Raw genomic sequence first — 72,089 nt, 5'->3', positions numbered from 1 at the left:
AGTTGCTTTACTCTGTCCTTCCATCCAACCCTATAGCACAATGAGCAGGGGCACGCTGGTCCGGGCTATACAGGAGAGGGCGTGCATGGAGGGGGGGGGGGGTGGGGGGGGGGCAGGGGTTGTACTGCAGATGGCACAAGCCTCTGGTGTGGCAGAGCCCAATCTAAATCTGGGAAATGGCCTTGGCGACCCTTCTTCCTCTTTATTCTCTCTCTACTATCATAACTACATGGCATCCCGATATAAATCGGCCTCTGAGCCAGATTCTCAACACTAATAAATTAACCCACTTCTTTCCAACGTAAACCTGTAATGTGACAATAAAGCTGATTCTGAACCAAGTAGTTATATGTAACTTGTTGCTGATTTCCTCAAACTATTTCCTCCACCCGGGACTGACCCAGTGGTTCTCAACCTTTTCAGGTCACAGCCCCCCAAAATAATCATGTTTGAACTGGGGGACCCCCCAAAATAATCATATTTGAACTGGGGACCCCCCAAAATAATCATATTTCAACTGGGGACCCCCCCAAAATAATCATATTTCAACTGGGGACCCCCCCAAAATAATCAGATTTGAACTGGGGACCCCCCAAAATAATCATATTTCAACTGGGGACCCCCCCAAAATAATCAGATTTGAACTGGGGACCCCCAAAATAATCAGATTTGAACTGAGGGACCCCCAAAATAATCATGTTTGAACTGGGGACCCCCAAAATAATCATGTTTGAACTGGGGACCCCCCAAAATAATCATATTTGAACTGGGGACCCCCCAAAAATCCTGAGGGGACCCCCATGTGGGTTCCGACCCACAGGTTGAGAACCACTGGTCTAACCGATGGAACACAAACACACCTAGTAATAAAAAAAGAATACATGAGTTAACAGCTGATAAAAGCAGTAATTTAGATCATATACTGTATACAAGCCTGAAGGAAGTCAAAGGTCGTTTAAAGAGGGAGTGCTACAATTTTGGTCTGCGCTGTGTCTGTAGAGTTGACTCACAGGCAGACACACAGACGGACACACAGGCGGACACAGACGGACACACGGACAGACGGACAGGAAACCCTTGTAGCATAATGTTCAGTGATTGAAATTAACACACAAAGATGTTTAGTAAACTGTGTGTGTTTAACTCAACCTGTGTGAACTTTTTTAAATCAAATAAGTAAAAACGTTAGCCTGTGTCAGACGTCAGTAGCTTAGGGAGAACCCACCAGGACTGTCTTTCTCCTCGTCGCTCCCATCTTCAAGAGACTGCAGCTCTTCTAGTGGTCTGTGAGTATACTGTACTGTACTGTACTGTACTGTACTGTACTGTACTGTACTGTACTGTACTGTACTGTACTGTACTGTACAGTACTGTACTGTACTGTACTGTACTGTGTTACATTGTTTTACACCTACTATTACATGTTATGTGCACCAAACTAGGTCCAAACCAATTATAAAATACAAGCACTTGGTCTCTACACTCTTAAAAATGGTGGGTTGTTTTGTCAACCCAACCATAGGTTGAGCCTGTTGGTTAATTTAATTGGGTTATTTTTATGAAAATGGGTATTCTGAGAACCCAATTCGCTAGGTTATTTCTGTTGGGAATGGAGTTATTAGCTGTTGGGTTGCAATTTCTATGAAGTTGTGTTGGTTTGTTTTGGAATACCCAACGAACTGGGTTGACGACGTTCGGGCATGCGCAATGCGCATACCCGCGAAGCCAACCCCCACCCACTATTCTCCGGCTACATTAAGACAATGGTGGTCGGTCGGACGGTCCTACTGTGAGGAGACGCGATTCATTATAAAGCAAGGTTTGTTACATACATTACATATACATTGTTTTGCCATGTAGTTGACTTGATATTATTATATAAAGCGTCATATTGTTGTTAAGATGTAAGTTCGTGGAGCACTGTTGTGTACATTGCATCAAAGTAGCAAGCTAACACGTTAGCTGGCTAGTTGTTGTTGTTGTTGTTACTCGAAATGCGTCATGTATTGTAGCTAGGAGGACAACGTTAGTTATCTCGTCAATTTGGCTTTTAATGCAATATCACACAAGTGAGTGTTATGGAGGGGAAAGCGCGGTGGTGAATCAGCTAGCCTCTGCATGTTAGCAGGCCTCAGCTAGCTAGCTCACCAGGCTTTCCACAGCACACGTGGGAAGCCTGGTTTCTATCGCCAATCAACGAGTGTGCTCCGGTCTAGAGCCCGCCTACTGTATCCGGTCATTTGCACGCACACATACATGCCTGAAACGTTTCCGTATCCGGTATAGACCCAGACCGGATCAGCAACCTGCAAAGCAACTTGATCCCAGTCTACTGTTTACTGACTAGTTTGGGCTAGTTGCGGTGCGAATTCGACGTTGTTCCCGAAGCCAAGTCGGCTAAAACTTTGGTAACGTTTGGTAACGTTAACGTTAGACCTAGCCGTTATGTTAAAACAGTGAAAAGACGTTTGCACTACTGAATCTTATTTCGTGTTGTATTTTTTTTCCTAATGGACTCTGTTTGTGTTGATGTTTCAGGTTGATACGAAGAACGATTTGGGATGGACGATTTTGTGACTTCAAAGTTAAACGAGTGGCAGCTTCCAGGGCTAATCGAAAGGTTCAGAGGTAAGCTAATTTATAAGTCATCTGCATGCCTTCATTTTATGGGTACTGTGTTATAGTTCAGCCCCTGTCATCATTATGCGCCTGCTATATGCTCTGTGCATAGGAAATGAATGGGACTCTTTTAAAATAGGCCTGAAAACGTTTTTGTTTCAGAGGGCATTTTCGTGTTGAATTGTTTAGTCACATCTGTTTTTAAATCCTGCTTTTCAACTTTTATGATTGATGATGTTTTACCATGTGGCACTCTGAGATTCCTTGTGAATGAAAAGTGCATTACAAATAAAATTTATTATTATTATTAGTTAGCCACTGTAGCTTGCTGTCAATGCCTCAGTTTTTAACACTGGGTGATCCATCTTGTGATTCAAATATCTTTACTGTAGTAGTTTACTGTAGTTTACTGTCTACTACAGGGGTGGGCAACTTTGATGATGGAGAGGGCCACTATATTTCCAGTCTCTAGAGAGCCACATTGCATATACATACTGTAGCAAAAATAGCAGATCTACAAGCTCAAAAAGTGTCGCAGTGTGACACGTTTTGAGCTTGTAGATCTGCTATTTTTTAATTGGAATTCTACATCTTTTGCTCATTTTTAATTTTAATCCTGAAAAGTAAGATTTTTACTTAATTTCAAATGCATTTAATAATTTCAAATGCATTTAGTAATACTTATGCTAACTTTATGAACTTAAATACAAATACATTTGACATAAAAAAGACAATACAAATGTAATGCAAGTCATTAAGCTACTAGTACAGACTGTACTAAAGTAATTAAAGCAGCTGAAATCAAATCAACCTGCGGGCCACATTAAATTAAGGTGCTGGCCGCATGTGACCCCCGGGCCGGCAGTTGCCCATGTATGGTCTACTACTATTGGATTAATTGATTAACTGAACTGGATGTTCAGCTGCACTACTTCCTGAAAGGATGTGGGCTTGAATATTCCTTGTCTAATACTATAGGATGAATTTATTATCCATTGTTATGGCACCCAGACCCTAATATCTATTCATGAGTTGCAGTTTTAGTCCTAGACCTCTATAAAGCTTGCCGTTTATATGGATGGTCACTGTAGTAATATTTTGTGTTCTGTCTTTCAGATGAGGCTATTGATGAAGAGAGTTTCGGGTACCTGGATCTTCACACCATCACCACCTTGATCCCTAGAATAGGCGACAGACTAAAATTCATTAAGAGACATAATGAATTTGTAAGTAATACGGTTGCATACACGGTCACCATGTTCTAAATGAAAATTCAGACGGACGGACTGACAAACAGACGTTACCCTTCACTGCTTGCCCTTTTAGTTCAGAATTCAGATGAGTCATGGGATACGTTTGCTTTAGATGTAAAACTCGAATTCCTGGGGATGGGAGAAGTCTTTTTATCCATTTACGTGCGGTACATCATGTTAATTATGCTGCAAACTATTTCCAGTGTTGTGAAATTGGCTGCGGTAGAACATTTAATTACATGCGATCTTTCCGAAGACACTTACAGCAGCATGAAAATGTTGAGGAAGTGCTTAGTGTACCCGCTCAAAATCCAGTCCAGCCTGAGTTCCTTATTGCTGAAGGCCAGCCAGGAGAGGAAGTTGAGATGTGGGATGAGATTGAGCAAGAGGGAATTACTGATCGGGTAGCTCATTTTTTAGCTCATTTGAGGTCTGTGCCTTCGCAAACATTGTCCGGCATTCATTTGTTTGTTGAGCAGACCTCTAGTTTAATCTCTGACATTGTGGGTAGACTGCAAGCAAGGACCATGGCAGTTTTCAGTAGTTTGGGACATAATCAAAGCCCAGAGGTAGAACAGCTAATGGTGGAGTTCCAAGACTGTGCTGAGCCCTTCCGAGATCTAGACACTGAGTATAAACAGATGCAGTATTTTGTGAAATTAGGAGGCTTCATTGAACCAGTTGAGGAAACTTTCCGTCATGACGAGGTTTCCTACGTCCAGAGAAGGGACTCTGCCACCGGCACTGTGAAACAAGTGGCGGTTCTTGACACGTTTCAACGTGTTCCACTTACACACCTTCTAGGACAGGTCCTTGAAATGCCTGGCATCTTACAGGCAATGCTGGATTGGCAGCAAAGAGATGGTGGAGTCCTTCAGGATGTCTTTGATGGGGAGTTTTGCAAAACACACCCACTCTTCCTGAAAGAGACTTCCATTCCACTTATTATGTACAATGATGACTGTGAAACAGTCAACCCTCTAGGATCAAAGACTGGAACACATAAGCTAGGCTTCATTTACGTTCTGATCAAGAGCTTGCCACCAGATCTGCTCTCAAGTTTACGGTCGCACTTCCTGTGTGCAGTATACAAATCAGATGATGCAAAAACATATGATCTTGATGATGTCCTGCGCCCCATTGTTGCAGAGCTGCAGTTTCTAGAGAAAGAAGGCATCCCCGTTGACACCCCTACTTTTCAAGGCGTTGTTAAGTTCTCACTTGTCCAAGTAGTGGGGGACAACTTGGGCTTAAATGCCATCCTCGGTTATACCGAAAGTTTCTCTGCTAACCATATGTGCCGGTGGTGCAGAGTGCATAAACGTGTCTCGGAGCAGCAGACATTGGAAGATCCAGCACAACTGCGTAATATACACACCCATCAGGCAGATCTGGAACTCGCAAGCCCTTCAAACACGGGGTTGAAGAGAGACAGCAAGCTCAACAATCTCTCTTTTTATCATGTAACTGACAATGTGGCACCAGACATTATGCATGACATTTTAGAAGGAGTAGGGCCCCTTGAGGTCAAGCTCATCTTGAATACTCTGATTGAGCAAAAACTTGTCACACTTGACCAAATCAACTTCAGAATCACAAGCTTTGATTACGGCTTTTGTGACAAGGCTAACAAGCCCTCTGTGATTAGCAAAAATGATCTTAACAGACCGGAAGGGGCCATGCGGCAGTCAGCAGCTCAAACGTGGTGCCTTATTAGGCTACTGCCCACCATGATTGGTGACCTGATCCCCGAGGGAAACGAGGAGTGGGAACTCCTCCTACTCTTGCTACTGTGCATGGAGTTCATCTTCTCTCCCTCTATTACCATCGCTGCAACACTGTTTTTGACCAAGATCATTGAGGAGCATCACTCCCTCTTCCTTGAACTTTTTCCTCAATTACATTTGCGTCCAAAGCACCACTTCATGGTTCACTACCCACGAGCAATCAGAAAACTGGGACCCTTGATTCAATTTTGGGCAATGCGGTTTGAAGCAAAACACAACTTCTTCAAACGTGTCAGTCACATCACATGCAATTTCCGCAATATTTGCAAGACAATGGCGTATCGGCATCAGATGCACCTATGTTATAATTTTCTATCTGGCACCGTGTTGAGTCACACTACGGAGGTCGGCCCAGGGCCCACCATCTTTCTGTCCTCCATAGATGGATTTAAAGAAATCCAAAAGGATCTAAGAGATTTTCCTGTTTTCAGTGAGGTTTTGGAGCCAGCCTGGGTGACCTTCAAGGGCACTAAATACAGACCAGGCATGACGGTATTCCTCTCCTACGACCCAGATGGTGAACCCCAGTTTGGGCTTATAAAATCCATCATACTTCTGGGTCAAATGACAAACACACCAACAACTAAGTTTGTTATACAGAAGTGGGAAACAAAAGGTTTTGAAAGGCACTTTCATGCATATAGTGTGACCCAGACTCAGACTTTGGCAGCTGTTGATCCAAGTAAACTACTTGATCATCATTCATTACATGCTGTGAAATCACACAGAGAACATGATGACTGTTTATACATCTCCCTTCGCTATAGAGTATTTTAGAATAAATCAGCTGACAGGGTGGGGGGGGGGGGGCATTAGAGTTTTAGATTAGTACAAGCTGGAGTTGATGGAGGGTGAAAAAGATTAAGTAGAGCTAGGGTAGGGGGGTAAAGAGTTTCAGTGGAGACTAGGTGTGGGGGGCTGCTTTAAAGTTTACACAGCTCTCTATCCACAAGTTTGTTAGGGGTTGTGGGCATCACTTCCTGTCGATTTCATTGGATCTCATTGGAATGGATTTGATTGGAGAAAATTTACAGGAAGTGATGCCCACAACACCCTAGGAAACTTGTGGATTGAAGCTTGTTCAACTCTTAAACTCAGTTTAACAGTTGAACAGGCTTCAATAGAGCTGTGGGGTTTAAAGCTTCAGAGTGCTGTAAAGAATTGCCTTGCACAGGTTGGGCACACTGTGTGCCCACCAGCCACACTCCCAACACCAGATTTGCCAGCTGCCACAGTTGCAAACCCAAACCCAGAGATGGCTGCTCTTCCAAACCCAGAGATGCCTGCTGCAACAATGATGCCTGTTCTGCAGATAGTTCCAGTATTTGTAAGTCATTGTCTTCCAACATTTCTTAAAAGCTACACGTGGGAACATTCTTTAGCTAAATATTGTACTTGTTTTGTTATTGATGAATAGGTTGGTCTTAGCAAGTCTCCAAAAATCATCTTTATGACATGACACTGCATGAGACACATTGTTTTCATTCTGATTAGAGGGATCACCAAGGTGACACCCTATCTCATGTAGCTTTAAATTATTATTGCAATTTTGACAGCGAGGAAAACAGTAGCCGATCTGAGCCCAGCCAACGCCTTGCTAGTGGGGTGTAGTCACACCACATCCAGGGCTTAAAGTTATCAGGGTTCTGAATTCCGGTGCGGGAATATTCTGGGCCAGGCTATTCAGTTGATTCAGGGCACTTTTCCTATCATGTGCACAGTAAGGGAGGCACCCATAGAGGCCTAGATTTTAAGATTAGGGACCCCAAAGCCCTGGTCACTAGATTATTTAATTGATACTTGATGCTATACTCCTAGGCTGCACCAACGCTCCTGATTTTGTGTATAGAGGGGCGGGTGTATAGAGTGCAGAGAGACTGCGCCTGATCCCATTGGTTCACCGATCTGTCCGTCAACCCCTGCCCCGTTAACACAACATTACGAGCGATGCCCACTGCACTCTGAGTATAGTAGCCTCGATCTCCAGGCTTTTATTGTTTAGTTTTGCTAAAAAATAAAAGTCTGGACCAGCACGTCGGTGTACCCGGTATGAGGAATGAACACTTCCTCATACCGGGTACACCGACGCGCTGGTCCAGACTTTTATTTTTTAGCAAAACTAAACAATAAAAGCCTGGAGATCGAGGCTACTATACTCCTGTCCCTGCCGTCAGCCTCTAAAAGGTTTCTTGCATAGTATTTTTTCCCCACTAAGCCCTGCACCACCTCTCTCGGTTGTGATGTGCCCCAACACTAATTACAAACATGTTGTTATTGCCTCATCTCTCGGTTGTGATATGCCCCATAGATTCGCAAGGCTTGCCTGGCTCAGACCCGCTTCCATTCTGAAAAAATGCTTTTGCTCTCGCGTGAATCACAGGTTTGCTGCAGCACAGCTTATCAATCACATCATCCAATAGTGTTTGGCAGGAAACCTTTGTGTGAGCTTCCTCCAAGAAGTGCTGGAGCTGGACAACAGCAATGCATGTAGTTTATTTGCCTTTTTGTCTGTATTCTTTCAGGATATCCGCGCTGTTCTTTCTGCCGTGCCTGAGGGCAGGTCTATAGTGGAGAGCCTGGACACAGACCAACTCATCACAAGAAAGGAAAGAATGGCCATGGTGCGGATTTTGGTGTCTCACCTAATTGAAAAATGTGGAGAAACGTGAGTAAAAATGTACAGAAGGATTTATTTTTTAGATTACTGTCCGCCCTGACTTTAAAAGGTCATGAGTTCGATCCCCAACCAAGTCATACCAAATGCTGTTCAAATTGGTAACCGATGCCTCCCTGCTTGGCTTTCAGTATCACGGGTAAGTCCCTGTGACATACCGGCGTTATACCTATGTCCTAAGATTGTACTTGTACATCAAGCTGTCTGACGCAACGTACACAGGAGATGGGCTCCTGGCCTAAGACCACAATATTCTCAAATACTGTTACTTGTCTTGTTGACATTTAGAGTGTTTTTACAGTATGACGACTGTTTTATTGTCTAATGATCTGTACGTGTTGGCCATTTTCAGACCTACCGCGGGGATGAAAATTGCTCTGGCTTCCGCTTTGGTTAACGCATTCCCCTGCTTAAACGATGACAGTGGCAGTGGTTTTGTGAGTACTTTTGTGAAACTTAATACTATCTAAAAAAAAGATTTATCTTTTGTGAAAATGGAATGTAAATGCACAGGGTCAAGTAGACATTTTAGGCTCATGAGCTTATATGGGGATTATTTTAATATCTTGTCAGGATTCATGGTATGCCAAGGGGCGATCCCACCACCCAGCAATCGGGTTCCTAGAAGAAAGACTCCGTAATATCAGGAAGCTGTTGAGGAGGAGCTCGCGCGGGCCCAGGCCACAGAGGGAACAAGAGACTGTGCCCAGCAGGATAGTAGTCATACCAGGTAATGCAATGTCTGTCCCAGATTTGTCTCTGGTTTAGATTGCTATTTGTAATCTGACAGACAGCTCTGCAACAAAGTATTCCCTATGGCGTCACATTTGTTACGCAGCTTGTAATGCTGCATCTTAAATCTCAGTGCAGAATTCTGCTCTGGCTTTAGAGCTGTTGTTCCGTTAATTGTGTTTTTCTGTGAAACTGCCTCAATTGCTGCATCAATGTTGTCTCAGAGGATTTTGCTACTTTTATATACCAGGAAGTTGGCACACGTATGCATCACTTCAAACTTGTGGAACCCTGTCATATCAGTGACATAAGAAAATAGTGTATAGCACATTGAGAGATCACCGGGGTCGCATGGCCTGATGTAATATTTATATTTGACAACAGTGTGATCTTTTGTATTTTACAGCAGCCACCGTATCCGAGGAGCGAGCTGTGCAGTTTGCAGAATGGCTGAAGAATAACTCGCAGCCCCTCGCCCAGGTGGAGGCATATATGCGCGACAGCTGCCAGTACAGGGCAGGATGGATACGGGCCGACAACTCCAAGTCCATTCCCGAAGTTCTGGCCATGTTCCCTCGTCTTACTACTCCAGGCATGGTATGTCAAAACTCAAATATATGTATAGTATCCTGGTGCCTGTTTGGTAAATAGAAGCCAGGTTCTCCTCCAGGAGGAGACGCTTTTAGCCATTTTGTGAGAATGGAAACGGCCTCATTGCTTAAAGGGCAAGACCACTTTGGTAGAGGTTTGGGTTGTGTAGTTACCTTGCCATGATGTAACTCCACAGGTGGGCAAGAAATAAAAAATAATTGCTCCATTGATTAGAAATTGATAATTCAAAATATGCTCCTCATTGTACGGTAAAACAGCTCTCAAAGTCACTCTTTTAGCACATAAACGAACGCAAACAAAGTTAATTCAGACAATATAGAGCATCACCAAACCCAGTACTGTTTTTTTTTAAATAAAAATGTCAACTTCCTGTTGATTTTGCCATTTTTAATAAGTAGAAAATCTGGACTGGATCCGCGGATCCAGATCCAGATCTTTAAATGGTAAAATCAACAGGAAGTTTGACATTTTTATTAAAAAAACAAACAGTACTGGGTTTGGTGATGCTCTATATTGTCTGAATTAACTTTGTTTGCGTTCGTTTATGTGCTAAAAGAGTGACTTTGAGAGCTGTTTTACCGTACAATGAGGAGCATATTTTGAATTATCAATTTCTAATCAATGGAGCAATTTTGTATTTCTTGCCCACCTGTGGAGTTACATCATGGCAAGGTAACTACACAACCCAAACCTCTACCAAGTGGTCGTTTTGGGCAGAAATTCTCCTTTAATCCAATAGTATACACAGGACATGCTGTATAAAGCCCACTTCTTTTCAGAAGTAGTAGAGTTGGTGCATATAATTCTTGTGCACATACAGTAGCTTGTGCACATTATCTTATTCATTGTCACTACTTGTGAGTTTGGATTCCTACAGGCTAGCCTTCCTTTTATTAACCTTGCTTATTTTATTGGAGCTCAGCCATCATAGGTCTTGTCAACTTGCCCAAATTATGTCAATATCTTTATTTGTCCTGTATTTAAAACTTCATCACTTTATGGTCATTAACATGTACTTTTTAATTATGCACTAGTAATATTTTTATTATGCAGTAGGAATATGTGAGTGTATTGTCTAAATGACCTTGTTTCTCAATTCGTCCATCTTTTAGATTGCACAAGACTTTTCGATCCTCTTCGCAGAGGCTGCACCTAAACTCTTCGAAACGTGGGTTCCTCTTTACGCTGACAAGATCATTCGTCTGGCGAAACGCGAAGGGAAACTCTCAGTGCCAGAGGAACAGATCAATCTGGGTAAAATAGTTATTTTATAACAAACTTAGCAAATGTAAAGAATACCTTACTAATAATGAGTTTGGTTTTATATCATGCTTTTCTGGGTACTCAAATGCACTTTACATAAGAACTTAACTAACAAAACAAACACTCAAACAAGAAAGTCAAGTAAGCAAACTGCAAAAGGAAAACACATTAGAAGAGGAGAGAGGGTGATGGCAGAGGAGGATTGTCAGATGTAGGTTATCTTGATGCGATTTGAGTTGACTTTTGCAGGAGGGGAGTCAAGAGTTATGGACGGCAATGGCTGGGGATGGCTTTGTGCCCCAGGGTGTGGTACTTGCTTGGTGATAGGGGTGAGTGGGTTGGCGTCTGCAGAGGCGGCGAATGAGGGAGTGGCGGTGGAGATCAGTCATGTATAAGGGGGCAAGGTTGTTCAGGGCTTTGTAGGTGATGAGGGTGATTTTGAAGTTGATGCGTTGCTGTTTGGGTAACCAGTTAAGTTGACAGAGCATTGGAGTGATGTGTTCTCTGGAGTGGGAGTGAGTGAGCAACTGGGCGGCTGAGTTCTGACACGGGGCAACATCAACAGAGGGGGACATATTAGTATATTGTATTATACGGCTATTCGAGTCTATATTGACACCCATAATTGTCCTCCTACAGATGCCAGGGGAGAAGTGGCCCTGATGCTGCTGCCTGTCATGCTCCCTCCGCCTGTTTATAAACAGGGCAGAAAAGTGGTCCGTGCCAGTGTGGAAGAATCAAAGAGATTCTTCATTGATGTTAAGCCTGTAAGTAATTTACCTTTGAACAGAAATTAAAATATAAATTCATAGTGAAATGAACAGAAATTAAAATATAAATTCATAGTGAAATGACTGCAATTGTTCTTTTACACTGTAGGAAAGCCTGATTCTGCTTTACAACGAGGTGCAACTTGTAAAGATTGTATTCGTGGAATGAGTGACACAGCTTAACATTTGTCAGAATACTCATTTATAAACCACAGACCACACGCACCACATGACTGGCCACGCACCCAGAATAAATTGTTTTAAGACCACGCCATTGAATTTAGGGCTGTCAGCCTTATAGAGCTCTATTAAATCAGCTGATGGGGGTGGGAGGGGGTTGAAAGAGCTTCAGTAGAGAGCTGATGACAATTGCTCTGCACCGGTAGAAATACTTATCGTTTTTCTTTTCTTTCTCATCATAGGTCGGAACTAACATGGTGGAGTATTTGGAGCAAGCCAAATCGACCAGGTCGTGCCCGTTCGTGCTACTCCTTGCGGATGGGATGCTGTGCTCTCAAGCCTTTGTTGTGATCTCAGGCAAGGCGATTGAGACTGAGACGGCTCTCGCAGCTGTGGATACCTGCTTCAAGAGTTTTTATGTCTTTGACATACAATATACATGTCAGTGTTTGCCTACTTGGCAATTCTTCCAGGATGTGGTTTATGAACTCGAGGGAACTGTTCCCCCAGCAGTGAAGTTCCTGAAAACTCAAATACTTGCTTGCAAGTAGACTGACCTGGATCCCCCCCACCATCTCTTCCTTTCTCTCTCCTCCCTTTTGTTCTCTTGGTAACTTTAGAAAGGGTCCACTAATTGTTAACTTATCAGCCAGATGTTGTCCACTGCCAGTGAATTCCTGTGGTGATTTGGTGGCAGAAAAATGTGAAATCTGTCTGCGCAGTCTTAATTCAAGTCAGTGTTGATTATTAGTTGGTTGATACATTGCTACAACTATAGTTGCCATATTATTTCTAGGGCTGTCATGATTACAGTCACATATTGTGAAGAATGGCTCCGTTCACTTAGAGCACTGTGCATTCTGTCTTCTCCTTTCAGAGACGAGACTTTTTTCATTTATAAGTGTTTACAAACTCCAATGGCCATTCTTGAATACATGTCAGTGAAAGCTAATGTTTTGGAGCTGTTACAAAGAAGAAATGTGGAATTTTATGGAAGAAATGTGGAATTTTATGGGAATTTTATGTGTCATAACATTTTATTTCAGTGAAATGGAAAGTTCACCCTTTTTTTAAAAGGGTAAAAATGTTGTGGAATTCTATATTTTGATATGTTAAATTCTGTGACTTGAATTTTAATAAATCATTATTGTTACATTGCTGTGAGAATATATTTGATCAAGAAAACAACGAAGGATCAGAGGTGAGCAAATGCCAACAAGATGTATCACACAATTGTGATTCAGGGGTATTGTGATAATTTTTTGAAATGTCAATTATAAAAGGGAACAAACCATTATAATTAGTTATAATAATTGTAATAAATAATACATTAACAACCTGACTTGCTGGGTTTAAAGAACCTTTAATTGGGTTATGTGAACCAACCCAACAACCCAACTTGCTGGGTTTACAGAACCCTTAATTGGGTTATATAAACAACCTATTGTTGGGTTAAGTGAACCAACTTGATGGGTTTAAAGAACCCTTAATTGGGTTATATAAACAACCCAATTGGGTTATATAAACAACCTATTGTTGGGTTAAGTGAACCAACTTGATGGGTTTAAAGAACCCTTAATTGGGTTATATAAACAACCTATTGTTGGGTTAAGTGAACCAACTTGATGGGTTTAAAGAACCCTTAATTGGGTTATATAAACAACCCAATTGGGTTATATAAACAACCTATTGTTGGGTTAAGTGAACCAACTTGATGGGTTTAAAGAACCCTTAATTGGGTTATATTAACAACCTATTGTTGGGTTAAGTGAACCAACTTGATGGGTTTAAAGAACCCTTAATTGGGTTATATAAACAGCCCAATTGGGTTATATAAACAACCTATTGTTGGGTTAAGTGAACCAACTTGATGGGTTTAAAGAACCCTTAATTGGGTTATATTAACAACCTATTGTTGGGTTAAGTGAACCAACTTGATGGGTTTAAAGAACCCTTAATTGGGTTATATAAACAACCCAATTGGGTTATATAAACAACCTATTGTTGGGTTAAGTGAACCAACTTGATGGGTTTAAAGAACCCTTAATTGGGTTATATAAACAACCTATTGTTGGGTTAAGTGAACCAACTTGATGGGTTTAAAGAACCCTTAATTGGGTTATATAAACAACCCAATTGGGTTATATAAACAACCTATTGTTGGGTTAAGTGAACCAACCCAATTTGTTGGGTTAAGTTAACCCAGCGTTTGTTCTGTCCAATATTAAACCAGCGTTGGGTTGGGAAACAACCCAGATTGGGTTGTTTTTAACCCTGCAGTTTTAAGAGTGTATAGGTTGAAGTTATAGTTGTCTGGTTGACTGAATTAACCAGGTGGGATTTGTGGCGCCATCTTCAGGGTTGTTGTCAGTATTGTATTATCTGGGGTTTGTCTGTCCAGTAGACCTACATGTGTAACTCAGGTATTGTTATTTAGACGTTATATTGGTTTTTGGTTAAACTGTAAATGGTAAATGGTGCATTCATTATAACACCTTTATCCAAGGCACTTTAGAATGTACATTACATTCACACATTCACACAGAGACAGCAGAGGAAACCATGCAAGGCACCAACCTGCTCATCGGGAGCAATTAGGGGTTCAGTGTAGGGTTGCAGTCCCGTATTAGCCGGGATGCCCCTTATTTTGAATAAAGAGGCGCATCCCGTACGGGACTTCACTTAACTTCACGGTTAAGGGAAGATGCATATAAAGTATATATACTTTTTCTGTGCGTCTGCCTGCCTGTGTGTTTGTGTGCTGTATGCGAAGGCCGCTAGGACCCTGGGGGTGCTGCTCAGTTCACAGGGCAGGCTCAGTGTGTGCGCTCGCGTGTGTGTATGTGTGTGCATGTGTGAGATGTCCTCATTGTGTTTGTGGAAAACACACCAGTGCGCCGCTGGTGGCCGTGAGCGGAGAGGAGATGGAGAGGAAAATACCCCGGCCCTCCTAAACAGAAAATACTTTGTTCTTAAAACAAACAGTGGGAAGAAAAACTGTGTTAAGCCTGTGAGTGGAGATGTGTCAGAGCCTTCTGCACCTTGTGTAGCACGGACACAAGATCTGACTCTAGCATTGTAGAACTCCCTCTAACACTATGGACCACAGCTACTGTATGTCAGAGAGAGGTTTATAACATGTTAGAACTCCCTCTAACACTATGGACCACAGCTACTGTATGTCAGAGAGAGGTTTATAACATGTTAGAACTCCCTCTAACGCTCTGGACCAGAGCTACTGTATGTCAGAGAGAGGTTTATAACATGTTAGAACTCACTCTAACACTATGGACCAGAGCTACTGTATGTCAGAGAGAGGTTTATAACATGTTAGAACTCACTCTAACACTATGGACCAGAGCTACTGTATGTCAGAGAGAGGTTTATAACATGTTAGAACTCACTCTAACACTATGGACCACAGCTACTGTATGTCAGAGAGAGGTTTATAACATGTTAGAACTCTCTCTAACACTATGGACCAGAGCTACTGTATGTCAGAGAGAGGTTTATAACATGTTAGAACTCCCTCTAACACTATGGACCACAGCTACTGTATGTCAGAGAGAGGTTTATAACATGTTAGAACTCCCTCTAACACTATGGACCACAGCTACTGTATGTCAGAGAGAGGTTTATAACATGTTAGAACTCCCTCTAACGCTCTGGACCAGAGCTACTGTATGTCAGAGAGAGGTTTATAACATGTTAGAACTCACTCTAACACTATGGACCAGAGCTACTGTATGTCAGAGAGAGGTTTATAACATGTTAGAACTCACTCTAACACTATGGACCAGAGCTACTGTATGTCAGAGAGAGGTTTATAACATGTTAGAACTCACTCTAACACTATGGACCACAGCTACTGTATGTCAGAGAGAGGTTTATAACATGTTAGAACTCTCTCTAACACTATGGACCAGAGCTACTGTATGTCAGAGAGAGGTTTATAACATGTTAGAACTCCCTCTAACACTATGGACCAGAGCTACTGTATGTCAGAGAGAGGTTTATAACATGTTAGAACTCTCTCTAACGCTCTGGACCACAGCTACTGTATGTCAGAGAGAGGTTTATAACATGTTAGAACTCTCTCTAACGCTCTGGACCACAGCTACTGTATGTCAGAGAGAGGTTTATAACATGTTAGAACTCCCTCTAACACTATGGACCACAGCTACTGTATGTCAGAGAGAGGTTTATAACATGTTAGAACTCCCTCTAACACTATGGACCAGAGCTACTGTATGTCAGAGGGAGTTTTCATAACATGTTAGAAACAAAATAAAGGTGCATCTAACATTGCTCTATGGAAAATAAGTTGCTGCATGTCTGTCTCCTCTTCTCCTCCTCATGTGTGCGTGCGCGTGCGTGTGTGTGAGTGAGTGAGTGAGTGAGTGAGTGAGTGAGTGAGTGAGTGAGTGAGTGAGTGAGTGAGTGAGTGAGTGGGTGAGTGAGTGAGTGAGTGAGTGAGTGAGTGAGTGAGTGAGTGAGTGAGTGAGTGAGTGAGTGAGTGAGTGAGTGTGTGTGTGTGTGTGTGTGTGTGTGTGTGTGTGTGTGTGTGTGTGTGTGTGTGTGTGTGTGTGTGTGTGTGTGTGTGTGTGTGTGTGTGTGAGAGAGAGAGAGAGAGTCGAGAGACAGCTGATTGATGTACACTGTCATTGTGTTGGAAATAAAATACGCTATAGCTTTTGACTATTAATTGTCAGTTTGTCACACTAATAACTGCGATTATCAATGTAATTGTGTTTTTGGCATTGAACATTGGAACATATGAATAAGAACAAATACATGTGTGTGTAATCGTACTCCCGTATTGCCGGGAGGAAACCCTAGTTCAGTGTCTAGCACATACTTCCCATGCGGCCGCACTACCTCCAGAGCCACAGCCAGCCCTGTATGTGCCAATTGGTGTGGTTGAGGTTGTGTGGGTTTTACAGGTATTTTTATACCTGGTTATACTGTATGTATGGTTATACTGTATGTATGGTTATACTGTATGTATGGTTATACTGTATGTGTGGTTATACTGTATGTATGGTTATACTGTATGTATGGTTATACTGTATGTATGGTTATACTGTATGTATGGTTATACTGTATGTATGGTTATACTGTATGTATGGTTATACTGTATGTGTGGTTATACTGTATGTATGGTTATACTGTATGTGCCATCAGTGTGGGTTATACCGGTATTGTGGGGGTATTTTGTCACCTTCAGTGAAGGACCCGGCACACAACCAATATAAATCACCCTTAAGGAATTCTAAAACACACAGATGTCTGACTCTGTTCAGCCGACAGAAGATCATCTTATGGTCTGACAGACTGTTATAAATGAGTTATTTAGCAAAATTTTGCATTTTAACCCCAAGCTTAAAGCCTGAGTTATATTCAACTACACACCTGTGTCACACACCAACAATAGCCGATCTACAAGCTCACAAGACACATTGTGTTGGTTCTCACACTTTGTTATGTCAAGGACCCCAACAACGTGTGTGTGTGTGTGTGTGTGTGTGTGTGTGTGTGTGTGTGTGTGTGTGTGTGTGTGTGTGTGTGTGTGTGTGTGTGTGTGTGTGTGTAAAGGTGTCTGCTCTACCATGAGTGAGTCTGTGGAGAGAGAGGAGGGGGGCGTGGCCTATAAAACCGACCCGTCTGAACAACAAGAGAGGTAAGATAAACATCCATAGTGAACAGTAACTATTTACTTGAGTACTGTACTTAAGATACAGTACACATCTATAGAGGACAGTAATAAAGTACATTTACTTGAGGTCTGACCTTAAGATACACATCTATAGTGGACAGTAACAAAGTACATTTACTTGAGTACTGCACTTTTCCCCCTATAATGTACTTGAGTATTTGTATTTTTGCATATTCATGTCTTTCACTCCACTTCATTTCTAAGGCACATATTGTACGTATTACTCCACCAGGAAGGGGTAAATACATTATGGATTAACCACTTAAGCCCAATTTCAAATACCGGTATAGTGAAAATAATTATTTCTTATATCTTAAATAGATAGGGATCTGTTTGTTTCAGTTCATTCAACCTCCTCTTGTGTGTCGGCTAGTGAGACGCTCCTATAGCGAGACATTATACTTCATCGCGCAACGGTATCGCGCGCTGAGAATAGCTGACATACAAGCTCACAACCGCGTTGCGGATGCGACCGCTGTGAACTTGGAGGTCTGCTATTCTTGCCGTGTTCTCTGTGCGTGACACCTTCGTGGGACGGAGCATAAATTAGGCCTGACAGGCTGCAGCTGTGCGAGCCAAGCAGGTTCTGGTGCCGTGATCATAGAGCGCTCCCTCCGTTCTTATGAGAGCCACTAGAGGCAGGGTTTGGGGGACAACTGCTTTAAATTGCCATTATTGTTTACACACAACAGAAACCAAGGATTATATATTTCAAGAGCGAGAGATCACAGTAAAAATCCTAAGCATTCTTCCTCCACACTGGGAGAATAACAGCATCTGAAAGTTTAATGGGATGCATTTTTACACGTGAGGCTGTGACCACTTTTACATTGCATCCTATGAGCGGTGGGGTTCTTTTGGTGCCGGCCTGCATACTGGTTCTTATCAGTGTGACGTCGTCCGATAAGGGGTCTATGCCTGGTAAACATGACCGGGATGGTTTACCAGACTAAGTGGTTAATAGCCTGATGGGATGGTTAACCATAACCAAGTGGTTAACGAGTTGCATTGTGAATCTTTGTTGTGTACTGGGTTTACCACACCCATTATCATTTGTATTAGCTCTGCAACTGTGTTGCTTACTAGCCTACCATGTTTTAAACCTGAACAAACAAACTAAATCCTATGGTTTAATGCCCCTTGAATTACCTGACAATTGAATTCAGTATTGTGGTGTGGTTCGATGAACGTATTCAAATTAAATCAAATTTGATTGATTTGATTGTACTTCAGTACATTTACGTGCAGTACATTTTAAAGAGAATAGCAATAAATAATTCAACCCCCACCGGGAGGACGTAGAGCCTTCGTCCTACTCCTCCCGCCCAACACTCCCTGCTGACAGGCTCCGCCCCCAGCCCATAGGAGTGCGCGCAATGACCTCCCCCGAACACAAGCCTGTTGTGTTCGCATAGACGCTCGACAAAGCCGGATGCACCACGCTGGATTCGAACCCACGGCCTCTGTGGTGGTGGGCAGTGACTTTACCACTGCACCACCCGAGGGCCGAGGTCACATGTCATTTAAAAGCAGAGGTTACAGATCCCTGCAGAGCCCCGCCCCCAACCCTTATGATTATGAACAACAAACATTGTGTAAACTCTGGATATTTGTAACGCGCGTTGATCCACTTTGTATAAGAACAAAAAACTAAATTGAGCATAGTGATAGTTCAGGCATGGCAGGCAGGAGGTGTACAACCCCCCCCCCCCCCCCCCATTCTCATTCACAAACAAGTTAATACATTCATACACCCACACATCAGTCAGATGGTCTCTCCACGTTCAACCTCACTTATCTCCCTTCATTCTCATTGGCTAACAAGCTAACAAATCGGTATACAGTATCTCTATAGTCATGAAACAAAACGGATCTTTCAGATTTTTCATATTCCATCCTGATTGGCTAAAAATGGCTTCCAAAGTTTGCAGGAGTGCTTTGTTTTCAACAAAATGCCTCAAATCATGAACACAGCATGCAATTTCCGTGAAATTTTGCACGCATATTTCCACTATGCCGAGGAAGAAATGCCAATTGAAAATGTTCAATTCATCCTCATGGTGGCGCTATAACAGGCCGATTCATGTTTTCACCTATAACTGCTCCGATCTGTGTAAAACTTTGTATGCGCACTCCCTAGAGGTCAAGGAAAAACCTTTGCCCTGCATTTTTAACATTTACCTTTTATAGCGCCACCGACTTATGTAAAACCCATTTTTTTTTATATTTCCTTCGGATTTGATCCAAATTTCACACAAATCGTTACACATGTTCTCTATAGTCATGTGATCAAGACGGATGTGTTTGATTTTTTATATTCCATCCTCATTGGCTAAGATTGACATCTAAAGTTTGCAGTAGTGTCTTGTTTTGAACAAAATTCCGCAAATCATGAACGCACCGTCCGATTGCGGTCAAACTTTGCACGCACATTCACACTATGTTGAGGAACATATGCCACCCTTTTAACATTGGCCTGTTATAGCGCCACCAGCAGGTCTAATTTAGCAAAACATTTTTTTTTGCACAAAATGCCTCAAACCATGAATGCAGTGTCCGATTGCCGTGCAAGGCCTAATAACAAATGACACCCTTTAAACATTGGCCTATTATAGCGCCACCAGGAGGCCACAATAACCTACCTGACCTGGTGGAGACCTGTGCTCCAAGGAGCACTTTTTCTAGTTTTTAATCAGATCACCGTTCACTCTTCATGTTCAGCATTGGTCTCAGCTCTGTTCCTGCAGCTGTAAGGCAACCGGTGGGCAAGGGGACCAGGTGGAGAGGTAGTCAAAAGAGGCATCGTGGGTCAGAGTTCTGAGGGGGAAGTCTGCGTGGCATCTGGTCCAATAGGGGTAAAGCTTAGTCGTAGCCCGTGGGTCCGGTCCTGGTGCAAACAGGTTGAGAATAGTGGCATGAGTGAGGCAATAAATACTGTGGCTGCTCAGTGCAAACAGGCACAGGTGTGTGTGAGCTCCCATGGGCGTGGGCGTGACATCATTGTCTCTTTCTGCCAGGGTTCATGAGTCTCCTGTACCCAGCTGTAACTCCATGAGGAGTGACCGGTCCATGGATCATCCTCATAACTTAAAAGATGGACCTCACTCTACAGCTCTAAGGTCAGAGTGTAAAACAACGCATTATTTAGTTGTTATCAAACTCTATTGTGCAGATGTCATGATTTATAATATATAAATGGTTAACGTAACCCTGATAAACTAAATATCCTTCATCATTGTCTCTTTCTACCAGGGTTCATGAGTCTCCTGTACCAGCTGTAACTCCATGAAGAGTGACTGGTCCATGGATCACCCTCTTAGCTTAAAAGATGGACAACACTCTACTGACCAGAGGTCAGTGTAAAAAGAGTGTAAAACAGACATAGGCTAAAACAAATGTAAAAAATGTGCAGGTACAATATGCAGGTACAATATCTTATCCTATAGCAGCAGTGTCGAATCAAATCTGCAAAAGAAAGCACCCATACATACATACATACATACATACAGTGTGTGTGTGTGTGTGTGTGTGTGTGTGTGTGTGTGTGAGTGTGTGTGTGTGTGTGTGTGTGTGTGTGTGTGTGTGTGTGTGTGTGTGTGTGTGTGTGTGTGTGTGTGTGTGTGTGTGTGTGTGTGTGCACACACGTGTGTGCACGTGCGTGCACGTGCGTGCGTGTGTGATTCTTACACAGAGAGCACCAGAAGAAGAATCTCAATGATCAGTCTGATCAGGATCAACAAACAGATATGGTGAGTCAGTTTACAACATATTTTATCAATACAAAACATATTGGTTGAGATGTGAACCTGTTGAGTGTGGCCTCCAGTAAATACACTCAGTATGGATGTGATGTGAGAGTTCACACTATCTGACACCAGTAAATACATTCAGTATGGGGGCATTCGGGCATGTGGTTAAATATGTATTTTTTTACACAATAACCCTGCAATTTCTTTATTATTATTTACAGTAGCTCTTCTAGCCCCCAATAACTCACATCTGGCCATTAAAGACCACGGACCTTTTTTATTGTGTAAAAATGCCCCCGCCCACTGTAAAAAAAGATTGCAAAAATGTCTAAAACTATAGAAAGCAGTAAAAAAAAATGTTTTAACGCCCATCTTTCATTTACTTTAATTACAAGCTAAAATAGTGTGCCACTGCTGCCAGCAAAAACAGCGATTTTACTGTACCTTGGAATATCATATTCTCTGTGACCGCTGTCCTCAAAAAGATGGGCTCGTTACACGCACAGGGCTGTCGTAGTGGAGGAAAAAATATATAATCCGTTCCTCCATTCAGGAGCTATGGCCGTTTCAATGAGGCTTGTTTTGCCGTAAAGCAGGAGGAACGGAGATCTAGCAGAGATATGGTCATTTCACTGCAGGAAATAAACAGGAAGTAAACAAGCTTTTATTTTTTTAAATGACGTCATCAGGCAGTAAAAGCATCATCCATAGGATAGGTAACAGCGCCATCTAGTGGAAAACCACTGAAAACAAAAACTTGTCCAAACTCGTCAACCTTGGCAGAATTTGACGCGTTAACGCGTCCATGGCAGTTAAAGCGTTAAGAATGCTTAGTTTTCACTGTTGCAATAAAATGATCAAATATGACATTTGACCAGTCTTATCGTATCAATATCGAGATATGAAATATGATATGAAAATATCTGAAATTTGGTCCATATCGTTCAGCCTTAATGAACACAAATTCTTATTTAATTTTAATTCTATTCAACGGTAACGACAATAAAGCTCAGTATTAAACTTAAATAGTTGTGTATGCAATTGCAATGCTCCTGCCGGTCCACCATTACATTCCATTGTGAAGGCACAAATTATTTGAAATATTTATTTATGTCCACATAAACAGAAGTACAAGATGTACAAAGGACATAAACACTGCCAGTGCAGTCAGATAAAGGGAAAACAGCCAGTTACAAAGTGCATGTAATGCAGAGCATTGTTACATACAAAGCAAAAGATGGCATACTTGTCGAACACAGTGGACAACAATCATGGGTAAAGGAAACAACACCTCCTCCAAATTGAGCGGCTTCCTATAATAGCTGTTGAGCAGTACCTTGCTAATTGTTTAGCCCTCCTTTTAGAGAGGCCGGCCATTTGAAGGCCCCTCACAACCAACTTGTGCACGTGTCCTAGACTACCAAAGATAAAAACCAAAAGTTTACATCTGTAGCCTAGCTGAGAGATGGTCTGCTCTAGCTGATGATATTTTAGCACTTTGGTTAGGAAGGCTTACTCTAAGCTGTAATCAAAAGTACAGCCGACCTCGAGAATGAACTCCTCCCTTTTTTCTTTTTTCATTAACAACAATGACATCAGGGGTGTTAGCTGAAATGTTAGAGAACACAGAATCATCGTTACACAGGTTAAACATGCTCGGCTTCACACACACACACACACACACACACACACACACACACACACACACACACACACACACACACACACACATGCACACACATGCACACACACACACACACACACACACCCTCGTTTATTGTAAGGCGCGCTGGATGAGTGTCTGCTAAATGCCTAAATTATAATTGTAAATATGAAGTAAATATGATGTTTTGAACTCTCATATGTACTGAATAATGATGTAGAAATGTATTATTGTGCATTAGGAGGGTTCTCTGGAGGAAGAGAAGAAGCTCCACATGGACCTGGAGAGAGTCAACAGAAAGCTGGAGGAGGATCTGAAACGATCCCAGGAATCCATCATGGATCTGGAGAATGAGATCAAGAAGTAATGTGGAACACAGTATGAAATGACATGCAGAAAAACATACCTGTAGAATGACACTAACATATGATGTACTGTATTCTACAGTAGAATGACACTAACATATGATGTACTGTATTCTACTGTAGAATGACACGAACATATGATGTATTGTATTCTACTGTAGAATGACACTAACATATGATGTGCTGTATTCTACTGTAGAATGACACTAACATATGATGTACTGTATTCTACTGTAGAATGACACTAACATATGATGTATTGTATTCTACTGTAGAATGACACTAACATATGATGTATTGTATTCTACTGTAGAATGACACTAACATATGATGTACTGTATTCTACTGTAGAATGACACTAACATATGATGTATTGTATTCTACTGTAGAATGACACTAACATATGATGTATTGTATTCTACTGTAGAATGACACTAACATATGATGTGCTGTATTCTACTGTAGAATGACACTAACATATGATGTACTGTATTCTACTGTAGAATGACACTAACACACTAACCTCTTTATTCCACAGGAATAAAGAGGAAATAATCCTACTTCTGAATAAGATTGAAGATGAGCAGTCTTCTGTTCATCTACAGAAGACAATCAAAGAGCAGCAGGTATTTTTATTTTCCTTAAAGTCATTAATACAAATAAGAGTAAATTATGATTTTAACCTGTGTATCTACTTCACTGGTCTGGGAACCACCAGGGTTACAAATGAACCCTTGTAGCTCAGAGTGTACAAATGGAACAAAATGGCAAAATAAGGCAGAACTGGTATTGTATTTTTACCAGTGAATACCAAGTTCGACCCAATTCAAGCATGTCTGCAACTTAATGTCGATCTTGTTCATGAATAGTGTTAGGACTCGGGTGTGTGTGTGTGTGTGTTTGTGACCCAAGCGCACAGCAAGGAAGAGGCTAATTGAAGTTTTAAGCCCACAAGAGCACGTTTATTAACCACACTAACCTATAATATGATTGATTTGAAAGGCTCGTATTAAAGAACTGGAGGAAGAGATGGAGGCTGAGCGTGCTGCTTGTGCCAAGATAGAGAAGCAGAGAGATGACCTCTACAGGGATCTGGAGAGAGCTGTGGGAGTCAACAGAAAGCTGGAGGAGGATCTGAAAGGATCCCAGGAATCCATCAAGGATCTGGAGAAAGACAAGCAGCAGTCTGACCAGAAGATCAAAGAGCAGCAGGTACTTTCCTAAAGTCATTAATGAAATGTAAGAGTAAATTAGGATTTTAATATGTTTATCTACTTCATTGGTTCCCAACATTTGGTCTGGACAGGACACACACACACACAAACGCACACGCACACACACACGCACGCACGCACGCACGCACGCACGCACGCACGCACGCACGCACACACACACACACACACACACACACACACACACACACACACACACGTGTTGCTCTGGATGAGTGTCTGCTAAATACCTAAATCGTAATTGTAAATATGAAGTAAATCTGATGTTTTGGACTCTCATGTTTACTGAATAATAATGTAGAAATGTATTATTGTGCATTTGGAGGGTTCTCTGGAGGAAGAGAAGAAGCTCCACATGGACCTGGAGAGAGTCAACAGAAAGCTGGTGGAGGATCTGAAAGGATCCCAGGAATCCATCATGGATCTGGAGAAAGACAAGCAGCAGTCTGACCAGAAGATCAAAGAGCAGCAGGTATTTTTATTTTCTATGAAGTCATTAATAAAAAGTAAGAGTAAATTATTATTTTAATGTTTATCTACTTCACTGGTTCCTAACGTTGGGTCTGGGGACCACCAGAGTTACAAATGAACCCTTGCTGCTCTGTAACTCTCAGAGTGTACAAATGGAACCAAATGGACCTTACTGGTTCATTTGGTTCCATTTGTACACTCTGAGAGTTACATTAACACTGATACTTTTATATTGTAGATTGAGGTCCCAGAGATTTAAAGACATTGTATCAAATGGGGGTCCATGGCCTAAAATACATCTCTTGTATCCCTCTCATTGTGTATTTGAGCTCCTGATTACATTTGTTTCCCCATTTTCGACTTGTAAACAAGTTGAATTAAATCACTAATTGCGTTTCCCATCAACCCGATTTTTGGCAAATTTTCGAATGTGTGCAATACATCTGTGAATGGAAACACTTGAAAATTCCACGAAATCATATTTCGCAAAAACAGTTTTGCGCTTGAGGGGTGGATTTTGGGGCTTTATCGAAAAATGATGCACAAATGGGGGATGGAAACACTAGCCGAATAGGTTTTGAAGTAGAAAGCATTGAACTTTTTGAAAGTTTAAAGCTTACTGTAATATGTTGTATTATAATAAGCCTAGTATTATAAGTAGGCTTCTATAGTTATTATTCATAAGTAGAAGTGTCAGGTTTAATAACACAATTTCGAACGCATGTAGGCCTATAGGCCCACATTTCAACTGTAGGCCTACCAAAGAATACATTCTGATGATAACATTAGGCTAAAGAATGCTGCAATTTCATGGCCACATTTTCTAAAGTACACTTTAATATAATATCTTAATAATAAGATCATCTCTCATAATAATACTCACCTTCATGAATGAGTTTAAATGTGTGCACTTGCTGCTCCATTTATTAAAGTCTCGCACTTATTCTGTGATGCTTGTTGTCCTCACTCCTCATATCTAAAAGCTAATACCTGTATCCATCTTTGGAACTCGGGTGAAACTTTGATCCAAATAAAGTCCATCATTTTGGGTTTATTATCAGTAAAGGAGACAAGGACCAAGGTAAACTAACTGAGGGCAAGCCAAAAGCTCTGTATAGCCTCATATATAGCAGTTAATAACTGAAGTCAAACTTTGATCGGGTGGCCCAATTAAATATGAACATCAGGGTTCATTTTCAGTCAAGGACCAATGTTAACAAGCACTGTGCCGTTACGCCCAGCGCTGTCCACGTTATCCCCGAATTATAAGTGGCATTATAATTATTAAACTTGGGCAAAATATGGCAGAACTGGTATTGTGGCCCCCATTCAGGGGCGAGTTTGCTATACACACTAATATCTGATTTAGGACTAGGCAAGAGGCGTTTCCCCGCAAACTTTGCTATTCTGGGGCACCCCCCTTACCCGCCAAACACCTGAGCTACTCCTTACATTATGCATAGGTGTGGTTTGGGCGTTACAATGATAAAACCAATCACCGTGCCAGAAGCCATTGCCTTTAAGAGAAGACTGCGCTAGCCGTCATCCCCGATCCAATATATGCTCTCCTATCTCCCTATCTGCACTGTTGCCTGGTCTGATTATTATAAGCCACATTGGGCTTGTTTTCCTGCCGGGTCCAATTGGTCACGTATTTGTCGGCCTTTGGGTTGGGCTAGGCTAGGCAACAAAATACAACTTATTTTATTTTATTTTATCCAAATACATTTTTATATTAATGTGTAGCCTATTGTGTTCACAATAAGCAACTTGTCATATTAGTCAGATCCGGAATAGTATATGAAAGCCATTCAAAATATTTATACTATTGGAATCTTAAACACCGGCTGCTCCCAAATAATGAATTACATCATGTTGCGACAACGCTCCTACAGGCAGCCATGGACCTCCAGCTGGTCGACCACAGGGCCGGGCGGTGGTACACAGACATACAGTAGCACATGGGTATAATAAATTGGACAGTTTTAGGAAAGGTCTACATGTACTCACGTTGGCTGTTATTGTTCTATTTCCACCATTCTAATGGATTCCAGGGGTGTGTAAACATCTCTGTAGTAGCTCCATGTAGTTTCCTCTGAAGTGACGCAGTTAACTTACATCCATATTGTCCCCGTTCTCTTTCATCATCCACCTTTGTTCAATAATCTCGAACAGAGCTACACTTTAAGTTTACATCAATCATAGCCTCTCAAACCCAGATACACTGCTGCGACGCGTAATGTGCGTCGCCTACCTACCCAAAATAACAGACATACAAGCTATCAACGCGCTGCGTCATGGCGTGTCGACAGCTTACAGATCTGTTATTTTGGGCAGCATAAACAATGAGGCGCGATCGAGCAACACATGAGGCGTGCGCGCGCCATGGAGTAGCCTAACACTAAACCAAAAACATTACATTACGTGGTCAACAACATACTAGACATGTAACTTGCTTGGAGCTTTCAATGCAGTGGTTCTCAACCTGTGGGTCGAGACCCCCACAACAGAGCTCACAACGCCAGGCATTGTGAGCTTGTAGATCTGCTATTTTCACAATATTTAAGTGTGGAACCGAGTCAAACAAAATGGGTGGGTCCCCAGTTCAAATATGGTTATTTTGGGGGGTCGATGGCCTGAAAAGATTGAGAACCCCTGCTTTAATGCAGTAAACATGAACGTAGCGTTTACGTGGGGTATATAATAATAATATAATATAATATTCACCCGCAGCTGGGTTTAATGAGAACGGCAGCCAAAATGAAAATGCGACGTTTCCTAAACGTGCTATCACAGATGATCCGATCATCTTATAAAAAAGTGCTTAAGATTTTAGCCCAAACCCGACGGGACCCGACCCGGCCCGTCGGCACGGGCTGGGCCGGGTCCAATTGGTCACGGTCGGGCTTGGGTTAGGCAACAAAATACAACTTTTTATTTTTAAATCCAAATAAATTCATATATTAATTAATTTGTATATGAAAGCCATTTAGAAATACTTATACTATTGGAATCTTACACAGCTGCTCCCAAATAATTAATCACCAGCTCAGCAAAAAGTAGGTCAAATCAATCAGCTGTCTTGTCACTGCATCAGCAGCAGAGCCTTTAAAGTTTAAACCATAACATGACATATAGAATGGATCTTCGGACAAACTATTGATATTGAAAAGCTTTCTTCATGTCTTCCTCACCTCAAAGTAAACGTTGGATTATTTCTTCAAATGACCAGAGCACAGGCTGCAGGCAGTACGAGGTAACATGGGCCATTCACGATCCAGGTCTTTATATTGGATGTGATTTCTCCATCGCAACTCTTTCCCATCAAACAAAGTAATCCAAACTATTTGTACTGCTTGTTTTGCTTGTTAAAAGCATGATTTTATTAAGACATGACAGCAATATGGAAAAAACGAAAACATCTCAATTAAAAATATATTTCATAGAATAACCGAATATTATTTTGAAAATGATTATAGGGGCAGTGTATATATTTATATAGCCCTATTTGCTCCAAGCTGTTTTTTAAATAAAATATAGACTGTTGGAATAGGGTAAAATGACTCCTGTTCTTAACAAATTACCAAGATGTAATGAGAAAAAATGCTTCTTTAGAAAAATTACTGACGGGCTGGGCTGGGCCTAATTTGTCAACTATGGGTCGAGCCAGGCTGAAATATTTAGGGGATATGAAAGCTCTAGTTTGAAGTGCTCATGTGGCCTTATAGTCGCTTCTTTTTGTTTTCATAGACCTGTGGTTGCTTATTTCTTGCCAAGGCTGGCAACACGGCTCATGGTCCAACATGCGCTCTGTGGCTGCACTGAGGCATTTAAAGGGATATTTCACTTTCAAAAAAACTTTTGGTCATTTTATCGTCTACTCAGGCCTTTGTGAACCCTCCAGACAGTTTTTAAGTTGCTCGATTCAGTATTTAGATATTTGATATTCATTTTATCAGACACGCCCCCTTCCTACACAAACCCATTGTAACTTCAAACTCCATTTTAACCATGTTAGATTCATCAAAAACACCCGTCCTTGGTTCTGGTGACTCATACCGCCCCCCTAATACGTGAGGGGGCCGTGTTCTTTCAATTACTTTTTTCATTTATTTTTAATATTTTTTGGGGAAAATGAAAAAAATTAAATACAATAAAAAAAAAAATGGAAAAACACGGCCCCCTCGCATATTAGGAGGGCAGGGTGAGTCACCAGAACCAAGGATGGGTGTTAACCATTTAACATGGTTAAAATGGAGTTTGAAGTTACAATGGGTTTGCATAGGAAGGGGGCGTGTCTGATAAAATGAATATCAAATATCTAAATACTGAATCGAGCAACTTAAAAACTGTCTGGGGGGTTCACAAAGGCCTGAGTAGACGATAAAATGACCAAACGTTTTTTTTAAAGTGAAATATCCCTTTAACATGGGGCCGATGTTTCGTTTCTAAGTCTAAGCTTGCCTTTCAGTAAAACCACATTTGATAGACATAAATATCACCTACATATTACTGATTAGAGAGAATTTTATATTTTTGTAATCTGTTAATTATTTCCTGCATAATCAATGAATAAAACTGACTTGTAAAGTGGAGTATTGCATTGTACATGCACAAATTGTCTTATTTAAATAGACTATCATCTTATCCTATAATACATTGGAAAGATGAAAAGCCATAATTTCCCCGTGTCATTGTTTCGCACTAAACACAACAACAACATATCACATGTCACTAACAACACAAGCCACAACGCGCGCAATAAATTTACGGGTGGCGTAGGCTACTTTCCATTGCTCACCACACATCTGCCCCCACGGAGCATAATCAACTGCGGCCAGCACAAACTCACAACATTACGGTCGACCATGTTGTTCCCTAGCGTCACCGCCGACCACCGCCGAGCGACACCGAAACACCGCGAGCCGGACAACATCACGGGTACACCATTTTGTTCCCTTTAGCGTGAGCACCGCCACCGGCCGGCAGTCTCTTCAGACCGGCAGTATGGGTTGCCACGTTGCGAAAAGACACATCTGGCAACACAAAAGTGTTGCCAGATGTGCGCCAGAAACAAGCACCTTCATGAAAAAAATAAACCCAGCCGAAGGGGTCCGCGATGTTTCACGGGGGTCTGCGGGGGTCCCAACACTCCCAGGGGGTCCGCGGACCCCCAGGGGGTCCCCCATGTATATATATATATTTTAATACATTTTCTTTTTTTTTATTCTTTTGGGAAATCTTTATCCCACGATTTTGGTACCCCAAAATAAGCCCGGACCTCTAGTATAAATACAATTGACACAAGGAATTGACACCCTTCCTTCTGCTGATTATATTAAAATTAGAATCACAGAGATTTGTTGACAATAATAGCCTAGTAGAGAGAGGCGCGCGCTTTGCGTCTTGTCTCCACAAAGCCATTGCAGTGTCTGTGTGCACTTGGTAGGTGGTTTTAGAATCCGCTGTCCCCCCTCCCAAAGCCGTACCCATGTGTGTGTGCAGCATTACAATGTGGGGGATATAGCAACAACACGCCCACAGGCACGCCTCCACGCGCAAATGACGGTGTCGGCATAATGGGTGACGGGTAGAGAAGGTGCTAGAATAACGTTTTGGGACAGGGTAGGGTAGAGTTTAGGGTTTAGCGGTGAGCTGTGAATAGGGGCCTGCATTTCTACCAGTGAATACCAAGTTCGACCCAATTCAAGCATGTCTGCAACTTAATGTTGATCTTGTTCATGAATAGTGTTAGGACTTGTGTGTGTGTGTGACCCAAGCGCACAGCAAGGAAGAGGCTAATTGAAGTTTTAAGCCTACAAGAGCATGTTTATTAACCACACTAACCTATAATATGATTGATTTAAAGGCTCATATTAAAGAACTGGAGGAAGAGATGGAGGCTGAGCGTGCTGCTTGTGCCAAGATAGAGAAGCAGAGAGATGACCTCTGCAGGGATCTGGAGAGAGCTGTGGGAGTCAACAGAAAGCTGGAGGAGGATCTGAAAGGATCCCAGGAATCCATCAAGGATCTGGAGAAAGACAAGCAGCAGTCTGACCAGAAGATCAAAGAGCAGCAGGTACTTTCCTAAAGTCATTAATAAAAAGTAAGAGTAAATTAGGATTTTAATATGTTTATCTACTTCATTGGTTCCCGACATTGGGTCTGGACACACACACACACACACACACACACACACACACACACACACACACACACACACACACACACACACACACACACACACACACACACACACACACACACACACACACACACGTGTTGCTCTGGATGAGTGTCTGCTAAATACCTAAATCGTAACTCTCATGTTTACTGAATAATAATGTAGAAATGTATTATTGTGCATTTGGAGGGTTCTCTGGAGGAAGAGAAGAAGCTCCACATGGACCTGGAGAGAGTCAACAGAAAGCTGGAGGAGGATCTGAAAGGATCCCAGGAATCCATCATGGATCTGGAGAAAGACAAGCAGCAGTCTGACCAGAAGATCAAAGAGCAGCAGGTATTTTTTATTTTCCATAAAGTCATTAATAAAAAGTAAGAGTAAATTATAATTCTAATGTTTATCTACTTCACTGGTTCCTAACGTTGGGTCTGGGAACCACCAGGGTTACAAATGAACCCTTACAGCCCTGTAACTCTGAGAGTGTACAAATGGAACCAAATGGACCCTTATGGGTCCATTTTGTTCCATTTGTACACTCTCAGAGTTAAATTAACACTGAGCATTTTACAGTGTAGATTGGGGTCCCAGAGGTTTAAATAAATCATATCAAATGGGGGTCCATGGTCTAATGTATATCCAACTGGGGGTCCTTGAAATGCACAACGTTGAGAATCACTGAGTAAGAGTAATAAATGAGAGTAAATGATGATTATCACACATTAACCTATAATATCATTCTTTTAAAGGCTCGTATTAAAGACCTGGAGGAAGAGATGGAGAAGAAGCTGAGTGATTCTGACAAGAAGATCAAAGAGCAGCAGGTATTTTTATTTTCCATAAAGTCATTAATAAAAAGTAAGAGTAAATTATCATTGAAATGTTTATCTACTTCACTGGTAGCATTTTACAGTGTAGATTGGGGCAACAATACACACACGCACGCATGCGCGCGCGCGCACACACACACACACACACACACACACACACACACACACACACACACACACACACACACACACACACACACACACACACACACACACACACACACACGTTGCTCTGGATGAGTGTCTGCTAAATGCCTACATTTTAATTTTAAATATGAAGTGAATGTGATGTTTTACTGTTTCATGTTTACTGAATAATGATGTACAAATGTATTATTGTCGATCCCAGGAATCCTTCATGGATCTGCAGAATGACAAGCAGCAGTCTAACCAGAAGATCAAAGAGCAGCAGGTATTTTTATTTTCCATAAAGTCATTAATAAAAAGTAAGAGTAAATTATAATTGTAATGTTTATCTACTTCACTGGTTCCTAACGTTGGGTCTGGGGACCACCAGAGTTACAAATGAACCCTTACAGCTCTGTAACTCTGAGAGTGTACAAATGGAACCAAATGGACCCTTATGGGTCCATTTGGTTCCATTTGTACACTCTAAGAGTTACATTAACACTGAACATTTTACAGTGTAGATTGGGGTCCCAGAGATTTAAATAAATCACATCAAATGGGGGTCCATGGTCTAATGTATATCCAACTGGGGGTCCTTGAAATGCACAACGTTGAGAATCACTGAGTAAGAGTAATAAATGAGAGTGAATGATGATTATCACACCTTAACCTATAATATCATTGATTTAAAGGTTCGTATTAAAGAACTGGAGGAAGAGATGGAGAAGAAGCTGAGTGATTCTGACAAGAAGATCAAAGAGCAGCAGGTATTTGTATTTTCCATAAAGTCATTAAAAAAGGTAATAATAAATTATGATTTTAATGTTTATCTACTTCACTGGTTCGTAACGTTGGGTCTGGGGACCACCAGGGTTACAAATGAACCCTTACAGCTCTGTAACTCTGAGAGTATCAAATGGAACCAAATGGACCCTTATGGTTCCATTTGGTTCCATTTGTACACTCTCAGAGTTAATTAACACTGAGCATTTTACAGTGTAGATTGGGGCAACAATACACACACGCACGCACGCACACACGCACACGCGCACGCGCACACACACACACACACACACACACACACACACACACACACACACACACACACGTTGCTCTGGATGAGTGTCTGCTAAATGCCTACATTTTAATTTTAAATATGAAGTGAATGTGATGTTTTGAACTCTCATGTTTACTGAATAATGATACAAATGTATTATTGTCGATCCCAGGAATCCTTCATGGATCTGCAGAAAGACAAGCAGCAGTCTAACCAGAAGATCAAAGAGCAGCAGGTATTTTTATTTTCCATAAAGTCATTAATAAAAAGTAAGAGTAAATTATAATTGTAATGTTTATCTACTTCACTGGTTCCTAACGTTGGGTCTGGGGACCACCAGGGTTACAAATGAACCCTTACAGCTTTGTAACTCTCAGAGTGTACAAATGCAACCAAATGGACCTTATGGTTCCATTTGTACATTTGTTCAGTTAAATGAGCACTCAGCATTTTACAGTGTAGATTGGGGTCCCAGAGATTTAAATAAATCATATCAAATGGGGGTCCATGGTCTAATGTATATCCAACTGGGGGTCCTTGAAATGCACAACGTTGAGAATCACTGAGTAAGAGTAATAAATGAGAGTAAATGATGATTATCACACGTTATAATATCATTGATTTAAAGGCTCGTATTAAAGAACTGGAGGAAGAGATGGAGGCTGCTGTGGCTCAGCTGCTGAAGACACTCGGTCAAGAGATGAAGAATATGAGTGATGTTGAGATGAAGATGATCCAGAAATATGCAGTGGATGTGACTCTGGACCCTGATACAGCACATCCCAAACTCATCCTGTCTGAGGATGGAAAACAAGTGAATACTGGAGACATAATGAAGAATCTCCCAGACAACAAAGAGAGATTCTATCCATGTGCCAGTGTCTTAGGAAAACAAAGCTTCTCCTCAGGAAGGTTTTACTATGAGGTTCAGGTTAAAGGGAAGACTGGGTGGGATCTAGGAATGGCCAGAGAGTCCATCAACAGGAAGGGAGACATCACACTGAACCCCAACAATGGTTACTGGGCTATAGTGTTAAGGAATAAGTTGACTATATGGTTGAGGAATAGAAATGAGTACTGGGCTCGTGCTGACCCTTCTGTCCTCCTCCCTGTAAGAGAGGAGGTCCAGAAAGTGGGAGTGTTTGTGGATTATGAGGAGGGTCTGGTCTCCTTTTATGATGTGGAGGTCAGAGTTCATCTCTACTCTTTCACTGGCTGCACCTTCACTGAGAAACTATATCCATACTTTAGTCCTGATCTTAATGATGGAGGTACAAACTCTGCTCCTCTGATCATCTCTCCTGTCAGTATGACCTAAATTTGATATCACAATCATTTGTATTTTATTTCCTTTTTGTCTAATGTTGATATTGTATAATTACCACTCATCACAGATCATATCATGAACATCATACACATATTGTATATTCATACACTGTAAGCATGAAGTAAGTCGTTGTTGTCAGGTAGAAACCTTGTATGTACAAAACTGTTCCTTTTTTACTATTATTTAAAAAAAACGTTTTTTTCCCGCGCGCACGCACGCACGCACACGCACACGCACACGCACACACACACACCCCGCCCCCACCCCTCCTTTCTCTGTAAATATACCTTATGATTCTACTGAGCTTTATTACAATATGTTTTTTTATTGTATTGTATGTATTATATGTACTGATGAATTGAGTACAATGGACCACAATGGAAACAAGGCCCTTGTGGGCTTTTTGTATTATCCTTTTATCCTAATGAACCTTTGACTGTACTACTTTAATCTAATAATGTTGTTAATAAAGGATTCAACCAATCAATGTTATGTGTTTTTATTGTATTTACTATAGACTATATTCAACATTAATATAAAGCTACTATAAAATGATCAAAGCTCAGGTTATGTTTTTATTGTATTTACTATAAACTATATTCAACATTAATATAAAGCTACTATAAAATGATCAAAGCTCAGGTTGTGTTTTTATTGTATTTACTATAAACTATATTCAACATTAATATAAAGCTACTATAAAATGATCAAAGCTCAGGTTATGTTTTTATTGTATTTACTATAGACTATATTCAACATTAATATAAAGCTACTATAAAATGATCAAAGATCAGGTTGTGTTTTTATTGTATTTACTATAAACTATATTCAACATTAATATAAAGCTACTATAAAATGATCAAAGCTCAGGTTATGTTTTTATTGTATTTAATATAGACTATATTCAACATTAATATAAAGCTACTATAAAATGATCAAAGCTCAGGTTGTGTTTTTATTGTATTTACTATAGACTATATTCAACATTAATATAAAGCTACTATAAAATGATCAAAGCTCAGGTTGTGTTTTTATTGTATTTACTATAGACTATATTCAACATTAATATAAAGCTACTATAAAATGATCAAAGCTCAGGTTGTGTTTTTATTGTATTTACTATAGACTATATTCAACATTAATATAAAGCTACTATAAAATGATCAAAGCTCAGGTTATATTTTTATTGTATTTACTATAGACTATATTCAACATTAATATAAAGCTACTATAAAATGATCAAAGCTCAGGTTGTGTTTTTATTGTATTTACTATAGACTATATTCAACATTAATATAAAGCTACTATAAAATGATCAAAGCTCAGGTTATATTTTTATTGTATTTACTATAGACTATATTCAACATTAATATAAAGCTACTATAAAATGATCAAATCTCAGGTTGTCTGTCCTTCTGAATGTGTTTCATTCAGTGGTTTAATCATCCATTTTGTCCATATGAACTAAAACTATTCTCTCTCTTTTTTATTGTTAAAGGGATAGTTCACCCCCAAAATGACTTTGATTTGATGACCAGCAGCGGTTCCGGTTGGAGACACAAAGAGTCTCCTTTGTGTCTCCTACCGGAACCGCTGCTTACCGGTCCGCTGGTCATTAAATTATTGTCTTAGGAATGAGACAAAAACAAAAAAATATCCATGAATTCAAGTCTCCATGGGGTGACTAATACATAGAAAAAAATATTCTTTTGGGGTGAACTATCCCTTTAAGAGAGACAAACCATAGACATAGAGTGTTGACTTGGTCCATGAGGCCAGTGCTCAGAGCCTTTGATTACCAGGAGACACATTTTATCCTCAATGTACATGAATATATAAAAATGTATTTTCATATAAATATGTCATATCTATTCCCCTTCTATAGCCATCTGACCAACAGTATGTTTACATTCAAATGTATATAAATGTAAAGCCCTGCTCATTATCCACTCCAGGCCAAGGACCCCCTAGTGTAGAGAATCAGAATCAGAATCAGAATCAAACTTTATTGTCACATCACATTACAAGTAAGTATAAAACTACAAATACTAAAGCTTACACAGAGAGAGATGAAGTAGGGACCCCCCTCCCCCCCACACACTACGTATTGTATAACATTGTGTTGCAGATTAAACACTTGTTCATATTTCATACACAGCTTTATAGACTTGTTTGACAGCACTGTCATAGTGCATTTTAACACATTTAAAACTCTCACTACTTAGTAAACTTGACCTTACGCTCTGTACTTGGTCTGCTCTTTTCACCTCTACACCAAACCTATTTGATGAACATGGCCGATCTGTGTTGTGAGCTTGTAGATCGGCTATGTTCAGCTAATCTTCCACTCAGAATATAGATGCGTGGTTAATGTAAATAAAAGGAAAAGTTCCCATATCACACAGATATTTGGTGCCCCCCCCCCCCTCCAAAGTAACTCTGACCCCTTGAAGACCCATGGAATAAGTCACTAATAAAACCGAGCACAGAAAGAAAGAATAATTCCATATGAATATTAAAGGTAAGATTTATTCTGACTATTTGGGGAGAAAGGTGTTATTCATGTAAAAAAATTATGAAACAATAATTGATATTTTTAAATACTGATGATGGCACATGATCCTGTTTCATATTACATATTATATTGGTTACTTGATTTTAAAATGCAAGATGATGAAAGACAGAAGGCAGTTTCTCAGTTATATCAAGAGGTTTGACTTGATAATATGACACTACAGAATACATATATTAAACTGCTTTTCTGTAAACCACTTACAGTAATTTTATACTGTGGATATTTGAAACAGACAGTCTACAAAATGTGTCACATTTGCAACTATTGTTGAAGAATTGAGAGAAAACATTGTGATGTTTTTGTAGATGTTTGAACATGTTGAAGTACAAAGTTGTTAAATGATGTTTAGTTGATGTTTGAACATGTTGAAGTACAAAGTGGTTGAATGATGTTTAGTTGATGTTTGAACATGTTGAAGTACAAAGTGGTTAAATGATGTTTAGTTGATGTTTGAACATGTTGAAATACAAAGTGGTTAAATGATGTTTAGTTGATGTTTGAACATGATGAAATACAAAGTGGTTAAATTATGTTTAGTTGATGTTTGAACATGTTGAAGTATACAAAGTGGTTAAATGATGTTTAGTTGATGTTTGAACATGTTGAAATACAAAGTGGTTAAATGATGTTTAGTTGATGTTTGAACATGTTGAAGTACAAAGTGGTTAAATGATGTTTAGTTGATGTTTGAACATGTTGAAGTACAAAGTGCTTAAATGATGTTTAGTTGATGTTTGAACATGTTGAAGTACAAAGTGGTTAAATGATGTTTAGTTGATGTTTGAACATGTTGAAGTACAAAGTGGTTAAATGATGTTTAGTTGATGTTTGAACATGTTGAAGTACAAAGTGGTTAAATGATGTTTAGTTGATGTTTGAACGTGTTGAAGTACAAAGTGGTTAAATGATGTTTAGTTGATGTTTGAACATGTTGAAGTACAAAGTGGTTAAATGATGTTTAGTTGATGTTTGAACATGTTGAAGTACAAAGTGGTTAGATTTCTAAAACTAAGCAAAGAAAACAACAACCTGGATCACTTGGTTGTGTGTAATACCCCCATATCACCTGTAGAGGTCAGTAAAGGCAAACACTGTAATGACTGGTAACTTTAATGACCTGAGAGACAGTGTTAGAACGGCTTTCTATGCATCTAAAGAAACATCAAGCTAAACATCCTGATTAAAATCTGTCTAAAACTATTAGACTCTGTTATAGAACTCTATGGTTGTGAGGTGTGGGGTCCACACTACCAACCAAGAACCTGAAACATGGCATAAACACTAAATTGAGACTCTGCATGCAGACCTCTGTAAATCCATTCTCTGCATCCAACAGAAAACTCCTAAAGAATTCATGCAGGTCAGAATCAGGACGATACCAACTTATCACAATTAAAAATAAATGATTTAAATGTTATAAAATGACAGTGACAAAGACATGCTGCCTAATAAAGCACATTTGGGTTTACACAATGGTTCAATTTGTTTACTGTAGAGTTAAAGTAACACTGAGGATTTTATACAGTGTGGATTGGGGGTGCCAAATATTTAAAATAAATAAATTAGCATAATGCACTAATGCATATCAAACAGTAACCGGTACAGCGCCCCCCCCCCCCCCCCCCCTGAGACCTCTGGGCACCTTATAAAAATTTATTTATGTTATATTTTATTTACATTTATATTTATTTTTATGAAAAAACTACAACATAAGAATTATTATTATTCCGTTATTCTATTCTATTATTGTTATTATTATTATCCTTATCCTTACATTGCCAAAGCAATGTTTTTTCTCTCACAACATCCGCCCAAACTGGTGGTTGAGAACCCCTCCAGTCAATAGGGGGCGCTATGCAGCATTAAAGAGCTTTTAAAGAGCAACCCCCCCCCCCCCCCCCCCCACAAAAATCGATTATACCAATTTAAACCAATTTTAAAACCCGCAGGGGAATCATTTTGGAGGTGCACGGCACCAGTGGTTCCGGTCAATGGGTTCCGGCCCTCTAATGACGTAGAGGTATTTCCGCTCCCAACCGGAAAATATCACGCCCCACCCACCTCGCGCACACACACCAGTGCGCATGCGTAACACCACGTACACCCCTAGCATTCAACAGAGTGTACAGTATAACAGTCCTAGTATACAGTAGTGTTGTTAGTTAGCTGGATGCTAGGAGCTGCTGCTGGGTGCTAGGAGGTGGACGTCCCCCCCCCACCACAACCACAACAACAACAACAACAACAACTACACCTACCACCAGAACCACACCATGGCAGGCCAACAGTTCCAGTATGATGACAGCGGCAACACGTTCTTCTACTTCCTCACGTCGTTCGTGGGCCTCATCGTCATCCCCGCTACTTATTACCTGTGGCCGCGGGACCAGAACGCTGGTGAGCCGGCCTGGAGGCCGTTAGCCTCCCCGCTGTCTCTGTCTCTCCTCTGGAGCTCCCCCATGCTAGGCTAACGCGTTAGCCTAGCATGCTAGCTGATAGCTAGCTAGCTTTATTTACCGTTTTTTTTTTAAAGAGAGTGGGTTGTCACACAACTTGAAATGGAACCACATGGAACCTTTTTAAGGGTCTTTAGAACCAGTGGTGGAAAAAGTACTCAAATGTTTTACTTAAGTAAAAGTACCAATACTGCAATATAAAAATACTCAGTTACAAGTAAAAGTCCAGAATTCAAAATGTACTTGAGTAAAAGTACAAAAGTATTGGCATCAAAATATACTTAAGTACAAAAAGTAAAAGTACAAAAATATTGAAAATAGCAGATCTACAAGCTCACAACGCGTCGCATCGCGACGCGTTGTGAGCTTGTAGATCTGCTATTTTCAAATAGCCTAGGAATAAAATAGGGTTAAAGTGGTTAATGTATGTTTTATAATATCATAGTTTATGTCTGAAAAGTAACTAGTAACTAAAGTTTTCAGATAATTGTAGAAAAAAAGTAAGATTTTTGCCTCTGAGATGTAGTGGAGTAGAAGTAAAAGTATTGGAAATTGGAAATACTCAAGTAAAGTACAAATACCTCAAAATTGTACTTAAGTACAGTACTTAAGTAAATGTACTTAGTTACTTTCCACCACTGTTTAGAACCACCCTGTGTTGTGTTCTGAATGAGTGAGGGTTCATTTGGAACCCTCCCCCCTCCTCCTGAAGGAAGCTAGCTGAGGCTAGCTAGATAGCATGCTAGTGCTAACTGATGCTACAGCTTTATAGACAGTAAAATGCGAGCTGGTTTGTTGTCACAACTTGTAAGTGTAGAGAGCGGTGTGAATGGAACCTTATGGGACCTTTTTAAGGGTCTTTATAACAGCCCTGTGTTGTGTTAATAATAAGTGAGGGTTCATTTGGAACCCTCACTCCCTCCTCCTGAAGGAAGCTAGCTGATGTTAGCATGCTAACTGATGCTACAGCTTTATAAACCCACACAGTGGTTCTCAAACTGTCTTCATGTCAAGGACCCCCAACATGATATGTATTTGACCTGCGGACCCCCATCTCAACATATGTTGTTCCAGGAGCAGGGACCCCCAGAAGCAAAGATTTGAGTTAAAAAGGTTGTCTTATATATATATATATATATATATATATATATATATATATATATATATATATATATATATATATGTGTGTATATAAATATAAAAAGATTTGCACATTTTCATGATTTTAAGAAAAAAATAGCAGATCTACAAGCTCATAGCGTGGCACTCTATGAGCTTGTAGATCTGCTATTTCTTTGAATAACCCAACGTATAAAATATGGACAAAGTGTTGACCCATAAGCTTGTAGATCTGCTATTTTTGAATAGCTTAAAGTATCAAATGTGGACAAAGTGGTGACCCCTGAGCTTGTAGATCTGCAATTTTTTTAAGTATAAAATATGGATTAAGTGGGTGACCCCTGAGCTTGTAGATCTGCTATTTTTTAAAGTATAACATATGGACAAAGTGGTGACTTGTGAGCTTGTAGATCTGCAATCTTTTAAAGTATAAAATATGGATTAAGTGGGTGACCCCTGAGCTTGTAGATCTGCTATTTTTTAAAGTATAAAATATGGATTAAGTGGGTGACCCCTGAGCTTGTAGATCTGCTATTTTTTAAGTATAACATATGGACAAAGTGGTGACTCGTGAGCTTGTAGATCTGCTATTTTTGAATAGCCCAAAGTATAAACTATGGATCAAGTGGTGACCCCCCCCCCCCCCCCCCCTCCCCTCTGGGGGATCCCTGGCTGGACCCCCACTTTGAGAAGCAATGTTAATAAGAGGCGACCATAGCTGAGTGGTTAGTGAGCCCACCTAGGGAGCCAGAGGCCCTGGTTGCCCCAGGTTCGATTCCAGGCCAGCCCAGCATATGTGTCGACGAAATTAAATTTGTCCCTGAGCAAGACTCTTAACCCCTAATTGCTCACAGGTTCTCATTGGAAACAAGACCGCAAGGACTTTCATGAACGACCTGTTAAAAGGAATTATCCTTATCCTTATAGCCAGTAAAATGCGAGTGGTTGTTACTGTGAAAGCGCGTGAATGGAACCAAATGGACCCCTAAGGGTCTTTAAAACAACCCTGTGTTGTTGTGTAATAAGTGGGGGTTCATTTGGGAACCCCCCCCCCCCCCAACCCTCCTCAAAGAAGATACTAACTAGCCTAGCATGCTAACTGATACAGCTGTGTGTGTAGTTACAGTTATAGCTACAGTTTTTGCTGTGTTACTAGTAATAATTATTTTTAAAATGGTTCTTTAGACCCCAGGGGTCTTCAACAGGGGGTCTGGGACCCCTGCGGAGGGGGGGGGGGGGTCCTCAGAGTTACCACAAATATTTGTGTGATATAATTTTATTATGTTATTTAATTTTTTTACATTAATCACTTGAACCCTAGCATCTCTTTTCTGAGGAGAACTTTGGCCAAAAATAGCAGATCTACAAGCTCACAAGCTCGCATATATACTGTGAGCTTGTAGATCTGCTATTTTTGGCAAAGAGGTGTATAGGTGTAGAGGGGAAAAAGAGCAGACCAAGTAAAAAAAAGAGTTTAATCTGAAACACAATTGTATCTACTATAGACTAGAAGGGGTCCCTCCTTCATCTCTCTCTCAGCTAGGGGGTCCTTGGCCTGAACAAACGTTGAAGACCCCTGCTTTAGATTATTAGCTCCCGAGAGGGTGACACATGGAGCCACACAGACCCGGTAGGGGTCCATTTGGTTCCCTGTAACTAGGGTTAACTGAACTGTAATAATTAAGGGTCCATTTGGAGCCCCCACTCCCCTCCAGGAACCATGAGGGTCCCTGCATGGACCCCCACTTTGAGAACCCACTCTTGCTTGTTAACGTTCATATTTAAGCACACTACTGCGTATGATTATGTTCACTTTACTGTATGTAGACCCTTTAATGTTTTCCTTGCTTACTGTAAATCCCTCTGGATTAAGATCGTCTGCTAAATGCCTAAATTGTAATACAGCTGTTAATACAGTGTTACTGTACTTTTACTACAGTTATAGTAATCAATAATGTTACATATACTGTTGATATACAGATAAGGTATGTGACCACAACACGCTGATCCCAGACCCGAACAGCGTTTTCCCAGCGACTTGCAGGCGAGGGGGCGGGGGGGGGGGGGGGGCGGTGGTCAGCGCACAGAAGTCAAGGCACAGACGGCTGTGTTGTTGACGGTGAAACAGTTGCGTGCATTAGCGCAAGATGAGGATAAAGGGAACATTCAGTCTAAATGTCCAGTTTGCTAATTCACAACTACTACTACTACTTTTGTATTTGAAACTTTAAATGTCTCTAAATATTATACAAACTTTCACCTTTGTACTTAAACTACAAATATCATTTATGAAAAGACTACAGTGGCTACAGTGAAGTCGGACTGAATGACTGAAACCTTTTTTTTTACTCTCTTGGTTTTGTTGTAGGGGATTATCTGGCACATGTATCTGTTATGAAAGAGAAATTATATCATGAGTGAAACGGGAAACCATAAACCTACTGTACGTAGGCCTACATCTAAATGAGTTGCCATATTTACATTTCCATACAAATTACACATTCCTTACATTACAAACCCTTAAGCTATATATTTCGCCTCCCCACCCGGCCCCTCGCCTGCAAGTCGCTGGGAAAACGCCGTTCGCATCCCAGACAGTAATGAGTACAGAGGGACAAGCAAGAGTGTTTTCTCTTGTATTTTTATTACTATAATCCCTGTGTTTTAGCATACCTGATTACTCGTTATTATTAGTAGTACTTTGACTACATTTATAGGCCTATCTATTCCTGCTCACCCCAAAACACACTCGCCCCCATTTATTTCACAGGCCGCTCGCCCCAGCGGTTCTTGTATTCCTGTATTCATTTTACTGAGGTTTGGAATAAGGTTAGGCCGGGTTAGGCATGGTTTTACTGAGGTTAAGTTTAGGACCGAATAATGTTAGTTTTTGGCATAGTTTTACTGAGGTTACGTTTAGGAATAAGGTTAGGTTTAGACATAGTTTTACTGAGGTTACGTTTAGGAATAAGGTTAGGTTTAGACATAGTTTTACTGAGGTTACGTTTAGGAATAAGGTTAGGTTTAGACATAGTTTTACTGAGGTTACGTTTAGGAATAAGGTTAGGTTTAGACATAGTTTAACTGAGGTTACGTTTAGGAATAAGGTTAGGTTTAGACATAGTTTTACTGAGGCTACGTTTAGGAATAAGGTTAGGTTTAGACATAGTTTTACTGAGGTTACGTTTAGGAATAAGGTCAGGTTTAGACATAGTTTTACTGAGGTTACATGTAGGAATAAGGTTAGGTTTAGACATAGTTTTACTGAGGTTACGTTTAGGAATAAGGTTAGGTTTAGACATAGTTTTACTGAGGTTAAGGTTAGGCATAAGGTTAGGTTTAGACATAGTTTTACTGAGGTTACATGTAGGAATAAGGTTAGGTTTAGACATAGTTTTACTGAGGTTACGTTTAGGAATAAGGTTAGGTTTAGACATAGTTTTACTGAGGTTACGTTTAGGAATAAGGTTAGGTTTAGACATAGTTTTACTGAGGTTACGTTTAGGAATAAGGTTAGGTTTAGACATAGTTTTACTGAGGCTTCCGCTACGTTTAGGAATAAGGTTAGGTTTAGACATAGTTTTACTGAGGCTTCCGCTACGTTTAGGAATAAGGTTAGGTTTAGACATAGTTTTACTGAGGCTTCCGCTACGTTTAGGAATAAGGTTAGGTTTAGACATAGTTTTACTGAGGTTACGTTTAGGAATAAGGTTAGGTTTAGACATAGTTTTACTGAGGTTACGTTTAGGAATAAGGTTAGGTTTAGACATAGTTTTACTGAGGCTTCCGCTACGTTTAGGAATAAGGTTAGGTTTAGACATAGTTTTACTGAGGCTTCCGCTACGTTTAGGAATAAGGTTAGGTTTAGACATAGTTTTACTGAGGCTTCCGCTACGTTTAGGAATAAGGTTAGGTTTAGACATAGTTTTACTGAGGTTAAGTTTAGGAATAAGGTTAGGTTTAGGCATAGTTTTACTATGGTTACGTTTAGGAATAAGGTTAGGTTTAGGCATAGTTTTACTGAGGTTACGTTTAGGACTAAAGGTTAGGTTTAGACATAGTTTTACTGAGGTTACGTTTAGGAATAAGGTTAGGTTTAGACATAGTTTTACTGAGGTTAAGGTTAGGAATAAGGTTTAAGTTGTATTACTGTGTAAACTGTGTATTACTACATGATTACTCTTTATTAACAGTAGTAGTGTTTAGTCCTATCTGTGTCTGTCCTGTGTGTGCCTTGTGTTTTCATAACTGCGGTACTATCATCATGACGGCTGGATTTACCTCGTAGGATCAATACATGTCTGTCTATGAGTAGCTTATCTCAAGCTGAAATTCTGCATTAGGATCATCCATAATGTCATTGGTTTCTCAAAGTGGGGTCCATGGTTCCCCAGGAATCCTTGAGGGGTACTCCAGGGGGTCCCCAGCTATATGACTTAATATATAGCACCACAAATCTGTTCAACCACTTAAACCCTATATACATCGGCTAGTTGAAAATAGCAGATCTACAAGCTCACAAGGCTATAGTTTCAAAAACATTGTGATTGTATTATTTCATGTTTTACTTCAACAAAAGAACATCTTGTATGGGGGTCCTCCCCTGGTTATATATATATATATATTTTTAATTAAACTCTTCTTACTGCACTGTTAAAGAGACAGTTTTGATTATGTTGCCTTTTTATTCAAATCATGTAAACAAACATTTTCAAGCGGCTGTCATTATGACAGCTGTGTTGTCTAGCTAACCGGGGCAGACAGACACTGAATGACTACGGGAGTACGGGTCCATTTGGTTCCATTTGTACCTCCCTCTCAGAGTTACAACAAGGGTCTAGGGTCCATTTGGTTCCATTTGTACCTCCCTCTCAGAGTTACAACAAGGGTCTAGGGTCCATTTGGTTCCATTTGTACCTCCCTCTCAGAGTTACAACAAAGGTCTAGGGTCCATTTGGTTCCATTTGTACCCCCCCCCCTCTCAGAGTTTCAACAAGGGTCTAGGGTCCATTTGGTTCCATTTGTACCCCCTCTCAGAGTTACAACAAGGGTCTAGGGTCCATTTGGTTCCATTTGTACCCCCTCTCAGAGTTACAACAAGGGTCTAGGGTCCATTTGGTTCCATTTGTACCCCCCCCCCTCTCAGAGTTACAACAAGGGTCTAGGGTCCATTTGGTTCCATTTGTACCCCCTCTCAGAGTTACAACAAGGGTCTAGGGTCCATTTGGTTCCATTTGTACCCCCCCCCCCCCTCTCAGAGTTACAACAAGGGTCTAGGGTCCATTTGGTTCCATTTGTACCCCCTCCTCTCAGAGTTACAACAAGGGTCTATGGTCCATTGTGGTTCTATGTGTACATTAAGAGTTAACAACAAGGGTCTAGGGTCCATTTGGTTCCATTTGTACCCCCTCCTCTCAGAGTTACAACAAGGGTCTAGGGTCCATTTGGTTCTATGTGTACATTAGGAGTTAACAACAAGGGTCAAGGTTCTGCTTAGGTCCCTGAGAGGGTCCGCTTGGTTCCATGACATTTGTACGATCTGAGTTGACAAGGGTCCGAGCGTCCATATGGTTCCATTTTGTACACTCTTAGAGTTATAAGGGTCTTTCTAGGGTCCATAATATAGGCCTCCTAATATAAGGGTCCATTTGGTTCCATAGATAGACTCCATCATCGCTCATGGGTTTATGATGACACACTTCTAGCTGTGTGTTGATTGACATGATGGTGATGATGACGTTAACCCATTCAATCCGGGAAAGCATCTCTGTCATTATTACATATCTTTAGGCTTTTCAAAAATAGCAGATCTACAGGCTATGAGCTTGTAGATCTGCTATTTTAGATGAGCTATTTGATCTGCGAGCAAATAGCTCATAGAGCTTGTATATCTGCTATTTTTGAATAGCCCAAAGAAAGACAAAAGAATGACACAGATGTGTTCCCGGTACTAAAGGATTTAATTGAGCTCTGGTGGTGTCTATACATAATGGATACAATATGAACACTGAGGATGTTACTGTGTACCAGGTGATGTCTTCAGTGGGGGGGGGGGGGGAGCAAGCCGTCCAAATCAGTGGCTCTCCAGCCTTTTCATGTCCCCCCCCCTGCGGACCCTCATGTGTAAATATTTTGTGCCAGGGACCCCTATACAAGATGTGTTTGTTTTTTGTATCAAGCATATCCCAAGTTTGTCAATATTATTATTATTATATGAAAATGAAGATCTAAAAGCTCACAAAAGCCTCGCGATGCGGCTATATCCAAAGAGCAAACTGTGCCGTACTGTATATAGGGAACCCACACCTTGGGGTCCCCAGAACCCCACTTTTGAGAACCACTGGTCTAGAAGAGGGTCTGCCTGTCTGTCTGTGACTGTGTGTGTGTGTGTGTGTGTGTGTGTGTGTGTGTGTCCGTGGCTATTCTGTCAAACCACTGGACTGATCAGCACCAACGTTTGTCAGCTTGTAGATCTGCTACTTCCATTATTATTATAAAACATTACGGTGACTTTTACTTGAAACAGAGTATTTCTACATTGCAGTATTGATACTTTTACTTAACGTGGAAAGAACTAGTTGGAGGTACAGTACTTCCGTGTGGCCCACCGGCAGAGTGCCTAAAGTCAGGGAATATTATCAGAATAAAGGCCCAATCTCAATGGGCTTTTTACACAAAAAAATACCTGGAAAAGGTTGGCTATGGCCGTTTTTAGCCCAAGGAGTGGTTTTGGTGCCAAACAAATGCTTGCAATGGATTCAGAATCATAAAAACACCCTAGTTTGACCCCTCACATGCTACTTAAAACACAATTAAAAATAGATTTTTAGGTTATGGTGGGTACCCCAACTTTCAGCAGCTGTCAAAAATTCCCCCCCTAGAGAAACTGCATTTCAGTCTTTATGAGATGTGTTACTAGACACCTTTACAAACACGTTGGTGAAGACATTTCTTGGTAAGGAATTTATTCCCAGATCTTTGAAATGTCCCCTGACTATTACATGGTTTGGTGCCGATTGGTACGGCCGGCGTTTTGCGAGATTAGCTGTGGGCACACACACACACACACACACACACACACACACGCTCACAGGGCCACGTAGTAAAACAGATAGCTAAGCAAATGGAGGAACCAACGCGACGGGTTTAGTAGACCTGTTGTTTGACATTGACCCAGCGTCAATGGCCTCTGGCTGGCCTGCTCTGTAAACATCTATTAACCCTGTAAGACCAGGAACGCATCTGTGTCATTTTTACATTTCTTTGGCTATTAAAAAATAGCAGATATACAAGCTCATAGCGCGGCACCGAGTGCCGTGCTATGAGCTTGTAGATCTGCTATTTTTTGGGAAAATCGTGAAAATGTGTGCAAATCTTTGAATATATAGTTTTCTTTTTAAAGCAAACGTTTGTAACTCAAATCTTTGCTTCTGGGGGGTCCCTGGAACAACATATTATGAGATGGGGGTCTGCGGCCAAATACATATCAATTTGGGGGTCCTTGACATGAAAAACGTTTGAGAACCACTGATATTATTATAGCAACATATGTTTTTTTTTCAAGAAACTGTTAGGATTTAGAAAACATTTGTAGAATCCCCCAGAAGCAAAAAGAATTGAGTTGCGGATGTTCGCTTTAAAAAACATATGTATATTGAAAGCTTTCAACACATGTTCAAGTGCCGCGCTATGAGCTTGTAGATCTGCAATTTTGTGTAGTGTGTGTTGATGTGTGTGCATGTACGATATGTGTTTATGTGTGGTTATCTCTCCTCTTCCAGAACAAGTGCAACTCTGAATAAGGAGGGTCCATGGAAGGTGTTTGTGTAGACGGTGTGTATGTGCAGACAATGTGTGTTTATGTGTGGTTATCTCTCTTCTTCCAGAACAAGTGCGTCTGAAGAGTTTAAGGAGGGTCCATGGAAGGTGTTTGTGGTATCGGCTCCGGCTGATGAAGTCACAACAGAGCATCGTTCCTACACTAAAGTGAGTTCAACTGTGTCCATCTGTGGTCTAATAATAGGAACTACTGTGTCCATCTGTGGTCTAAAGGCAGCTCCGCCGCATCGGCGTCAGGGGGCGGAAGGCGTTGAAAATGGTCTTTTGCCGACAACCTGTTGTGGATAGTGCCGTGCCGTCGGGTCGGGAGTTCTAGTGGAACGTCGATGGCCGACTGAACTTGCTCGGTCGCGTCCCTACTGGCTAGAGCCCGTCGATAGCCGCGGGGTGGTGAAGAGGGGGGAGAGTTTTGTTCCAAACTAAAGGCTTCCAGTGTTGGTCTAATAGGAACTACAGAGTCCATAGACCTTGATTAATAAGTGTTTTCAGTAGTGTGAGTTTCACATAGGGTTATTATTATTATATTATTATTATTCTAATAGGTCATCATCAGTATTCCAGAGGGTCCAGTGTTTCCCCTAGCCAGAAGCTGAAGGTGTGGGGGAGGATGCGTGGATGCACATTTTTTGGGGTTCTCAAAAAGCATATTTGTGCTCAAACACGAAGACTTATATAGTTCATGTGCACTGTGATGAGCAGGACAATATCTGTATAGTTTACATATGAATTGTCTCCAGATTTAGGAAAATATACTTTTATTAGACCAAGTAGTATAGACAAACTGTCATATATAACAAAAAAGACAGTGGTGGAGGAAGTACTCACACTTCTTACTTAACACATTACCTGCCAATCACAGATATATCCATGATTTAAAAAAAAATCATACTTTGGCGGCCAGATTTAAGGGGTGGCGGCCCGAAACTGCTTAATGCATATAGGGAAACACTGCGGTCGTTTGCTCTCTCTGGCTGGACTGCCAACATTGACATTATCACCTCCATCATAATGGTCCCATCCCTACCTGCATCACTTCACCGCTTCAGTCGCTTGCAGGCAGAACTCTTCCACTTATCATGTGAAAGCTTGTATTCTCTGTCGGTGAGAGATATGTTGGAATCACACTGGACTGGACTCTAGACGTGAGCGTGTGTCACTGTGTCTGTTACAACTCATTTATACTTGGTAGCGCGCTGGTGTCTCACACCAAAACAAGTTGCCGATCTACAAGCTCACAATTTGCTGAGGTGATTTATAATAGGATCGGGTGGCAAATGCAAATTGTGAGCTCTGGCATGCCACCAAGATGGTCTGCACAAACATCATACACTGATGATGACTCCAACACGTGAAAACATAGGCACGCCACAAGCTTGGAGTGTGTCGACCTGAAGCCTGAGTTAAAACTGTCATCACATCATGTCTCGCACTGAAATGAGCAGATCTACAAAAGGTTGAAGGATGTTCTTTACTTTAGTTACATCTTGTCCAGGTACACATCAGAGTCAAACTTATGTTTGTTTGTGAAATTTAAGCTTTCATTTGTTCATATATTCCTTCCTAATAGGGGTGTGCCGATACCATACACGATATTGGGCTCAAGATATCGATACGATACGATATGTGGCACTTTTTTATTATGAAAGTATATGGGGAAATGCAAAAAAATACTTAGGTTTTTGCATTATTATTATTGCCACAAAAAATTTTATATATATATATATATATATATATATAATTATGACTTTTTTTGTCAAAAACGGCAAAACAATACGTATCGTCACAAAAACGTATCGCGATATATCACAGGACGCTATATCGGCACACCCCTACTTCCTACCATAAGTAGTTTATACATGAACCAGACCAGTTGTTCAATCCCTGTGTGTGTGTGTGTGTGTGTGTGTGTGTGTGTGTGCGCTTTGCGTGCACACACGAGCGAGTGCGGACACAGTGCTGCACGATTAATCGAAAAAAGATCGTGATCTCGATTCAGACACCTATGCGATCTCGATTTTGAATTATGACGATTTTTTTTTCAATTAAAAATAAATAAATATATATATATATATATATTATTATTTTTTTTGCTTAATATTTTTATATTTACAAGAGAATCGTGTGAGAATCGTGATCTCAATTCTTATGGAGGAAAATCGTGATTCACATTTGAGCAAGAATCGTGCAGCCCTAGCGCCGGACAGTTGCAGAGCAGCTGTTGGAATGATGTTTGGCATTTCTCTCTCTCTCTTTCTCTGTCTCTCTGTCTCTCTGAAGGCTCTGCCGTCGTCCCCTCTGACACATGTATCGTTAGGGCCCTCTGACACATGTATCGTCAGGGCCCTCTGACACATGTATCGTTAGGGCCCTCTGACACATGTATCGTTAGGGCCCTCTGACACATGTATCGTTAGGGCCCTCTGACACATGTATCGTTAGGACCCTCTGACACATGTATCGTCAGGGCCCTCTGACACATGTATCGTTAGGACCCTCTGACACATGTATCGTCAGGGCCCTCTGACACATGTATCGTTAGGGCCCTCTGACACATGTATCGTTAGGGCCCTCTGACACATGTATCGTTAGGACCCTCTGACACATGTATCGTTAGGGCCCTCTGACACATGTATCGTTAGGGCCCTCTGACACATGTATCGTTAGGACCCTCTGACACATGTATCGTTAGGGCCCTCTGACACATGTATCGTTAGGGCCCTCTGACACATGTATCGTTAGGGCCCTCTGACACATGTATCGTTAGGGCCCTCTGACACATGTATCGTTAGGACCCTCTGACACATGTATCGTTAGGGCCCTCTGACACATGTATCGTTAGGACCCTCTGACACATGTATCGTTAGGGCCCTCTGACACATGTATCGTTAGGGCCCTCTGACACATGTATCGTTAGGGCCCTCTGACACATGTATCGTCAGGGCCCTCTGACACATGTATCGTTAGGGCCCTCTGACACATGTATCGTCAGGGCGATCACAAATCTAAGTTGACGATTTAATTGTCACTCAAATAAATGCGATTAAAGATTTTAATGGTGTGTTTGGCCGTTGAACATTGGAACATATGAAGCCTTTTAGGCTTCCTAATCAAACATGTGCACAGGGCAGATATGACAAATAACTGAAATATACAAAGAAATTATTGACATATTTTATCATTTTATACATGTAAAAAAAAGCTTTTATTTTATGAGAACCTGAAGTAGAGCCCGCCCCTCTCCACTCACAGGCTAGTGAGCGGTTGCCGTGGCAACAGATGCTGCAGAGCAGACAGAATGTGGGCTTTCTGCCATCGTCATGGAAACATAAGAGCCTGAACTGCATGTACCTGACATCCATCCCATAATAATGATAATAATGATAATAATGATGATGTCACAAATCAGTAGTACACTGGTAGTTATTATGAACTCCTCCACCTACCAGTCTGTGGTCATATTTCACCCACAAAGGGGTGAAATATAACCCTTTGTTATCTGCATACTACGCAAGGAATAATGGATCTATTAAGACCTGGAACGCATCTGTGTCACTTTTTCATCTGAGCGACACATTTTACACTTTGGCTATTCGAAAATAGCAGATCTACAAGCTCATAGCGCGGCACCGAGTGCCACACTATGAGCTTGTAGATCTGCTATTTTAGAAAAATCGTGAAAATGTGTGCAAATCTTTGAATGTATATAAATTCTTTTAAAGCAAACATTAACTCAAATCTTGATTCTGGGGGGTCCCTGGAACAACATATTTTGAGATGGAGGTCCGCGGCCAAATCCATATCCTTTGTGGCGGTCCTTGACATGTAAAGGTTGGAGCACCACTGATACAGCAACATACTGTTAGGATTTAGAAAGCATTGTTAGATGTGGATTTGGCCGTGGACCCCCATCTCAAAATGTTTTGTTCCAGGGACCCCCTGAAGCACAGATCGGAGTAAAAAATGTTATTGAACTTTAAAACATACACATTCAAAGATTTGCACAATTTTCCATGATTTAGCAGATTCACAAGCTCACACTTGTATATCTGCTATTTTTTTATTTGAATTCTCTTTCCCAGAAGCAAAGTTTGAGTTACAAATGTTCGCTTTAGAAATATATATATTCAAAGATTTGCACCAATGTTCACGATTTTTCAAAAATAGCAGATATGCAAGCTCATAGCGCGGCACTCGATGCCACGCTAGCTTGTAGATCTGAAATTTTTTAAATGTTAAAATGACACAGATGCCTTCCCGATCTTAATGGGTTAAGGTTAAAGTTTTTCGTTGTCACTGTTGCCAAATCTTTTGCTCCGACTGGAACGATGTGGCGTCTCTCTGCTCTGTAGTGTCTTGAGACGACATGTTTTGATTGATTTGGCACTATGGTAACATTTAACGGGTGCCAGCGTTTTATTAAAACAGATTACTCTGAGTGCCAGAGATCTCACCGTTTGTAACGCTGTGCTGTTTATAGCTGTGGACTCCACGGCGACCACCCACACGCAAACAATGGATGCGTGAATGACGATGGATGGTCCTGGCTAACGCCTGGAACAATAACATGTCTCACGCGAGTCGCCATTACGGAGTGATCGCCCATCGAAAATGACTCGTTTTCCCCACTGTAAAAAGTTAAGGAGATACGGAGGTTTTTATCAAGGAGATAGAACGGGAGTGGACGGGGAGCCATGTTTTTTTAGCACGGTGATCCATCTGTCCCTTCCTTCTCAGAGTCACCGTGGGTGATTCCAGAGCTTCGCTAGCCCCCCCCCACCCCCTTGTGAAAAAAAAAAAAAAAGAAAAAAAGACTGATAACACAGTTTTTACTGTGTTCGGCACCCGATGTGTTAACACTTCGGGTGCCAGAGGTTTATTAAAATATTATACGTTGAGTGCCGGGATTTTTTTACCATTTTTGAACCTTTTTCAAGTAGTCACAAAATATTTTCAGTGATCACCGTCCTCACGGTGATCCCCTCATTACACACATAGAGGTCTCGTACAATCGGGGGGAAAAAATTAAAAACATTCGGTAATCCGTTCCATGCAGCCAGTTGAAAATAGTCAAAAATACATTGTAAAAAAAAAAGTACACAGGAGGCGAGATACAGGCTTTTGAAGTCATAAGTTAACCAGGAAGTGGATTGGAGTCTAAATCTTCGAAAAATGATATCTCCTGGTGCTGTGAAGGAATTTTTTTTTACATTTTTTTTCATTTTTTTTTTCCAAAAACGTAAATATACGTTTTTGGCACCCGATGTGTTAAGCAACAAAATATTCATTTTCTTTAAAATTGTCAAAAATTGCGTAAAAAAAAAAACTGATCTCCAAGTTCACAACGTGTCGCATGCTAAGACTTAAGCCATGTCACAATGTTACCATATGCTAAATCACAGACAATATCTGGTCACACGTCACAATATCGATTCAATATTGATATATTGATTGACCAGACCTATTGAGAAGCATTTAACCCATTAAAACCGGGATTTTAGATCTTTGCGTTGGCTATGAAAAAATAGCAGATGTACAAGCTCACAGTGCGACACTTCGTGCCGCACTGCGAGCTTGTACATCTGCTATTTTTTTTAAAAGTGTGAGAACTACTGAACAGGGATTTGTAGAATCTGCCTCAAGTCTTAATGTTTGTTTTATTGTCTCCTCTGTGTGTGTGTGTGTGTGTGTGTGTGTGTGTGTGTGTGTGTGTGTGTGTGTGTGTGTGTGTAGGAAAGCAGCGTTGCTGTTTGGCTGGGTAGTGTTCTTGCTGCTAGCCTACAAGGTGTCTAAACTAGACAGAGAATACCAGGAATATAATCCTTATGAAGTACTAAACCTGGACCAGGTGAGAGCACACACACACACACACACACACACACACACACACACACACTCACACTCTCTATATAATCATTGCTATATAGAGTTTGTTCAGTAACGGGGGTTTTCATATTTCAATAGAGCATACATGGGCAACTGGCGGCCCAGGGGCCACATGCGGCCCCCACCTTCACTTAACTTGTAGCTGCACGTTAATAATTATTAATTCAATGTTTTCTATTTAATTCCCTAGATCAGTGGTTCTCAAACCTTTTCATTTCAAGTACCCCATAACTCTGAGTTACAGACCTGTAAGGGTCCATTTGGTTCCATTTGTACACTCTCAGAGTTACAGAGCTGTAAGGGTCCATTTGGTTACATTGGTACACTCTCAGAGTTACAGAGCTGTAAGGGTCCATTTGGTTACATTGGTACACTCTCAGAGTTACAGAGCTGTAAGGGTCCATTTGGTTACATTGGTACACTCTCAGAGTTACAGACCTGTAAGGGTCCATTTGGTTCCATTTGTACACTCTCAGAGTTACAGAGCTGTAAGGGTCCATTTGGTTACATTGGTACACTCTCAGAGTTACAGACCTGTAAGGGTCCATTTGGTTACATTTGTACACTCTCAGAGTTACAGAGCTGTAAGGGTCCATTTGGTTACATTGGTACACTCTCAGAGTTACAGACCTGTAAGGGTCCATTTGGTTACATTTGTACACTCTCAGAGTTACAGAGCTGTAAGGGTCCATTTGGTTACATTGGTACACTGTCAGAGTTACAGACCTGTAAGGGTCCATTTGGTTCCATTTGTTACACTCTCAGAGTTACAGACCTGTATGGGTCCATTTGGTTCCATTTGTACACTGTCAGAGTTAGACCCTTAAGGGTCCATTTGGTTCCATGTGTACACTCTCAGAGTTAGACCCTTAAGGGTCCATTTGGTTCCATGTGTACACTCTCAGAGTTACAGACCTGTAAGGGTCCATTTGGTTCCATTTGTACACTTTTTGAGTTGCCCAGATGGTCTTTGTAGAACCACTGTCCTAGATTGGTTTAAATTATATACCGGTATCAGGGAAAGAAAGAATGATATTGGTACATCTCTACTTTTTTTCTCTTTACACCAAATCTCTATTTTCTGTGAATGTTGGTCTATTATGTCATGCTCTATTTTTCCCCACCACACTCTCATATGATGATGAATAAAATATTGCTTTAGTGCAGAGGTCTTCAACAGGGGGTCCGCGACCCCTAGGGGGTCCGCGGAGGTACTGCAGGGGGTCCGCAAAATTGTTGTTTGATTAAACAATATTTTTGTAAAAATTAAAATTAAAAAAATCCCCCAAAATGTCAAATTGTCTTTAAACATAACATGAATCCATAGAAAACAGATAAATGGAGGCACAATGCACAATAACATGGTATGTTTATACATATTTTGTAGAGAATTTGTATTTAGCACACCTACTGGGGCAGGTGCGTATAGGAGCAGGCAATATAAAACACAATTGTATACATAAATATACAATATATGTGGTAGCCCCCCCTACCCTACGAGGTAGGGGGTCCCTGCTCCATCTACCCATCAGTTTGGGGGTCCCTGGCCTGAAAAGGTTGAAGACCCCTGCTTTAGTGGTTCACCATCATGGACAAAGATACAAACAAAAAGAGCATCCCTAGTAATGAAATGAGAGCTCTCACAAAGAAGAACTTCACCCACTCTTTAATCTAGTAACTTTGACAATATATTTTGATCTGATTTGTCCAAGAAGCAGTGTGCTGTCACTGACGTTCCACCCTGATTATTAATAATAATGTTTAATGTGTTTCAGGGTGCCTCTCTATCAGAGATAAAGAAGCAGTATCGAGTTCTATCGCTGAAGTTCCACCCTGATAAAGGTGGTGATGAAGCCACCTTCATGAGGATCGCCAAGGCCTACGCAGCGTGAGTGCTTTGCGCCCCCCTGTGGTTGTACCATGACACGACGACAACAACAGCGTGGTCTTTTATCGATGCCTGGCCAATCACACGGCTTCTCTCTCATTCTCTTGTGTTTTCTTTTGTGTCCACAGTTTGACCAATGAGCAGTCCCGGCAGAACTGGGAACAGTACGGCAACCCGGATGGGCCAGGAGGTCAGTACAGTTCAAATCAATCTTTATTTTCAGACCCAGGCAGATCCATATCACAATTTAAAAAAATAAAAAAAATAAAACATGAAATATAAATAGCCCATAGTTGTTCAGTTTCTGACGTACAAACGTGTGCGCCAATGGTTCCACTGTGTAAAGCAGTGGTTCTCAACCTGTGGGTCGGGACACCCAGGGGGGTCCCCACATGATTTTGGGGGGGGGGTCCCCAGATGAAGTGAAGTGACCGTCTAAGGACTTATAAGACCTTTTTTAACACATTGACTGCCAATATATTAAACATAGTTTTCTATCCCCATGCCAGCGTCATTACCTTAAATCAACGATCGTTTTGAAACGCCGTGGAAGATACATTGTGTGTAAAAAAAAGACACGAAAAAAAGTTCCTGTGGGAAGGCGGAGGGATCTGTGAATCCACAGGGACAATAACGCTGCAACCGCGATCCGCCATTTTGGGGCTTTGGTCCGTTGAAAACGGGGGTTTTTCAATGGGAAAAAAAGAAACTGGAGTTACAGCTGTTTTTCTGAAAATCCCAAACAGGAAGCGGATGGCTTCCTGTTTTTTTTGGAAGGACGCCACATCCGACTGCTTCTTATCTGAGTGACGATCGATCATTCCAAAGCTGTGTTAGGTCGCCCCTTGTCGAATTTTCAAAAAAAAATAGTTTTTTTTGAAAGAACGCATCAATGCGATCTTGGCAATCAATGTGTTAATAGCAAAAGAAACAAAGGAAAGAAAAAGACCATTACTTACTGCATCAAACGTAATCTACTATAAAAGCTGGTCAATCATTGGCCAAATTGTCAAATAATAAAAGAAAGAGGCAAACAGTGTGAAAATAGCAGATCTACAAGCTCACAACGCCTCGCAACGCGAGGCGTTGTGAGCTTGTGAGCTGTGAAACCAAGTCAAACTAAATGTAATGCCTCAACTCCTACAATTACATGTGCTTGTCAGGATGGGGGGGGGGGTCCCCAGTTCAAATGTGATTATTTGGGAGGGTCACGGCCTGAAAAGGTTGAGAACCACAGGTCTAGAGGATAACCTGACAGAAATGTGTGTAGGGTCCGTTAGAACAGCGATGATGTCATTCACTGACTCAGATGGCCTACACATGTAGTAGCACAGAGCAGGTGGTACCCCAACACTAACAAACACATAAACCTGTACATAAACCACTGAGTCGTCTGATGCTGCCTTGTCTGCAGTGACACTACAGATGGACAGTATACAGAGGTGTACAAAAAGGATCTAAGGAGAGAGATCCTCACAGGTACTGAGCACATGGTAAATTTGCGACACAGTATGTTCGCTTGGGCATACAGCTTCCAACGCTGTCTATAAATGTCCTTGTCATCTGAAAGGTCATTGGAGATACTATGGCCCCAAATAAGTAATCTCACTGCACACACTTAAGGGCAGTGCCAGACAGTCACAACCTCACCTGCATTTTTTCACTATTGTTGTATTTTCATACACGGTACCGTGGGTGGCAGACACTCGTGGGGGAAAACGAAAAAAAAAAAAAGGTTTACAGAAGTTGTCATGAAAAAAAAGCACACTTATGTAGAATAGTTATTGTGAAAAATATACCAGTTAAAGATGATATCAAAAACAACTTTTGTTACACTGTATAACTTCTTATAACTTTTTTTCATTGACAACATCCTGCTTGATGGCAAATACAACCTTTGTGTCTCTCTGTGTCTCTGCAGCCACCAGTTTTGGCATCGCTCTGCCTGCTTGGATTGTTGACCAGAAGAACTCAATGCTGGTATAGTTTCATTATTATTGTTGTTATTTACTGTACCGTCCGTTTTTTTAGATTTTTATTATTTTACCCATTCAATCCGGGAACGTGATCTGTGTGGGGCCATGATTTTTGTATTTATACTTCTTTTGTATTTATTTTGTATTTGAATTTCCCCCAAAAATGATTAAAAACTAGAAAAAGTGCTCCTCGGAGCACAGGTCTCCGCCAGATCAGGTAGGTTATTGTGGCCTCCTGGTGGCGCTATAATAGGCCAATGTTTAAAGGGTGCCATTTGTTCTTAGGCCTTGCACGGCAATCGGACACTGCATTCATGGTTTGAGGCATTTTGTGCAAAACAAATTGTTTTGCTAAATTAGACCTGCTGGTGGCGCTATACAGGCCAATGTTAAAAGGGTGGCATTTGTTCCTCAACATAGTGTGAATGTGCGTGCAAAGTTTGACCGCAATCGGACGGTGCGTTCATGATTTGCGGAATTTTGTGAAAAACAAGCCACTACTGTCAATCTTAGCCAATGAGGATGGAATATGAAAAATAACACATCCGTCTTGATCACATGACTATGGAGATCATGTGTACCGATTTGCGTGAAATTTGGATAAAATCGGAAGGAGTAATATTAAAAAAAATGTTTTACATAAGTCGGCCTCCTGGTGGCGCTATAAAAGGCAAATGTAGAAAATGCAGGGCAAAGGTTTTTCCTTGACCTCTAAGGAGTGCGCATACAAAGTTTTACACAGATCGGTGCAGTTATAGGTGAAAACATGAATCTGCCTGTTATAGCGCCACCATGAGGCTGATTTGAAAATGTTCAAGTGGAATTTATTCCTCAGCATAGTGGAAATAAGCGTGCAAAATTTCACGGAAATTGCATGCTGTGTTCATGATTTGAGGCATTTTGTTGAAAACGGAGCACTCCTGCAAACTTTGGAAGCCATTTTAGCCAATCAGGATGAAATATGAAAAATCTGAAAGACACTTTTTGTTTAATGACTATAGAGATACTGTGTACCAATTTGCGAGATTTTTGGACAAAATCTGTAGGAGTACTGTCAAAAAATATGTTTTGCACATATCGGCCTCCTGGTGGCGCTATAAAAGGCCTATGTGAAAAATTTGGGGCAAAAGTTCGGAATTGGCATCCAGGGAGTGTGTGTGCACAGTTTCACTGCGATCAAGCCAACGGTGGCGGAGATTAGCTGGTCACAGACGGACACACACACACACACACACACACACGGACGGACGGACGGACGGACGGACGGACTCTCTCGCCATGCCGAAAGACAATAAATGTAAAAAGTCATTGAAAAAACACAGCCTCCTCACGCATTAGAGGGACAATATCAGTCACCAGAGCCAAGGACGGGTGTTTTCAATGAATATATCATGATTAAAACAGAGTTTCCTTGTTTGTATAGGAAGGGGGCGTGTCTGATAAAATGAATATCAAATATATAAATACTGAATGAAGTAACTTAACTCATTCACTGCCTCTGACGTAATTTACGTAATTTACCAATACTGCTACTGAAGTAAAAAACGTATTTCGAAGATCTAGACTCCCATCCACTTCCTTGTTAACTTAAAACTTTAAAATTCTGTATCTCGGCTCCTGAGTACTTTTTTTTTTTCAATGAAAAATCTCTGGCAGTGGGCAAACGCGGCCAGCAATAATTGTGGCAGTGAATGAGTTAAAAAGTGTCTGGGATGAAACACAAAGCCTGAGAAGACGTTAAAATGACCCCAAACATGTGTGAAAGTGAAATATCCCTTTAACTCTTTGACTGCCAGAGTATTTTCATAATATACTCACCCAGTGCCAGCGATTTTCGTGTTTATAACCTTTTCAACCGGTCACAGAAGTTTTATACCCATTATAATCCATCGTATGGCTGTGTGTAGAAACAGACACGATAGATGTACCAGCCCCCAAAGGGTTATGTTTTCAGAGCCGATCTGTGTGAAGTAGTTTTCACCAGCTCAACCAGCCTGCAGCCACCATATCCCCCCCCCCCCCCCCCCCATATTATGATGGCGTGTCAGACCGTTGGTAAACACAAAGGGGATAACTGTTCGTCGTTCAGAGAAAAGAAAACATAACTGGAACGTTTTTTTTATACCGTGTTAGGTAACTCGTTTTGCCTTGTTTTTGCCTAAAAATCACCGGAAACAGGATAAAACAGGAAACGGTTTATGGATATCTTCACATAGGATGAGTGGAAAGCGAGTGGGAAGAGAAAATGATCAAGGATGGTACAGAGAACAGCGCGATCGTTTATTAAACAATAAAAAGTTATACAGCGCGTCGACGGCACGGATGGATTAAGTAGCAATTGACTCGAAAACGCGTCGATGGCGTTCAAAGAGTCACTGCCAGGAATGTTAATGAATTAATCCGCCTCTGCCAGCGTGTGAATGAGTTAATAGTGATCATAAGAGACTGGATTATGTTTAGTAGAGATCATAAGAGACTGGATTATGTTTAGTAGAGATCATAAGAGACTGGATTATGTTTAGTAGAGATCATAAGAGACTGTATTGTTTCATACTGACCATAAGACACTGTATTGTGTTCCAGGTGCTGCTGGTGTAAGGTCTAGCCTTCATGGTCATCCTTCCTGTGGTCGTGGTGAGTCACAACGTTCATAACGTCTCTGTGTCGCCTCAGTAGATCTTCATCAGGAACTTCCTGATGAAGATCCTTGTGATGGAAACGTTGAACTAAGTGTCATTTTAGATATTTTTTTTAAACTATAACCATTATTTTATACTTTGGGCTGTTAAAGAATAGCAGATCTACAAGCTCGTAGCGTGGCACTCGGTGTATGAGCGCTATGCAAATAGCAGATCTACGAGCGTGTGAGTCTTCTAATTCTATGTAGTTAGTTTTAGTCAACTATAATGATAACCAGTGGTCTCTCTCTCTCTCTCTCTCTCTCTCTCTCTCTCTCTTAGGGGACATGGTGGTACCGCTCCATTCGCTACAGTGGAGACCAGATCCTCATCAACACCACCCAGCTCTTCATGCACTTCATGTACAAGACCCCCAATATGAACATGAAACGTGAGTCTATACCCTGCATTAAAAGACCCCCAATATGAACATGAAACGTGAGTCTATACCCTGCATTAAAAGACCCCCAATATGAACATGAAACGTGAGTCTACACCCTGCATTAAAAGACCCCCAATATGAACATGAAACGTGAGTCTATACCCTGCATTAAAAGACCCCAATATGAACATGAAACGTGAGTCTACACCCTGCATTAAAAGACCCCCAATATGAACATGAAACGTGAGTCTATACCCTGCGTTAAAAGACCCCCAATATGAACATGAAACGTGAGTCTACACCCTGTGTTAAAAGACCCCCAATATGAACATGAAACGTGAGTCTATACCCTGTGTTAAAAGACCCCCAATATGAACATGAAACGTGAGTCTATACCCTGTGTTAAAAGACCCCCAATATGAACATGAAACGTGAGTCTATACCCTGTGTTAAAAGACCCCCAATATGAACATGAAACGTGAGTCTATACCCTGCATTAAAAGACCCCCAATATGAACATGAAACGTGAGTCTATACCCTGCATTAAAAGACCCCCAATATGAACATGAAACGTGAGTCTACACCCTGCATTAAAAGACCCCCAATATGAACATGAAACGTGAGTCTACACCCTGCATTAAAAGACCCCCAATATGAACATGAAACGTGAGTCCTTACTCTAACCTGCATTAAAAGGGGACTAATGTGCGAGAAAGGACGATCTTCAAGCTCAACGCGATGTGAGCTTGTGAGGTTGTAGAGCGACCTTTTTTTGCTACTTTTGCACGACTCTGTCACACGACAAAGTATCCAATGGGACAGACATTAATTGATGATTTAATGATGGTGTGACATGATAAATCTTTCCTCTTAACGTGACCTTTCTGACCTCCAGGGTTAGCCTTGGTGCTATAATAAGAAAGGACACTAAAGATCAGTTAGGTCAGTTTTAAATTTGGATGAGAAATATTGAAGTTTTGTGGCTGTTGGTAGGGCATTCCACATTTTTGTGGCACTATAGTAGAAAACGTTTTGTTTGACTGTCCTGTGTGTCCTGTTGTACGTGTGTTTCCAGACTATTGGAGTGCATGGTAGATGCAGCAGAGGCTCTGTGTCCCCATGTGATGAAGAGGAGCAGTCTTCGCCCAGAGCTTAACCCATGGTCGTTCCCAGGAGCTTTGTCACCAAAACACTCCTGGAGCAGTCAGGGGTTGATATTATTAACAAGTTAAGGTTTGTGTGTTGTGTTTTTGCTTCAATAATCAAATGTCTGTTGCTTACAAATAGAAAAAACTTCCCTCACTCCTGTCAATGCCTGTGGTTGTCTTTGTCTTTCTCTGTCTCTACCCCGATGGCCTCCTTTTATTGTCTCTCAGTGAGGTGAAGCTGAGTCAACTAAGCATCTTTCCTGTCTGACCGTATCGTTCATGAGATCTTAGAGGCTCTCTCCAGCTCACAACATACTCTGGTAAGACTTGCACTTAATGGTTGCTGTCTATGAAGGTTTTGATATTTTACTCATTTTCTCTTTGTATTGTCCTTTTAGCAGCAGAATGTTTGTCCCTCCCTCTCATTTAACCCATTAAAACCAGGAAAGTATCTGTCCGTTTAGATTTCTCTCCTTCCTGCTCCTCCTAGGCAGACCACCTTGTGCGCCGAGGTGGTCCTTCACAGCAGCAGGGCTAACTAGATCTGGAAGTCCCAGAGGAGAAGGTTCCTAAACGGGCTGAAAGGCTGGATGATCTGGAGACATGCATGGTATTGTGACGGTGTGTGTGTGTGTACGCGTACCGTCAGCTACATAATGTATTGATATGCGGTAATTAGTAGCTTTAAAAGGTTAACTAGTACTATATCAGTTCTCCAGATCATATAACATGAATTAGTCCCTTTTCGCTATGTAGTTACAGACTAATGTGTAAAGACATCCCATGTTGTTTATAATAATGTTGCCAACTTTTCTACGTATGAATTCCTTTAAGACTTCTACTGTGTGGAATGGACTGCACTCTAAAATGCTTACTGAACTTTTTTTCAGATAGTGGTGAAGCCATTCATGTTGACACTCATACTAGTCATGTCATAGTTTGGAATTCCAATACTGAAAAACTGAGAGCAATTTCACTTTCAAAACATGTTTTAGGGTCTTTTTTTAAAGTCTACTCTGGCTTTCACGCATTAGAAGGACAATATCATTCACCAAAACCAGGACATGTGTTTTCAATGAATCTAACAGGGTTACAATGGGTTTATATAGGAAGGATCTGATGAAATGAATGTCAAATATCTAAATACTGAATCAGCCAACTTAAAACGTTGTTTCCTTGTTGTCCTTCCAGACCCTCCAGGAGTACAGGACGTGAAGGATGTGGAGCAGTCAAGGATGACGTTCTCCAGGCCCTGGATCAGAATCTCCTATTTGAATCTACTTATTTTGCCAATACGTAATGATTACAAAAAGAAATCTTTTGCACAGAACGGTGTGATCTACAGACAGTACACAGTTTGAATGTTAAGAACTGTTTTATTGTCCTTATGCAGGGAAAATGTGCAGTGCATACAGAACTACTGCTTAAACATTGGAACAAAAATAAAATGACATATAAAACATCCTGTGTCTTCAATTCACAAACATTTGAGGTATAAGTATAGTCCTGAGAATCAGTGTTGCACTTGTAGTGAAAATAGCAGTAGGTTGGCTATTTTCACCATTTTCTAAAATGGAGACACTAGGTCTCCACCCGACAGGGCCTGTGAAAACAAAGACTGCCTTTACCTCACAAGTTAATGTGTGCAAACATTTAAAGAAAGAAAATAAATAAATAACTAGCATGTTCCATGCTACTTCATACACTATAAAAGTATTAAGGTAAGAAGTGTTCTCAATAAAGTGCTATCTCACAAAATAACAAGTGCATAACGGCACATGAACATTCAACAGGTGAGGTACTGTACGTTGCATTTTCAGGTCTAGAAAATAATTATAATGGAGTGTCAGGATACAGATTAGTGAAACTGGAAGTGATGACCCAAAGAAATTAGATCCAAAATTGGAACTGGAACACTGAAAATGTCACAATAGTGCAAAAAGGGTTTAAAGGGTAGTTGCAGGGGAACCACCCCAGATCTGCTCGCACAGTTCTAAATAAATGAGTATTACCCTTCCATGGCCGCTTTTACGACCGGCGTCAAACGCTGCCCTATATTTACAACGTATTGCCTTGAGCTTTGTTGTTATTATGGACTTGGTAATCTCCTTGCGATGAGGGTAGTCGGTATCTGGCTCTGGTGGGTACTGTTCTAAGAACAGAGCCAAAATGTCGGTATATTTACTCATGCATGTCTCCCAGTCCACGTTTTCAAAGGATCTGTTCACTTTGAACTCGAGCACAACATTGAGGAACAATTCCACCTCGCTGTCAGTCCAAACATAGGAATCCCCTTTGGCTTTTGGTGGCATTGTGGCAAAAACAAAATGTAGAAACTAACTGTAACTAACAGCTAAGGTGACGCTGATATCTTTCTGACGGAAACCGTAAAATGTAAACACGGAAATACTACCGGTAGTAGTTTTTTCCCCCAGGCCTCTGATTGGCCAGTGCGGCTTTAGGGTACAAATATATCCCCAACTGCTGGTGTGGCATACTATAGACAGCGTTTTTATAACGTTTAGCCGTTGTCGTGTGGACAGAGAGATTTTTTAAAACGGGGCCGTGTAGACGCGGAGGTTTTCAAAAACGAAAACGAAATATTTGCGTTTATGAAAATACCCGTGTACGTGTGGACGAAGCCTAAGACAATAGCCACTGTCTCTCAGCTCCTTATCTGACCTAATCAATCAACAGGCTCTCATGTGACAAGCATGTGACATGTGTGAACTCCTCACAACTCAGGCCTGTGGATTTCAACACTGTAGGTCAGAGCTGTCATTTTAAGATTTATTTGGCTATTAAAAAAAAAAAAAAAACATGAAAATGTGCAAATCTTGAATACATATTTTATAAAGCGAAAATGTTAAACTCAAATTGTTGCTTTTGGGGATTCTACAAATGTCTTCTAAATCCTAACTTAAGGACCCCTCAAATCCTAACTGAAGTTCCCGGATTGAATGGGTTAAGATCTGAATATAATGTATGAAAATAATATACGACACGAGTAAAGAAGTCTTGAAGAAATGAAAGGAGGTCATTGATGGTGATGAAATAGGTAAACTAGATGATTCCAGTCTGATGGTGCTTTAAACTTAAAAGAACATTTAACTAACAATTTATTTAGGTTTCTAGGTACATTAGAGAAAAAAAAGGTTGTTGAGTGTGTCTTAGTGGATATGTTGATCTGGATGGAATTAATAGCGGGGTTCTGTGTCAATGTCATTTTTTATTTGCATTTACAATTCATGTGAAAGTTTGGTTTTCACTAATTTGAAGGTAAGGGTCTATAGAACAATTCTGGTCGAAGATTTATGCACCCAGATTAAAGTTTGGCCTCTAGGGGGCGTTGGCATTTTCCAACCCCCCACCAGCCCTAGCAAAATATGTTAACTGTTGTAACTTTTGATTGGATTATCCGATCTGAACATGTGAGATATGTATGGATACAGGATCAGGAGTAGTATTTGGTAGATGGATAGATAGATAGCTAGATTTTTATTATAATGTCCTGCACCACAGGATGCCCAGCCCACACGGGCTTATAAGACACACTCACAGTGTACATACACCAAGATACACCACAGACAAATACATAAACATTTTGATTGTCCAAGCTGTGGGTTACGGGTACATCGTCCTCCACCTCAACTGCCATGCTTTCTCTATGAATTTTCCTAAAACAAAAACTTCCATATTGAACAGCCAACTTAACATATAACATTCAGACATCCAAAACAGATCTGGATTCTTATCCTGCATTTTTTTAAATAAAGAATTTCGTACATCATTGTACAGTGGACAGAAACAAAATGAACCTCATCCTCCACAACTCCCAGGTCACAAAGAACACACAATCGCTGCTCCTCAGGAATGCCAGTATATCTACCCACCTCAACTGCCAGAGGTAATGCACCAGATCTTAACTGGGCACAGAGAGACCTCTGTCCTCTCTTTAGATTGAATGCAACATAAGGTTCAGTGATATCATTCTCTTTATATTGAACATCATTTCTTAACTTTGCTTTTTTCCAAATGTCCACCCTCCATTGCTCCTGATGTAACATTGATAATTTATGTTTGACCATATTTATGTTACAATGAAGGTTGTTCATAAAATATACATTTAAATCAGAAAGTGATAATATTGAAGTGACCTCTCTTATCCATGGATGATTACATCTTCTATTCCAATTAAATATACTTTTCGTAAGCCTCTCTTCTGGCAGTTGGGTAAGGCGGTTCCACAGTCTAATCATTTCACATCTCTGCCTTGTGAGGCAGCTTTCCCAACCTGTGTCACCTTCAATGGCCAACCTACAATGCCTTAGTGGTATACTTGTGCACCCCGAGAAAACACCTTAAAGCTCTACTCTGAATATTTTTACATTCGGTGGCCTCCTCAAAGCCCCATACACCTGCTGCATAAAATAAAATGGAAGAAACCATAGAGTCAAAGAGCTTGGTAAATGGTAAAATGGTAAATGGTGCATTTATATAGCGCTTTTATCCAAAGCGCTTTTTACATTGATTGTGCCATTCACCCATTCACACACACATTCATACACCGATGGCGGAGGAAACCATGCAAGGCACCAACCTGCTCATCGGGAGCAGTTAGGGGTTCAGCGTCTTGCTCAAGGACACTTCGACACTAACTCTGGGTGAAGACGTGAAGTTATCATTTTCTGGGTTTAACCTTCCATCAAGCACACAACATTTAGAATCTTTCAGAAATTCAATGAAGGTTTGCCCGTGTTTATTTACACCTGTGTCCAATGCAGTCCTAGCAGGAATATCATCTTCATCAACATAATCTTTCAGATCTGCAATTCGACTATTCAAATCACCACAGATATAAGTAGCGTCTACATTAGCTGTGTATATCAATGCCAATAAATGATTAAAGAAAAGATATGCGTTCCGTCCCCAAGTTGAGGTTTCAGGGGATAAATAATAACAAGAAATAATTAAAAAATAATATTGCGACTCCCTGTGTTCAAAACGTAAACAAAGATTATCATCATTATCATTATCATGCACTTTATCCACAATGTTAACGGAGAACTGCTCACAAACAGTGTTCTTAACACAAAGTCCAACACCACCAGAGGCCTTGACAGCTCTCCTGTGCGCAATACGATTATGACCGAACCAAGTAAATCCCTCTAGAACAAGAGAGTCATCGGATAAGTGAGTCTCATTCAGAGAAATTAAATCAGGATTTAGAGAATTGAGCAATACAGTTCTGAGTTCACAGTTTGTTGAGGTCCACCCGTTAACATTCCAATTGATCAACAGAAACGGTTCTGTACTCACGGGCTGGGCATGTTCTCCTCACTCGGTTAGAGACGAGCTACGAGGCCTGTTTGCGCTCTCACCGGGTCCCGAGGGAATCCGTTTCACCAGCCGCCCGTTCGCAGCCATATAAAAGTCCTTCCCAGCCGGTATTTCACGCAGCAGGGCCCTGAAGTTTAGGTCCACTAGCCGCTCTGTGTGCGATTTTGCCGATGACACATACACCTTCTGGAAATGGTCACTGCTCTTGAGCTTGATTTTTCTTCGGAGCACAGCCACCTTCTCCTGTGTGGACCGCAATTCCACCTTCACCAGCCCCGGTTGGCGTCCTCTCGCACGAATGCGCTCCACGGCCACTAGTTCAGGCACTGGGTCACACTCGAGGCCTGCTTGCAACAGGTCTTTCACCTGGGCAGTTAAATCTACGCTGTCATCTTGTGGTAACCCCACTATTATGAGAGAGACATCCGGATGGAATCTTTTATTTGGAATGACGTTGTTTTTTACATCCTGCTCAATCTTTTCCATTCTTGCGCACATAATGCCCACTTCCAAGTCCAGATTGGAATGCACCTCCTTCACGCCGTTCTCCAGCTCCTTCTTAAAGGCCTTCGTTATCAGCTTTTCCATTACTCCACGCAGACTGTCAATGTTATTATTAACCTGCTTTTCCACTGCAGACTGCGTACGGTCCATTTTCGCATTAAGCGCTTTGAGTTCATTCATAACGGCAGAATCACCGCTCTCACCTTCCGCATCTTTGTTCCTGCGGTCGGCGCGTTGTCTCGTACTATCAGCCATACTGTTGTTCAAAACAAGACTTTTCAAGCCTAGTAATACACTCCTGGTATTTATAAAGATGCTTGGCAGATGAGACACCGAGATTGTTCAGTATTTCACAATTTTATTCAAGTTTGTGGAGACAAACAGCAGGACAAAGGGCTCACGCGGCCATCTTGGTCTATTCATCATATTCATATAGTTTGCAAATCATATTGAAAGATTTGCACTCATTTTCATTTTTTTTCAAAGAAATTGCAGATATACAAGCTCGTAGCGCGGCACTCGGGCTTGTATATCTGCTATTTTTGAATAGCCAAAGAAACCTTAAAATGAAACGGATGTGTTCCCGGATTAAATGGGTTAAGATCTGAATATAATGTATGAAAATATAAAGGGTCATTAAAATAAATACATTTAAAAGCAAAAAGCAACCAATGAAAATGTCTCCTAGCATGAGGTGATAACCAGCTGAGCGTAGCATACATGAAACAGTGATGTGTACGGTAAGCAGGCCTGGAATTTCGTCATTTTAGGGGCAAGGCCACTTGGCCTTTGGTGTTGTAATTGTTCTGAGGGCACAAAGGCCAAATGCCAGAGCAGGAAGGCCATAAAAAAAGAGACTTTTGCAAAATACATTTTTGGATATTACTCCTACAGATTTTGTCCAAAAAACACGCAAATCGGTACACAGTATCTCTATAGTCATGTGATCAACACGGATCTGTCCGATTTTCCAGATTCCATCCTGATTGGCTAAGATTGGCTCCCCAAGTTTGCAGGATTGTTCCGTTTTGAACAAAATGCCTCAAATCATGAACGCAGCTTGCGATTTCCGTGACATTTCACATGCACATTCCCACTAGGCCGAAGAAGAAATGCCACTTGAAATGTTTTAAATCAGCCTCATGGTGGTGCTATAACAGGCCGATTTGCGTTTTTAGCTATAACTGCACCGATCTGCGTGAAACTTTGCACGCACACTCCTTAGAGGCCAAGGAAAAACATCTGCCCTGCATTTTTCACATTTGCCTTTTGTAACGCCACCAGGAGGCCGACTTGTGTAAAAAAATATATTATATTTCCAAATTTCACGCAAATCGGTACACATGATCTCTATAGGCGGAGACCTGTGCTCCGAGGAGCACTTTTTCTAGTCTAAAATGTTTTCATTCAAATGAAATGTGATTGAACTTGCACTAATAATGACTTAATTTTTTACTATTTAAAATATAGTATTTCTTAATTATTAATAATTATAGCTTGTAGATTGGCTATTTTCACCATTTTCAATTGATTTTAAGTAATAATACAAAAAAGTACATGGATATTGTTTGCAAAAGGATTAATTATTTCTTGTATGTCAATCGTTGATTGTGTTATTCCTACTTTGCTGTTATCTTCCTTCTCTCTGTGGTGCAGATTGAACTGTGCTTAATCAGGTCACATGATCACTTCACAGCATTTATAATGAATGGCCTCTCGTCATGTAAACAATAGATAGATCTCTGACTCCTCCCATTGAAGGAATTGCAGACTGAAATATATAAAATGACAGGGAGACACCAGAGTCATGTCAGTGAGCTGGTCCTTGTTGATGCAACTTAGCCTGTCTTTATACTTCCTCTGTCTCAAGACCTCCATCAGGATTTCAACATTGAAGCAGGTAAGATACTGAGACCTCTTGTTTTTTAGTGACATGTAGGAAAGTGTGACCTAACCTTCGACTCATCCTATGAAATCCATGTCTATAATGCCTTAAACAGTAACAGTATCTATCTATCTATCTATCTATCTATCTATCTATCTATCTATCTATCTATCTATCTATCTATCTATCTATCTATCTATCTATCTATCTATCTATCTGGTCACTTACAGACTTGTTTCTTTTGGCCAGGATAATAGTGTATTATAATTGTCATAGCTGTAATCCATTATAATAATTTCATAATACATTATATTCATTGTTATAATGCCTTTTAGTGTGATTATATGTCACTATAATGGTCATTGGGTGTTTTAAGTAAAGTAAAGAAACATTAAATATAATATTATGCACCAAAGGTTTCTGCCGGCAGCTTCAGGATTTACTTCACTTAAAGCACACATTGAATACATAGTGACTTGTAATCACACTATAATTAAAGTGTAATATTTTTTAACATAATTATAATGTATTGACTATGACAATTATAATACATCCTTACCAAAAATGTCCGGGATCATATATCAATTATGTCATATATGACATTACTTACTTACTGTTATAAGCAGATTATAAAGCGTTATAAGAGTGTTTTTATACAGTTACTGCAGTTTTTGCATTTGTATTTCTTTACTGCACTGCTGCTCCCCATGTAAGCTTGTATTATGTTGTATTGTTCTTATTGAACTTTTAATCTATGCTATTTTAAGTACCTCTTCCATTAAGGAAAGGTTTCCAAATAAGCCTGCTGGCTTCTTCCTTTTCTTGCACAATAACTTGTTTTATTTGAACGTATTGTTTCTATTTTGTATTACAATGTGCTAATAAACTAAACTAAACTATATCCACTGATAGGTTCTCGCTCGTCATAGAACAACCAAAACCATCAGGAGGATTGTCTCATCATCAGGTCTCCTTTTCTTGTGAGGTGAGTGATATGTTTTTAACTAAAGTTTTCAAATAATTGTAGTGGAGTAAAAGTACAATATTTGCCTCTGAGTTGTACTGGAGTAGAAGTAAAAGTATTGAAAATTTAAAATGCTCCATTAAAGTAAAAATACCTCAGAATTGTACTTAAGTACAGTACTTGAATAAAGGTACTTAGTTACTTTACACCACTGTGTTTACCTTTGGATTAAAATCTTGCCTATTCTAACATTATTCAGGTTGAAACCAATAATCAATCATCAGTCTTATGACACATATTATAGACACACATTAATCTGATGATTCAATCAGTTAACAATGGCTCCATCCTCAAATTATTCAATCATTAATCAGTGTACAATGACATCCTCATCCATGACAATGACAGGGACACAACTTGTGATCAAAGGATCCAATCATTTGTTTGATTGGCTTTGTTGAGGCTGGCCAATGCTATCAGGAACACTTCTCTACCTGTGTGTCTCCTCCCAGCTGGTCTCTGTATATAAGCAGGACATAAAACACATGTTATGTCAGTATATACAGTAGTAACCGCTCCCAGCTGACACTGTGTGACTGACTGCAACTGTAAGACATTCAACAATTATATTTAAACTGAATTCCATTCAAACAGATTGGCATTTCTACAGACGAGGATTCATCAGAACTTGTGACAGGTAAGGACTGTAGACACGATCACATTGAACTGAACTGAACTGAACTGAACTGAACTGAACTGAACTGAACTGAACTGAACTGAACTGAACTGAACTGAACTGAACTGAACTGAATTGAATTGAATTGAATTGCAGTGATGGAAGA

The 72,089-nt window shown here is 40.7% G+C and overlaps 1 protein-coding gene and 1 pseudogene across 2 annotated transcripts; both read left to right on the top strand.

The window, feature by feature from the left end:
* Positions 1–20,451: 20,451 nt before the first annotated feature.
* Positions 20,452–34,689, top strand: LOC308103074 (uncharacterized protein; the record flags this gene model as incomplete). Its single annotated transcript, XM_080452922.1, has 11 exons — positions 20,452–20,725; positions 20,859–20,959; positions 21,298–21,355; positions 23,260–23,381; positions 23,922–24,009; positions 24,386–24,595; positions 24,941–25,087; positions 30,956–31,165; positions 31,460–31,606; positions 32,447–32,509; positions 34,678–34,689. The coding sequence occupies exons 2-11, from the start codon at positions 20,892–20,894 to the stop codon at positions 34,687–34,689; spliced, it is 1,125 nt and encodes a 374-aa protein (XP_080309048.1). The 5' UTR covers positions 20,452–20,725; positions 20,859–20,891.
* Positions 34,690–39,330: 4,641 nt separating this feature from the next.
* On the top strand, positions 39,331–63,983 carry LOC308103542 (translocation protein SEC63 homolog; annotated as a pseudogene). Its single transcript, XR_013935007.1, has 12 exons — positions 39,331–39,582; positions 48,647–48,746; positions 54,330–54,444; positions 56,258–56,370; positions 56,499–56,560; positions 58,292–58,350; positions 60,930–60,980; positions 61,307–61,415; positions 62,482–62,639; positions 62,783–62,874; positions 63,045–63,164; positions 63,746–63,983. The product of XR_013935007.1 is annotated as a translocation protein SEC63 homolog (transcript).
* The last annotated feature ends 8,106 nt before the right edge of the window (positions 63,984–72,089 follow it).

This window comes from Gymnoscopelus braueri (genome assembly GCF_963280865.1).
Source record: "Gymnoscopelus braueri genome assembly, chromosome: 16".
Lineage (NCBI taxonomy): Eukaryota > Metazoa > Chordata > Actinopteri > Myctophiformes > Myctophidae > Gymnoscopelus > Gymnoscopelus braueri.
The sequence above is the reverse complement of the archived record's forward strand: the minus strand, read 5'-3'. Positions and strand labels throughout refer to the sequence as shown.